General features: G+C 40.0%; 2 protein-coding genes across 4 annotated transcripts in view; one reads left to right on the top strand and one right to left on the bottom strand.

Moving 5' to 3' along the window:
* Positions 1-3647, bottom strand: part of OSBPL10 (oxysterol binding protein like 10) — a 115936-nt gene extending 112289 nt beyond the window's left edge. The window contains exon 1 of the mRNA XM_027639492.1: positions 2886-3647. Coding sequence (XP_027495293.1) covers positions 2886-3553 — 668 coding nt within the window. The 5' untranslated portion in view covers positions 3554-3647. The remainder of the gene's footprint in view (positions 1-2885) is intronic.
* Positions 3648-27141: 23494 nt separating this feature from the next.
* GPD1L (glycerol-3-phosphate dehydrogenase 1 like) lies at positions 27142-52910 on the top strand. Of its 3 annotated transcripts, none has more exons than XM_027639260.1 (8): positions 27142-27275; positions 31826-32003; positions 33339-33479; positions 37209-37347; positions 38523-38635; positions 46041-46274; positions 46658-46764; positions 49988-52910. In XM_027639260.1, exons 1-8 carry the CDS (start codon positions 27223-27225, stop codon positions 50100-50102), a joined length of 1080 nt encoding a protein of 359 aa, XP_027495061.1. In that variant the 5' UTR covers positions 27142-27222; the 3' UTR covers positions 50103-52910. The 3 variants fall into 3 exon arrangements, with proteins under 3 accessions (XP_027495061.1, XP_027495059.1, XP_027495060.1); XM_027639258.1 differs by lacking the exon at positions 27142-27275 and adding an exon at positions 27433-27671; XM_027639259.1 differs by lacking the exon at positions 27142-27275 and adding an exon at positions 27434-27641.
* Positions 52911-59431: the final 6521 nt, after the last annotated feature.

Below are 59431 nucleotides of genomic sequence, written 5' to 3' on the forward strand. Positions count from 1 at the left end.
ATCCACAGAAAGTTACAGACTTTAGTAGAAATGCTCTAGATACCCAGGGCCCCTGACACCTGCATCACACAACAAACTTCCTCCAAACAACCAAAACACCCTGGGAGTTTCCTTCTGCTTTTCATAAAGGTGAGGAATCACCTCACTGGTTTCGCATCAGACTGTTCCTTACCTGCTAGAAGAGAACAAATAGATTTCTCTAGTAACAAACAACAAACCCTCAGAAATTCTTAAAATAAGAAGTAAAGCACCTATCTAGATTGACTAAATTTGAGGCCTTCAGTTATTTCAGTCACTGCTTACAAATGAGGTATTATGCTTCAGTAATCATACTCAGTTGCCTCATTCAAAATCAGACTACCTTGCATATGCTTGCTAAAGGAAGATTTATTTAAAAGTGATACTTCTTTATTATAATTCAAATTAGAGTAATTTCTTCAGACTTGCAGAGGCTACTCTGCACACTAAGTGTTGGATAATCTAGGAAGACCTTTCAACTTCAATACCACATGATACGAGCCAACATTAAGTACATTTAAATTATTTAGGCTAATGGATAAAGAGCTTTAAAGAAGAACATTCCAAATCCATGATAACTGAACTCTGACAGTTTTTGCTTTATTTTTCCATTTTATTTATATTCATGCCATCTGGCTGTATTGATCATGCAGTTAAACAATCTTGTGTTTTTTCAGATGAAGTAAATTCAAAACTAATTTGTATGATCATTCAGTAACACATATGCTCTTGAGTAATTTGCAGGTGCCAGCTATGAAGTCACTTACTGACTCTTATAGACTGAGCTCTGATTTACAGAAAACACATTGCAGAACAAATATCCAGGAGGCCAAACAGACAACCGAGCCCATGGATTGCTACTCATTTACTGGACTTTATATAATATGCCAAATTTCCACAAGCCTCAAATTTCAAGTGATCTGTTTGGAACTTCTATCAGATTCCACACCCCAAACCACAGATACACACACCAACAGAATGGAGTAAGTGAAAAAACTAAAAAAGTTACTTATCCTAAAAGTTCTGTATCATCATAAACCACTTGCTCAAAAGGCTAGATTTACAGGAAATAAATTTGGCAATTGACAAAGCATGATAAAGCAATATTAAAAAACGCTGTTAAAAATAAACAGCCGTTAATTTCCAAGTGCTATGGTAGAATTGTTTAACGGACAATGATCTTTTTTCCATGTTTTCAGACAAAATTTAATGGACATACACAGATCATACATGCTATTTCCAGCTGTCAGTCTTATCAAAGATTCAATCTCTTCCTAAATACAACCAACAGGCAGCTCTAGACCCAAAGATTTATAAACAATTACCTCTATTTTGTAATTTCACCAGATTATGACCCTTAAAGTCACACACAGTAAAATGAGCTACTGTTTCTACAAGAATAGATGGAGGTGTCAGGAAAAAAAAGGGGGAAGGCAGGGGGTTTAATTTTTAGTCACAGATTTTAATCCACCATTTTACGTAACAAAATGTGTTTTTTCTTTTTTTAAACAAAACTACAAGAGAACTGATAAACCAACAGATACAAGCGTAATGCGAATCTATAACAGAAGTGCAGTAACCAAATGACAGTAAAGGGCCTTATCTATGTCTATGCATTCTGCAGTCTAGTTTTAAGTGTATCCAATTTGTACCATATTCATTATCGTTTATAGCTGGCACACGTATGCATGGCCTCCAGTCTTTGGAATTAGACCAGCTCCTGAAACTCTTCAGGAAGTACTGCTACAGTTCCTACCACTGACTGAGCCACACACGAGTCACCACCATAACTCCACGGGCATTTGTGCAACTCTGTCACTTATAAATGCTTTAAAATTACTGTCAGAACATCAAGGTCCCAGCCATTCCCATGTTCTTACTGCTTGTGATCACCTAATATCGGCAACAGCAGGTTTGAGGGGGGGTGTTTTTTAAAGGTTTGTGGAATGGTTTATAAGTAGTTCTGTACATGTTCTCTCTAAAGCATCTTCTTCTCTTCAAAACGACGACTGTGGTGCCTTATATTGAAAGTCAAGTTTTAGATACTCATCTTCATCCATCCCGTAAGAAGACAAAGTTGAATAACAAAAAGTAAAATACTAATAGGAACTCTTCACTCTTGCTTTCAACAGATCCCTGTACAGCATTATTAACTCCACGGTCTGGCTTCAGCTCTGTAAAAATTTTGCCCTACAACTAGACCAAAACCAGACCTTCCTCGGGACTTCCACAGCTGCACGTCAGCCTGTCCACACCCAACAAATTGCAGGACCTGGGCCTGTCCCCGTATCGGCATAAATCAGGACTTGTCAAACAGGTAGGACATAGCAACAGAAGATATTTTATGAGCATAAAGGTAACTGTTTCCACTGTCCCACTCCATACCGAAAGAAAATAATAGTAATAATCACAAGCATGGCATTTTCCCCCCCTTTATTTTGGTAGGCTCTCAGTCGCCTTTTCATTCTTTAGGTATCCAAGATAACTTCACAGAAGACGGAGACTAACGTGACAGAGCAAGGAGCTTAGAAACGGGACCCTGTCAGGCAGGGACAGCAGCATGTGCCGCGTCAGCCCTTCCCTGCCCCGCCCGCACCTGCGGCGGCCACGCCAGGGGCACCGCTGCGACCCCACACCGGGCCACCTCCCCGCCCGTTCCTACGCCAAACTCAGCTGGGGAAATACACAAGTAAAACAAAAGGAAGGAGAGGGGAAAAGGGGAAAGGAGCCTGGCCTGGGGCCACGACGGCCGGGGAGGGGTCGGGTCGGGCGGCAGCGCCGGTTGCCCGGGCACCATCTTGGGGGCGGCCGGGGGTGAGTGAGGACGCGGCCCCGCAGCGCCGCCGGGGGCCGGCCCGGCGCTTTACCTGCTCTGCCAGCCCTGCAGGAGGTTGGTGTATTTGCTGAGCGTCCCTTCCAGCACCGGCTCCCGCCGCCTGCCGCCGCCGGGCGCCTGCGCGCCCCCCGGGCTGGCCGCCGCCGAGCCGGGGCTGCTGCCGCCTCCGCCGGCCCCCCCGCCTCCATCCAGCCTCCCCGCGGCCGCCGCCCGGCCCGGGAGCCCGCGGCTGGCGGAGGAGGACGAGGGGGACGAGCCTGCCGACGTGGGGCGGCTGCTGCTGCGGCTGCTGCTGTTGCTGTTGCTGCCGCCGCCCTCGCTCGCCGCCGCTTTCTCCATGGAGCCCCGCGGGGGAGGCTGCCCGCCCGCTCCGGCCGCCGCTGCCGCCCGTGCCCGGCAAAGCCCTGACTCACAGGCGGCGCGGAGAGGGGCGGCGCCCGGGGAAGAAGGGGCTGGGCCGCACCGGGCGAGGGAACCGCCGCGCCGCCTCCTCGCCGGGCGGTGCGGGGAGTTAGGCGGCGGTCGGTGCCCCGCGGTTCCGCGGGGTCCCGCCCGCCGCCCCCCCGAGCGCCCCGCCCGCCCGAACCGGAGGCAGGGCGCTGCTGCGGCGCCGGGGGCCGCGCAGGGGCGGGGGCCGCACACGCACACGCGGAGGCACAGGGCGAACGGGGAGAGGCACAGCACACACGCAGACTGCATGGTGCCCGCGGCCGGCACACGCCATGCGACGCGGAGGGGTGACCCCAGAGGACACGGTTGCCTGGGTGTGGGGCGGGCGTGCAGACCCACGGCGTGGCAGGCGCAGAGCACACACCGACACCGCCTCCGGCCCCGGCGGCGGCACCGCGCCCCCTGTGACGCACCCGCCACATGACAGGCACTCACCCGAGGAGCGGCGGGGTGAGCGCTGGGACACCACCGGGCAGCGGGGTGCCGGGACCATAAAGCCCGTGACTGACACTCACAAAAGCTGTGCCCACCGGAGCACAAAGCGGAGCGCCCGAGGTGGGGGTTCTCGGTACGGGCGGATGCACATCACTGCCCCTCACCATGGAGCGTGACACCAAGGAGGTGGCTGTCCGTGCTGCAGGTACACCAGCAGCACAGCTGTGCCCGCACACATGAGGTGGGTGGTGCGTCCAGCACTCAGGAACACAATATTCTTGCTCAACCCACAGCAGGTAATGTGTATGAACAGACCATATATCATTCATCCAGACTTTGCAAAACAAACATTATTGTAAAGCCACATTTCCCGAAAACAGAGGATTTAACCCCAAGATCGCCATTAAAAAGCTAAGTGAGTCCTTGTACAGTCAGCTTCGTACAAAGCTATGGGGTTACATACCCTCAAATCACTTCAATGGCTATCACTTCTATGGCCTCAGTTACATTACAACGTGTATCTTCAGAGCATACCAGAGATGTCAGTATTCTTCTTGACCTTTTACAATTGAAGAATGAAATATAGAGGAGACTCAGAGACTCTGTCTATGAAAAGTATAAACTCAGCTTAGCTCCTGTGCTTTAACCCTGTGGAAAGTTTAGCAGTCCTGTGCACAAGAGACTTTTTGAGCATAGTATCATGTGTGCCCTGTGTTATGCACCTCAGAAGATACTCAAACCATCTGAATCCACACACAGATGTCTACATTCCCTATATAAATCAGCATGGAGAGGTGGGATCCTAACTTAGATTCTCCCAGTTTTCTCTCTGGAAAATCCTACCATATGTGTTGTGGTTGGGTAGCTGAAGTGTTGGGCAACCTGATCCTGAATTTTGGGTGGTTAAACTTCTCATGTTATAGCTAAATACTGGGGCACTGCAGTCTAGAAACTTGATTTTAATATTTCATTGGTGGAACATTTAATGCACATCTCCTGCAGTACAGAGAAAGATTGGGAACTCAGTTAATTTTAAAAACAAAATATTTTAGAGTAAATATTTTCTCAGGTCAGAGCTGTTGACTGCGTGTAAAATTACCCAATCATTGTTACTATGTAAAGAAACCTTCTTACCACAACCTGAAAATCCTCATTCTTAGGCTCAACTCTTCTTCTGATGACCACAGTGTTCAGAAGACACTGGATGAACGAGGCATGCTCCTTCAGGAAGCTCAGATCCTGCTCGCTCGGGATGAGGATGAGGTACCCTCATTTGTCCTCATAATGTTACAATGGCAGCCCAAAGCTGTGGAAACAATACACTTTAATGAGGTAACTGTGTCACCCCATCAGCTACTGCAGCACATTACCTGTGTATGTTCTACGTTATAGGTAGTGAATGTAATATTTTCTGCCTTCCACAGAATTTGCTGAAAGATAATTCTGTCAGGAAAAGAAGCAGCCTTACACATGAATAGAGATGCCTCTCATACCCTTCTAAACAATAAAGCTCAAGTAACAATGGTGCACTCGTCAGGGAGTTTCTGAAATAAAAGGGATAACAGGCTATAAGTATATCCCCGTGAGAATTTTGCAAAATCATAAAACCTGTTTCCCGCTGCTAGAAGGATTGCTGTGATGTGATAACATAGGAAGTCCTCTTAGAAGTTATAAACTAGTTAATAGATGGCAAACAAAACATGTGAATAAATGGTCACTTTTCAAATAGAGGGTAACCACTAAGAGTTGAATCTCTGTTATTCCGTATCTTCTTAAATCAGAGTTAAAACTAGAATCAAATGCAAAAAAATAGCAGAAGGATCTAACAGTAGTGACTAAATCACTGATAATATGGCAACTGGAATTTAATGTTGCTAGAAACCGAAGTAAAGCACATGTGGAGAAAATAGTTTTTACTATGCATGCATGATGATCTATAAATTACCTATAGCCTCTCAGGCAAGAGATCTTGTAGACATTTTAAATAGTCCTCTGAAAACCCATCTCAGTGTTCAAGGGTAATCAAACAAACAGCTGTGATCAGCTAGTTAGGAAAGACAGAAATAACAGCTTGCTGCTATATAAATCCATAGTACAGCCAATATCTATATACTCTGCATTTATAATATTCCTTCAAAAAGGACAGAGTAAAAAGAGAAAAGGTGTAAATGTCAGCTTTTTTATGAGAGAGCTCACTGAGCAGGGTTTTCATTTGAAAAAAGAGACAACCAGTGTACAAAATGATATTCAGATTAATAGGAGTGATTCTTCACAGTTTCTCATGAAACAAGAACTATGGAGGGATTGGTTTAAAACAAGAACAAGAAACTACTTTCTCACATGGTTTATACTCATAAAGCTCATTGTTATGAGATGGTTTTGGATGCCAAACGTCTAGAAAGATTAAAAAAGCAATTGTTTTTGAAGAACCTTTAAACAAGGTTGACCAAAGTGTTTTGGATGTATTTGAAGTTCAGAAAGGCTCTAAATTTCTGACTCCTTTAAGACTATTTACTTTATAGTAAATAGGTGAAATAATCCCTGCCCTGTTCTTTCTCTAGATCTTTATCTAAACACATACTCATGGAAGGAATAAAGTACTGGACTAGAGAGACCTTTAGCTTAATCTATGGTATGACTTTTCATATAAATATGAATATATAAATATATAAATATATAAATATGAAGGAATACTAAGGATTCCTTCTTCTTGGTTAACCAAAGATCCTTTCAAAGCAAACATTTGCTCTGTATGCAGCTTTTATATGGTATAGATGGCATCATATTGTATAGAATGTGTCACTCTTCTCATTCCTTTTCCCTTCCCACTTTGTACATGTCATTGCAACCTAACAGAGCTGGACAACCTTTCACAGCAATTTTGGTATCAGTGAGCCTCTAACCCCATTTATTTGAAGTTATTAATGTTCTTCAAAATGACTGAACCTGTATTTATTTTACTAGCTAATTGTCTGTCCCAGTAGAGTTAGACTTCAGGGTAATACACACTGACTTGGTCTGATACAATATTGCATGATGTATGCTTTGTCACAAGTATTCTTAATTAGCTATTTATTAATGCAACCTGCCTAATGAAGGTTCACACTGTTTCCAAGGTAACACAGCTGCTATGTTACAGTCCTTTAGAATGTTACTTTCTCTCTATGACCAAACCAAAATTTTGCATCTTTCATTAAGAACCCAAAAGAATCAAAATAACTCATTAATTATCCCAGCAAAATATCTGGTAAGATAACAAATCCAGTACTGTTTGCCTTTGTCAGGAAACAGAGGCATTTCTCCATCCTATGCGAAGCTACACAACTTTAGCTTCTAGAGCAAGGTCAGCTCTTAATCCATTTGCTAATTTGTGTTTCCTGGACATCTTGGGTTGGGTTTCTCTACCTTTTTAACACCCTCCTAGCAAACAGTTTTCCTGAAGGACTTTGCAATTTCTTTTTACCTCCTCCCACCACCAGATTTCCACTCAACTTCTCACCATCATAATCCTGTGGAGGAATTTAGCTATATGGTCTACAGAAACTACTTCTGCCCAGGCTACAGTCAGACAGTGAGCATATCACATGGAAATACCCCAAGGCTTGCTCAGTTTTACCATCTCCTCCTTCTTGCCCTCCTCCTTAGACACTGCTTTATTTCTCATGGACTTTGGAGACTAAATCCATCTGTCACTAAACTTAAGGCAATACTTAGGGCAAAAACATACCACTGTGCACTTCTATCACCACTGTCTATAGATGACAGCACTGGAATGACTCTTAAATGATCCCTAAAGTTCAGCTCATGTCACAGTGATGCCACCTGCACCAAGCCTGCCCTTAATAATGCTTCCCCAATGGTCTACAGCAACTGGCAGAGAGTGAATGCAGCAGGTGGAACAATGTGCAGCAGCAGCATGTCCTCCAGTACTTCCTTAGATCCAGTGCTGTAGATTCCTGAACTTGAAAGGTTGAAAGAGGCAGTGACTCCTCTAATCTGGCCTTTTTAATAACTCTGTACAAGAATTGTAACGTTCTGTCTTATATGATTGTTTCACTTAGATTTAACCAGCACGTCATCCACGAGTAACACACTTCTGACTTGAGAACATAGAGAAACTGCCACTAACTCTGCAATCTGCCAACTTTATGATCAGCTTTGCTGAACCAGTATGCATTGTATCCTCCCTCCCTGGTGCTCATAAGCCTGCAATGTGTGATAAACGTGCTGCATTGCCACACTTCATCCTGTTGTCAGCAGCTTCTCATCCACCAACCATCCTCCTAAACTCACTTAACTCGAAGTTAGTGACAGGGAAAGCCAAGAGAGACATGGCCTATGGAAAACGTACCCAAACTACCTTTGCTGCCAGAAACAACTGTGACAAGGAAACAGATACTTGCATACAGGTTAATTTACTCTATCACATGCATTGTAAAGTCATGTGGACTGAGGTTCGTGCTGCCACAGCTAGACCCTCATAGCTTATTAACTCAGCTACAGTACACTGCTCTGTAATTTGGAGGTTAGACCAGTTGAAACAAAACTTGATCAAAATGTCTGAACCTCTGGAATACAAACTTCAGGATGGTTAGCTGGAGAAAATACTAGTTTATATTATGCATATTGTATATATATTTGCATTGGATGTCATTAAATGTGCATGAGGAAGTGATGTGCATGACAAACATGACAGAAGGTATTTTCTGCATAGCTAGAATTAACCCTTTGAACTGCAACTGGAAACAAATAGGAAGCTAGTGCATAAAGAAACTGAGTGAGCATAAGGAGCTAAAAGAGCACAAATATCACTGTCGCTATATATTGTGTATTTTAGCTGGTGGTAACAGCTGTATTCTGTGCCAGTGAATCTTTGAACGGTTTTTATAGGTAGTCACAAATACAGTTCTTTAAAATAAATTCATTCATACACTGAGGCCAGAAGAAAACATTGAGATTATCTAGCATAACCAGCTGGATAACAAAAACCCTTTTTGGTTTGATGTGGAATTACAGATAAATGTCCATATACCAAATCTTAACAATGTGCAGGCATTTTTACCATCCATTTTTCTATCTCAGTAGTTAAACATTTAGGGATTTGAAAAGTATACTAGCCCAGCAAAGGTCAAATTCAGATTCAAGACCAGATTGAGTTTACTCAGTGCCTCTCTCATAATTTACACCAGTGCTCAAGCTCTCTTTTATCCCCCTTTTTTTGGAGAGCTGAGTGGTTCCAGTGGAGTCTGTCAGATTTCAACATTTATTATTCATAAGGCATGAGGCTGTATATCACTGTAATAATACCCAGTTTGGTGTCCATCTACTTTCTAAATGAAACATCTGTGCACCTGTAATCTTATGGCTAATCTGCAAAACCATTTGCACATCCAAAAAGTATTGCTATAGAGCAGTTATACTGCAGAGTGTATATTTATTGATAAAATAATGCTAGTTTATGCTGCTTGGGCTCTGACCTCATACTCCAACAGCAATTTGTATAGTTGTTTGATAAGAGAGTGCAGTATCTTACAGCTTAAGAACTGGTCTCTTTCAAACTGGACCTGTCACTCAGTTCTAAATGTTAGCTCCCACCAATAAAAACTAATAAGTGTGTAAAAGGGAGTAAAAGGCAGTAAAGCTTGGGGGGTTTTTACAGTTCAAGGGTTTATAGTCTTGGGGGTCATACTTTAATTAACTCTAGACTGTGTGGTGCGTGTAATTATCCCAAGCTAGGGATGGCCTTTTTTTTTTGCCAGGGTTCACCACTGAGTGATTTTAAATTTGGCTGATAATGGACAAATTATAATAGCTTGTGAAAAACACATGAGCCAAAATTTTCTTACTTATTACAATAAATAAAATTAGTTCAAGAAAAAAACAAACAAACCAAAAAAAAACATAAAAGAGGTGTACTGCATATTGCCCAACTCATGCAAATGGTGGGCTAATACTTTCGTGGTGTGTACGTTTAATGCTGATATAAAAGGAATCATTACGTTCAGGAAGACCCCACAGCACAGAATTGACTGTTATCTTCACTGATTCTGAAGAACAGTATAAACTGTGGTTTATAAAAGCCTGACAACATCATTTATCTAATCCTCTTCTGGTTGCTGGACAGAAAACGACAGCCATATTTTTTTCTCCCTCTTCTCTGGTAAATTTGCTTGTAATACTTGCTCTCTCATATCACACACAGCCTTGACAGGAGTATCCAGTGGAGATAACCTCAAATATGCAAAGAGCTGAATTATGATTCTGTCCCTCTGGTTTCTAAAACTCAGCTGTCAGCTTTGATCTTTGACTTTTGAGAGCCTCTTCTCCAAAACAGAATGTACATTCATATATGGTTTGATGGAATAGTATTTGCCATGATTTCAAAGGCACAAACAAATGCTAATTTTTTAGAATAAGCATAGTACAAGTTCAGGAAGCTGACAGTTTTCAGTTTAACTTTTCCTGACCTTGGTTTTTTCCATAGAGAATGCCTGGAATAGGCACTCCTTAGCTGCAGTTTCACAAATTCAGACATTCTAAACTCTGAGCTCTGTCAGCTTCAATCAGTTAAAACCTTCCCCCTACTATACTGTGTTACAGCCTAAAAATAGGGCTATGCTTTCAAAAAAATTAAATAGCATTAAAGTTATGAAAGTTGATGAAACAGATTCCAGATGCTAACGACCTGAAATGACAGTAAGAGGAAGAATCTAGGGGTGTGCACACAGACAATTTTCTTCCTTCTTTATAAGCTTCACAGAAGACTAAAGGAATTTGTTTTATTTTTTCTGACATCCCATTTGTATGAAATGAAGAATGGATGTTTAATCTTACTATCCTATTGTGGAAAAATAGGAAACAATTTGGGGGGACCTTGGAATCCTGATCAGTAAAGGTCAACCCCTAACTGACAAGACAGGTATTGGATCTCTAAAATAAGATCTTCTCACAAATATTCAAAACTGTCACCAGAAAGAAAAATTTAAACAAACAATGTAACAAATCTTTGAATGGTCTCAATAAAAACTTTTTCCATCCAAATTAGGCTTCACTTAATCTGATGTCAGATTTAAAAGCTAAGTTCTCCACATACTTTTCAAAACAGTTAATGAGAAACAAGTAGAAAGGATCTGAGGCTTTAGTATGAATATCAAATGGAACAGGAAAGGTTTTCAAAAGATCATGCACCTCTTTTTTTTTTTTTTTAGAAAACTACTTGAACAAAGCAATCATCTAAAAGCTATAAATAAATTCATACACAGCATGTGCTTCATAAACCAGAATAGGGTCTTATTATGGGAAAACACAGCCCATATACTAATTTAATCTGCTCCCAGATTCCTTCATGTCAGAAATCAAATTCGCATTGCTTTTAGCAGAGAAGGGCATAGAATTCTATTGCTGACAGGGGGAAAATGGGGTTTATAGGCAGAAACAAAGACAAAAATCAGAGTTTTAGATATTTATTTTTTTTGCTAACAGCAATGAGGACTGTCACACCACATTCAGAACACCAGCAAGGTCTTTGGCAGTTGTTATCACCTTATTTTTGCCAGGAAGTTCTGTCCTAACCGAGTTTAGACAACACTTTCATAGCAACAAAAGCGGCTGGTCTACTTTAGAAATCCCAGTGGAGATGGAGCTGCTCCAGTGTCAGCCTAAGAGTGTAATGGGGAGTTTGCCAAAAAAGGCTAGGTTAGATGCAGTCTTCAGAGGCTACACATAAACCAAATGTGTCAAAATCCTGGCAGTTAACTGGCAGGAAGTTTATAACCCAGGGAGAAAGAGAAGACAAGTCTCCTGACATAACCACAGCATTTTCTCACTCTCATAGAGTTTTCAGAAGGAAAACTGATGTTATTTGATGATGCAGTGCACCAGAAATAAGTCAGAGGCCATCACCCACAGACAAGCATTTCTAGGTAATTTGAATCTTAGGAAAATATTACAAAGGGAAACATATCTAAGCAAGCCAACCCAAGCCATCGCACAGAAAAGAGAAGGTTTTAAGGAAAAAAAAGTATTCTCTGCATGAAAGTAAACTGATGTGCTGATGCCATAGGTTTTAAGATTATTTTTCTTTAGTAGTTTTGAGGGGAAAATACCACTCCTATCTACACAAATTTTATGCATAACACTTCTGACACATTCCTTGCACTCAAGTAAATTTTCTTCACAGAGAATAGGAACTGTGTTTGTGCATTCAGAGGTACTAATGGCCTTATTAATTAATAAATGTGGGAAGAAATACATGGAACAATAGTGTTTTCCTACTGTTTTCCTAATGTAAAACTAGTGCAATTCTATAAAGTTGTTTAAGTGCAGCACAGGTCCTTCAAGCGTGAGTCTTGATAAAAGAAAAAAAAATAAAAGTGAAAGAAAGGTAGAAAAATACTCTTGCATCAGCCTCTTTCTCAGGAAAATTCTCCACTTTAGTTCAAGTCAAAGGAGCTAAGGTTACCAACTGTTTATTTGGCCAGGGGCTGTTTGCTTCAACCAAGACTGGGGAGATAGAAATAAACAGCAAAGCAATATACAGTATCACTTTACAGAAAAAGGATGAATATCCATTTGTAACATAGAACCAAGGCAGTACTTTTTTCCATTTATAATCTGTAACACAATGCAATTAATGTTTCTCCCTTGGAGAATCAAGTTCTTTTTTTCTCATGAATATTGCTCTTACCTACCCAGGAATGCACGTGTGGAAGGACTGACCAGGAAGCACATAGCTTCCTGTTTCCCTGGCTACTGAACTTCCTCTACATTCCCTGTACTGTTAGTGGCACTCTCTGGGAAGAGCTGCACCTCTGAAAAATTTTTACCATATAAAGGAGAAGATGAAGTAATTAAAACCCAACTGGAACCAAAGCATTTAGTATAGTTGATCTCTGCTGTGCATCCTGTTTCCCAGAGTCTACTTAATGTCATATAACATCAGAAAAAAAATAGAATACATATTTTAAAGGCTTAATCACAGCTCTTACTCTCTAGAAATACAGCAGACAATGGAAGTTCAAACACTAGTTTACAGTGTACACAAAAGCAATAGATATCATAAAAAGTAAAAATGACATTGAGAAGGTCACCTTTTTTATGGTGACTGGTGCTGACATGCCTTGTATGTTTAGGCATCTCTTGTTAATATAGATCAAAGAAGGTAGTGAAACTGCAGCATAGAAATGTAAGAAGTACAATAGCTCTGCCACAAACTGAAACACAAAAGTGTGGTTTTATCTCGGGTACAAGAGTACATTAGAGTACTTGTGGCTGAATGAAAATTGAAGAATCGAGTTTGTTTTCTCATGAAGTAAAAGAATATTGAAATGCAGGACACAACTAAAAAGCTTCAGAAAACACTTAAAAGACTGGCATGTTTAGAATTAAATCTGGGCACATTATTTAGACCTACTTCAAGATCTACTCAGTCCAGAGCAAGGCTTGTAGCAGATGGATGGCAATCTAATTCAGCAGACATGACTGAAAATTCAAGATGTCAGTAAAAAGGGCGAGTCTGGTATGAAGCTCAACTCTGCAGGGTGCTAAGGAATATGCATACAAAGCTCAAAATCAAAGTCAAGCAAAATATCACATGAAGCCTTATATTCTATGATAGCCAGCACAATCCAGGAAAGCATGTCACAAAATACATGTAGGAAGAAGCAAAAAATCTAATATATTATGTCATTTTGCAAGGGTGCACCAGCAGAGTGCATAACATCAAAAAGGAGACAATGAGGGCCTCATTAAACCTGATTAATTCCTCACAGGAGTTCTACCAGGAGACGAATGGACTGCCAGCTAGAAGGCAAATGAGAAATGTATTGCTTTGTGCACCAGCGTCCAGCTTAAAACTAATGTATTGCCAGAAATGCAGAGTTTCTAATAAAAAGCCACTAATCATAGAAGATAAGCAATAGGACCTAGATTTCACAGTGGTTAGCTTTTCCCACAGACATAATACATTAATTAGGCTATATCTCTATTAGTTATAACTGTTTCAGAGGGAAAAAAAGCCACAACTTTTCGATTTAAAGTAATTATTATCCTTAATCTTACTAAGAAGGCCACACTCAGAGGCAAAGGGAAAGCAAAATAATTGAGGTTATTATGAAAACATCTTCATAGAAAATACAAGTCCTCGTAGAGTCTTGAAAAGAGCTGGAAAATTTCAAGCACTGCACATTTCATTCCTCCAAGAAAGTTCCCCTTGGTCTAACATAGCATGAGAAGAGAACCTGAATGCATTAATTTGGGAGTCAAAGAGCAAACAGAAGAACCAAAAGAGCAAATGCATTTCAGCATCATAGAAAAAAATGTTCCACATAGGCACGGATTCCAAAGAATTCAGTAAATATTTTAAAAGGAAACATGTTCCATTTCCTCAAAAGGAAGGAACACTCAGGGAATGTGGCTGATGCCAAGGATTTTTCTTCACTGAATGCATTCTCAAAATCTTTTGGATACATCTGCAATAGCCTATCCTGCAAAGCTTATGGATTTCACTTTTCCTTTTGAGAAAAGGCTAAATCATATTTTTCTTTAATCCAATATTCTAATTAAATCCCCAGTGTTTAAAGGTGCAAGACAGTGCCCTGTTAATGTGGTAATTAGTGACTTCAAAGCCAATTTTCCATTTCATTATAATTTGGACGGCTCGTACAGTTCAGAAGACTTTAATTGTATTACTGATGATGCATGTTGAATGGTCAAAGCTTGTGTGTGTTGTGTACATTTTAGTGCCCTCAAGGCCAATGAACTAAACAATATAAAACTTTTGAATAAATACTCTTGCAAATTTGAAAGCTAAGCCATAAACTACTAAGTTCACTGTTATTACAGCAGATTAATTATTTATGCCATGGAGCTTATAGGTGCACAGACAAAAAAAGACAAGATATCATCTCTACTAGCAGGAAATATGAGGATCTGAATGTATAAGAGATCTAGTAATATTTGTTCTGAAACGTGCAGCAAGTTTCATAGCAGTTATGAAAATAGCTACAAACAACAAGAGGTTTCATTATCTACAGTGTTAACTTATTCTTCAATCCAAATATTTTCTACACCATCTTAGTATCCATTCTTATGTAGAATACCAGAGCAAAGGAGACAAGTTTGCAGAGACAGGGATAACTATAGGGAAGATAATCTCTTTATGCTAATAATTGTAAAGAATTTTCCTTTTTAAACAAATGGATAAAAATAGGCTGTCAAACAGTGCTAGACCCTCTCCTCTACATAAAAACATAGGTATTTTCTTTTGAGACCGTACTTTTTGGCATGCTGTTGATTCTCAAGGTAGGCTTACATAAACAAAAGTGGATTTATCCCTTATTCATATTCAAAATTAAAACTGAAAATTAAAATTCTTCTACTGAAGTTATCCAATGATACTTACTGATATCTGGTGTTATCTATCAATATCTATCTATTGATATTTACTGTGTTTATTTCTTATCAGTAGTGACCAAAACTCAACTTTTCTTCACCCTATTTCTTAATCAGTATGATTGCATCTTACACACCCATCACTTATGCCTGCACAACCCTATCTACAGCAACCAAATTGCATGAGCTTTGGGGATGAATACTTCAAGCTCTAGGACATTATTTTAGGTCTGAAAACCACATGACTACATATAACCATTACAAACAATGAAGTATTTCTATCCAAAATTAAAGAACAGGCTGCCCAGGGAAGTGATCGAGTCACTATCCCTGCAGGTGCAATGCTTAAGGACATTGTTTAGGGTAGACTTGTCAGTGCTGGGTTAATGGTTGAACTCAATGATCTTAGAGGTCTTTTCCAACCTAAAGAATTCTATGATTCTATGAAAATTAAAACTAATGATGAAATTGTTAACATCACCATAGTTCATGGTTATTTTTGTAAACACTTGCAGGGATTTTTTTTTTCTGTTACTTCTCCCATGCCCAAGTAACCAACTGAGGCATCACTCAGGAATTTGGAATTCGGAGCTCTTTTGGAAATATCTCTGTTGAGCAGGGATTTAAGTTAGCTGCTAAAACCAATCAAGCTATCCCTAAATTACAGATTTTTAGATTTTAGATTTTGCTAATGAAGAATATCTCAGTCTTTCTTAAATAGAAAATGTGGAGATTTAAATTAAGTCCAAAGTGGGATATTAATTCAACTCATTTACTAATTTTAAGAATCACAATAAAAAGTGATGTGTTTACTGTCTGTAAACTTTGCTTTTTGCCACATCGTGTTCAATCTAATGTTCCCTTTGTCTCTGTCTTGGTCTTTCACTCAGTTGGTTTGCATACAAGCTTTGTAAACCAATAAAGTCCCCATGTGTCTGAACTTCAGCTGCATGGGACAGGTTTATTGTTAGGAAACAGCAACTCCCTCTAGCGCCAAAGGAGCTTTCTCCTTTACAGCACATTAAAATGATCCCCACTGAAAGTCATTCTTTGCTTATTAATGTCATGTTCCTGTTATAAAGTTGCATTCAGGAGTCTTTTCTCCTGTTACTGTGTTCTGTTATAGCTGCTGACACAAGTGTTAACAGGCAAAAAAAATTTAATAGAAAAAAAATTCTGTGCTTGCAAATTAGGATGCTGTTGGGCATTGATGATTTCTTTGAAACACATAATATTAAGCACACTGAAAAGGTTTGGTTTACATACTCAGACCCTATCAGAATGGCATTAAAGCTGGCTCACTGCCATCTTTGAAGGCTGTTTCAGAACCCCGAGTCCTTTTATGATTTATGGCAAGTATATGATTTCCAACTAAACAACAACAACAAAAAAATAACATTGAAATCAGTCACAGTTACTCTGGATGCTAAATTTGTCCTAGGTGTCAATACTCAGCAGGTTAATATGCATAGAATCTACCACTGAATAACAAACTAGAAAGTTGCAACACCCTCATGGGAGTTTTTATCCTCTGGAGATAAGATAAATAAAAGCCCTACGCCCTTGAGTTACAAACTAGCTGTGGCAGATCAGTTCCACCCAGGGCATTCCATGCTGGCTTGGTATGCTGATAAGAGGGTCTGGATGCTGCTGGTATTGTTAGACTGTATACAAAATTATACTGCATACAAAGGTTACTGAGGTTGTCACACAGTGCAGAGAGGCTTTGCATACATTGGGATTGCACAGCAATGGAACAGCACGAAACTAGGTGGTAAAGGCAAAAAACCAGCCCACTGCTGGTGAGAAATAAGATTACATCTCATTAAAAGCAACCAGAGGCAGCAGGGCAGCTGTCCTACCTCCATCACAGCGTGGGGACTAGCCTGCAATGCTAGACCTCCCCTCCATCCTACGCTAAGCACTATGGGTGGAAAATAATAGGAAATGGGGTTTATAGAAAAGATCTCACTTGAAACTCCTGCTACAGTGCTCTAAAATTAGATAATGGTCTGATGTCCAAAAATATGTGGTTTTTAACCTTTATAGGATCACTTATTATGACCTACTATATAGAGAAAGGATGAGCTTGCAACTCCCCTGCTGTCTTAAGGTCAGAAGCTGAGGTACAAGGTGTGCGTGGTGGCCACTCACAAAGCAGACAAGCACTGGGCTGTACAGATGCCCTGTACAGATCAATAGCAGCAAGGTCTGTCTCCATATCTCTTTGTGCTGCAACATGGCAGGGTTCTACAGTGCACCAGCTAAAGTAGCAGAAAGTCAGCATACAGAGCATTAGTGTCTCTACGGTGCAGATAGAAGGGATGAAGACAGTGGGGCCAAGAAATGACATGTCTATCCCAGTGCAACTGCCAAGTACAATTTGGCTTTCCTACTCCTGTAGCTTTTTTTTTATTTATTTATTTTCCTGACATCACTGGCACCCTGTGAATCCCACATGGTAGGTTGTTTGGCTTTACACAACTGATAGCCCCCAACCTGGTCTTCATCAACCATCTTGGCTTGGTACTCAGCTCAAAGGCTCACCAATTTCCCTCCTGCTATAAAGACCCACCTGTTAAGAGAATGTTACCTGAGATTTAACTAAGTAACCAAACTGACTGCCCAGGTGGAGCCATGGCATAAGGTGATTCATAAGTCTCCCAAGAATCTCTTAAGGCAGTGTTTCTATATCTGTTAGGTATTTTGTGGCTGATGAAGCATTGGCTGGCATAATTGTTGGAGTTTTTATATTTTACATGAAGAGTTATTAAGCTGCTTTTTACTAAATACCATATACAACAATATATAGATTTTGTTTATCCCACCTGATTTATTTGCAATTTGATCTCACATAATCATAGCACAACAAGGGAATAAGATGTTTACACTTCCACTCTTAAATAGTTTTGTAATCTGGAATAATTTGCCCTTTGTACATACCTTCCTTGCATGAATGACTCATGTATTCATTGTTACTTCATATGGCCCTAGTCCCTAATCCCGCATGACTTTACTCAAATAAACTGGCTATGTGGTTGCTTAAATGAGCGAAGTCAGTCAGGAATACAAATAAATTGCCTTCCAGTGCAGCTGATATTTGTCCTGTTGTTAATCTTACTCCTTCTCTCATCGATGCAGGATCAGCACAGATGCATCCACATAACAGCAAGTCCTGAGCTGAAAAGCAGCTCCTGAGCCAAGGGGTGGAGTGTGCATGGATGGAAATGTGCATCCTAGTCCCATCTGAGGTTTCTCACAGCTTTCTCGTGACCTAGCTGTTTAAAATCTGATCCAACATTACTCAGTTGCTCCACACCATAGTTGCCTGTAAACAGAAGTTGCCAAAGCCTGGAAGACAAGGAAGAGATTCAGAGAAGGCATATGGAAAATTGTGATTACAGTCTGCAGGCCCGCTGAGGGCCCTGGCAGCAACTTGGTTAAAATGTATTGTATAGACCTTTTTAACGATTAATTTCTGTTTAAAAATGGAGTCCCCTTCTCATATTTCTTTCTCCTTGCCTCATCAACTATTGACAAGTTCAGGCACACCGAGGCTGTCATTTTGCTTAAAATGAACCAACCATTACTTTCTGATTTTAGTACTTTGTATTGACTGTTTCATAGTGACTTCATATTATTTATTGTTGCACAACGTTTATATGACAAAAAAACATGTTCCATGGTTCTCAGTTCAGTTTCTCTGGATAGAAATGACAGTTTACTAATTTGCTCAAAAAAATTACAATGGCATATAATCAAATTTGAATGCAACAAAAAAAAATCAATTATGGAACTGCATACAATTTCACATAGTCTATGCCAATAAAAGCTATTAAACAGTAACAAACTGACTTTCAGGCACAGCTATTGAGAGTATCAGCTAAACATATTATTGATCTAGAGGGGATTGCTGGGCAGAATTATTTCTAAAAAGTCAATCAATACATCTTTCTACAATAACTTTATCTGAATGTTTACTTCAGACTGCATAGGGCTGAATATCTGATATATGGAAAGAAATGAAGACATACATATCTAAGTCAACATTCACTATGTTAGTGAAAGTGCCTTCACTGTCTCAATCCTTATTTTGGAAGTCCCAAACTTCACATCTTGTGTTACTAAAAACTTGCAGTAAAAGCACTGGGACTGTCTTTCCAGACAATCTGGAAGTTTAGTTAAAATTCATTCTAGAGGAACTAAGAGTCACTGGAGGACAGTAGAAAAGAGATTCTAAGAGATCTATCCTGATTCCAGATCATTGGACAGCACATCAGGTCCCATTATGGATGAGAGAACTGTGCAGTCACTTAGCTGGACTTCCCATCATGTGAATGTCAGTTACATCCATGAACTTACGCTTCCATAACTCAACTGGCCAGACAGCCATTTTACATCTGGAGCAGCTAGAAATAGTTTTCACTTCAAGTCCAGACACTTCTTTAATCTCAGATCCTTCACTGCAACAACGTGTTGGTGCCAAGTCCCCCTCCAGAGCTGCCCAGTGTCAGTGTGATGCTAGAGCACAGCACTGCACCTAACAATCTAAGAAACCAGTGGTGGTAAACCACAACACTAAGAAAATCCTGACTATTGCTTTTTAAGAGCTTGCAACCCCACTGAAAACTCTCTTACATTAAAATGTGGAGGCAACTATGCCAATGAATGTGCAGCAGATCTGCGGCCTCTGTGGCATCACAGTTTGAAGAGGTACAAACCATTCCACTCCAGTTAAAGCAAAGTTTTTCTAATAGCAGCATTCCATGAGATAATAGTACATGACGAGAGAGACCTGGTAGCTTTTTTTGTTTCCAGATGAGAACAGTTATGCTGCGTTGGCCAGTGCACTTTACCTAAAGATCCAGATTTTAATTCACTGTGCTTTTTTTTTCTCTCTCAAAAATCGCTTTGTAGTCAACAGACTGCAGGAGAAAAAAACCCACATAATTAAAACCTGTTTTGATTAATAACTTTGCCAAAATTCTCTGTAGAATTACACTGAAATAGGGATAAACAGTAAATATTTTCAATTCACTCCTCCTAAACTTCATTTATACTCTGTATGTGCTTGATAATAGCTCTGTGCAGCTATAGGAACCCAGTTCCATGGATTGGGGCTGCACAGTAGGGGGGGACCCATTTGAGAGTTTGGTAAAGAGATCCAGTGACTGCACTGTCTGGAAGGCAGAGAAACTGTGTGAGCAAGAGTTATCCACAGAACAGAACCCAGGGGTGAGAGCAGGACATAGCTGCAATAAGCACCAGAGTAGAGGCACACGTTAGTATCTAGCAGCTGCAAGGGTCACATCAGAGATATTGATTTATGCTTTGCAAATTGAACACTTTATTAAAGCTGACTGTTAAACAGCAGGGAACTAGGACTATATTCTTAAACCATCACCATTTTCCTCACTTCCGAAGAAAAGGGCCTTTGTTATTGTGTACTTTGCAGAGGAAAGGTTAGAAAGAAAACATTCCCTGCGTGCCATCAGAATAGTTCGGTGAGAAAGACGAGATGAAGACTGGTTCAATTTCAAGAAGATTGGACTGGAAGACAGAAAAGAAAGGAATAATTTGGGGTCATCTGCGCTCCAATAAAAGGGAAAAAATGCATATCTGTAGAGCAAAATTTGTCTTTATTTTTCCTTTTGTAAGGAATAGATTTTAATGCTGTTTATATATAGTACAGAGCAATGACAAGCAAATCTCCTAAAGGTAGTTTTCCACTGCCTAATGGTTGAATACAAAAAAACTTACCTGGCAGACACCCGTATTTCCAAAGATCAGTTTTGTGTATTGTCCTCAGCCCACATAATTCTGTCTCTGTTTTATATTTAGACTCTGTATTCTAGAATACAAATCTAATAGCACTAAATTGCTTAGTCAGACATTTGACTTCTGTTATGGGCTGAGACAGCTGATCAACAGTTTAAGCTAGAAAAAGCAGATAAACATAGCTAATTCTCCTTTTTGATTTACTGCACATTTGGCACAAATGACAACTTGTGTGTCAACAAGGTGGAGGAAGAAAGTGCAGAAAGGGGAATGGGCAGGTGGTGGAGGATGGCATTTTTACTAACCAAAAAGGTTTATCATGCTATAACCTAATTAACAAAGTTGTTACACAAAAGTTTAATGGAATAACTTGCAAAAAATTACCATCAGTAATAGCTTACCTGAAAGAAGTATACCACCTTGTGCAGGCAGAGGGAAAAACAGTACCAGCATAAGGTGTAACATGCAGAGAGAGGTCTTTATGAAGCTAAAATCAGACATTTATTTTCCAGATTTCTCCTTAGTTATTAAACTTCATAATCTGTGCTTGACCTGGGTGCCCGGCTAGAATAAAATCACGTTTATCTTGGAAGACCTGCCAAAATGCAATATGATCTCCAAGAAAAGTCAAAAACAGTCTTTCTTTTTTGAGAATAGAGAGGTGATACATTGGGAAGACTGACTTATTTTGAAGGTGCCTGTCAAGCTTGCCTGAGGTAGGTAGTTCTCTAAACATAAAGTACCGGTCCCGCAACATAAGTAAAATGGCTTTTAACCCTCAAAACACCTTTCTTTCCTGATTAGCTTTTTATCCTCAAAAATGCAGAATAGTCAGTCAAAATAGAACAGGACTGGAGAGAGAAACATTTGAATAAAGGTGCAGAGAGCTGACAAAATAAGCACAGGTAAGAGGAGGGAAAACAGGTTATGTGAAGAAAGAATGAATAGGTAGTGAAGGTGAAGGGGAGGGAAGGTAAAATGTGCTTCTTAGCATTTTCTGACCTTCATGTGCATTTCTTTTTGCGGGACTTCAAAACTACAAGCCAAACCCAACTCCTTCTCATTCTGTACACCTTCAAGAGAGTCAAAGACTGTGGGACATGAAGAGCACTCTCTTAATTCTATTATTCACTTACATTTATGTCTGTTTAATCTAGGCAGGACCTCGTCCTCATGTCTGGATTTAAGACACTTTAGAAACTGAGGTCTCTTATGAAAATGCTAACTATTATATCTTAATCATCTTCCCCTTGAGGTCACCTACTCAGGCTGAGCTGTGCTGCCTAATCCATACCCCTAGTTAGGAGTTTGTAGTACTAAAGAAGTCGCAGAGTTTTTTCAGTCCCACACTCTCAAAACATACTGTATATAAAAGAAGTTCCTACAAAATCATCAGAATTTAAAATTACTCAAATTGTGTTTCAAGATTTAATATGTTCTGGTGAAATAATTATCTAATTATATATAAATCAGATTCTTATCTTTTGTACAGAACACTAAGAATAAACTTAAAGGAAACTGCTATTTGATGTTTTTAAATATATCCTAAGAAAACCTTTTTTAATAATAATATATTCAATGAGAAAATCAGCATATTAAATGGAAAATTTCCAAGTAGGTAATCAGGACTTCTTTTCAGAAACTTGCAATTGAAGCTAAATATTTTATACCATTGTAGCTCTTCCATATTTTTTAGTTGTCAGATGTTTCTCCTTTGTACAGGACTCTTTGTAGTTGTAGATTATCACTGACGTATCTTATTATCTCTGGGTACTGAGTTTTGAAAGGATTTGGTCATATTTTAATAAATGTTTGGATATCAGACAAATAGAGAACTCCCTAGGAAAAGAGGTATAGGCATCCCAGCAATATTTAGAGTAGTTAAAATAGATCAATATATTAAGCTGTTAAGTGTAGAGACACTGCATATAAGTAGTCTAGAACATGCAACTAGAGAATATCAAAGCTTTATTTTGCCCTTTTATGAGTTGCTTTTTTAATTTTAATGGCTCCTTAGTCCACACTGTCTTTTTCATTACCATGTGTAAAGTCAAATGAAGCACTCAAGAAAAGAAATAGATCTATCTCTATTGACATTGGACCAACAAACCATTTAAATATGGAGGAAAACTGGAAAACAAGAACAGTGATCTCATGGAATATTACTTTCTACCCCATCCAAAATGTATTTTTATGTTATCAGTCTTCTTTTTTTCCCTGCAACCTAATTATAGGTACCAAACTATCTGCTTTCTGATATGCACTAAATAAAATTGATATTAACCTTGTCTTTTGGAGTGTTGACAGACCCAATCTGTTGTATCTTAGTGATGGTTTAAAAAACCCAGTTGTCTGCTTCACCTGTCAGAGGAGCACATACTGCTGCCGTAGCAAAGCTGGCTTAAGGGAACACGTACTCCTGCCTCAGCTGCTTCCATGCAAAGCCCAGAATCTGAGGGCCTTAACAGCCATAATTCAGGCCAACAGCTGTCTGGCTTGATCTATTAGGACATGCAGCTGTATGTCACTTCCCTGTGGCTGTTGCTGTATAAGGTTTAGGAGAATGGAATATGCATGTAAGTATCTGTAACTTCAATTCATTGATTATACCTGGACTGTCAAGGCTACACTGTCAGGATGTGCTTTTTTATGAAAGAGGCTGCTTGTCTAATTTCCCTGAGATTATTTTTCAGATTGCCTTTGCTCCTGATCCTTCTCATTAGCAATTTAAGGTAAGATGTCAGACTCTGAACTCAAGCCACCAACATGCAAAAAGTAATTTCTTCTGCCAACCTTGAGAAATCTCCAGTTGAGGTTGGTTTGGTCTGCTAGGATGGGAGGATAGTGTCTTCAATCAGTACAGCTAGATTGCCTGACCACATCTGTTTGAGCCTGCAGACGAGGCATAAAGGAAAATCTTGTGTTCTTGCTAACATGAATGATTGGATAGCACTTGTTTTAACAGTAGAAACGTTCTTTCTTGCCCTTTCTTATCTGTTGTCTGCAATGTTTTTATTTAAAGGCTTGGCCACTTCTTACCTCAGATGCAGCTTAAATTAATCATACTCTATGAATTGTCCTGGCAGACAAGAGGGCAAACCACATTCTGGGGTGCATTAAGCACACTATAACCAGTTGGTCAAGGGAAGTGATTATCCTTCTGTATTCAGCATTGGTGCAACCTTATCTGGAGTACTGTGTGCAGTTCTGGGCCCCACAATTTAAGCAGGATGTGAAGGTCCTTTAATGTGTCCAGCGGAGGGCAACAAAGCTGGTGAAAGGGCTGGAAGGAATGTCCTGTGAGGAACAACTGAGGACTTGGGGCTTGTCTACTTTGGAGGGAAGGAGGCTGAGTGGCAACCTCATTGCTCTCTACAGCTTCCTGAGGAGAGGAAGTGGAGAGGAGATGCTGATATCCCCGGTATCCAGTGACAGGATGTGTGGGATTGGTTCAAAGCTGTGCCAGGGAAGGTTTTGGACATTAGGAAGCATTTCTTTACTGAGAGGTTAGCCAAACACTGGAATAGGCTTCCTGGAGAGGTGGTCGATGCCTCAAGCCAGTCAGTGGTTAAGAGGCATTTGGACAGTGCCTTTAATAACACACTTTAACTATTGGTCAGCCCTGAACTGGTCAGGGACTTGGACTAGATGGTTGTTGTAGTTGCCTTCCAACTGAAATATTCTATTCTATTCTATTCTATTCTATTCTATTCTATTCTATTCTGTAAAAGTCTCTATTTAGAATGGCACGGGTAAGCCTGCACAACGTACCTCTACAATGCATTTGAGGATTCTTCAAGATGAATATGTGTTTACATTTTGGCTGTCTTTCATATTTGTATAAGCTTGAACTGTTTAACTAGACTACAGTTTATTTCATGGTGAAAATGTATGTTAAAGTTCAGGTTGCAGGCTGCCAGTGAGACAATGACAATTCTGTGTAAAACACAGAACTACATATACAGCCTCATAAAATGCTGCAGACTGCAGACAGTCTAGCCTTCTAGACTGTTGAAGAACTGTCAACTTTATGAGAAAATCTATAGAAATTATAATTTGTCTGTATTTTTTTTTATTTCCCACTTAGCCTAATAAAGACTTTATCTTTTCTGTCCAGACTGTCCAAATGATCCTGAAGCGGTTATATTCAGGATGTACTTTTGGCATCATTTTCATTTCCATATTTCATTAAGTATTTAAACTTCAAACACTTATTATTCAATTTTATAGGACTAGCCCTTCCCCAGTCCCTCAAAAGCTAGGCTGCATATTATCAACTCTGGTCTCTGAATGCTCGAAACAAGCAAAAGCAAAACATTCTCTTACAGGACTCAAACAATGAGATGAAGGTTTTCTCCACATTAGGAAATGCTACCAGCAGAAATAAAGATACTAGTGCAAACAGACTGGATTTAGGCATGTTTTGTTGATTTTGGTTGTTGGGTGGTTTTTTTTCCCTTCTTCTTTAGTTTAATTTGGAAGCAGACTGTCAGTGGCATAAATAAAAACCCTGGTTTTAAACAGAAAGGAGAACATCGGGTAGAAATTCACACTGCTTCAGTTATGATGAACCAAAAGGCAACAGATCTGGTCTAACTTTTCCTCTCATACAGCTTCTAATTGAAGGAGCAGTTCAGAAAGAGCTAACATCATCAGGCCCCTAGCAAGCCATTTGGAAGAGGTACAAGAGAAGAAATGTGCTATAATGAAAAGCTGTTGATATGTGGTTTATTTTAATAAAGAGAACGGGGTCACTGTCTTTTCACAGGGACAAGAGCATTGTCATAGAATCAAAGAACCATAGAATATCCTACGTTGGAAGGGACCTGCAAGGACGTTGAAGTCCAACTTCTGGCCCGTCACAGGACAGTTCCAAGAATCACACCATGTGCATTGTCCAAACGTTTCTTGAACTCTGACGGACTTGGTGCTGTGACCACTTCCCTGGGGAGCCTGTTCCAGTACCCAATCATCCTCTGCATGAAAAATGTTATCCAACCTAAAGCTCCCTGACACAGCTTCATGCCGTTCCCTTGAGTTCTGTCACTGGTCATCAGAGAGATGCCTGCCCTTCCACTTCCCCTCCTGAGGAAGTTGCAGACCGTGATGAGATCTCCCCTTGGTCTCCCCTTCCAGGTTATTATTAAATACAGCTAAAAGTGTCAGTAGAAATACACCTATGATGGAAAAGTTTATCACAGATGACTAATACCCATCTTATCAAACTGATAGCTCATCCACTTTTTTTTTCTCTGGAGAAGCATATGGAACGGAGAACAACATGATTTTGGCTGAAGGCTGAGAGGAAAGGAGTATTTGAAAATGCTCATATTTCCCTTGTTAAGATCCCTCCAGGTCTAACCTCCTCTATTACAGAATACATTGGTTCCTCCACACCTGGATGCTTCACAGACTTACTCCAAAGCTATACAGCACTACTCCAGCACTAAGAGCAGAAGAGCTTTTTTGTTACATATATGACTGAAATGTATGGTATTAGTTCAGTAGAAAATGGTGACAATAAGGATTCTTCCCCTGTACTCAGCACCAGTGAGGCCACATCTCGAGTACTGTGTCCAGTTCTGGGCCCCTCAATTCAGGAAGGACACCGAGGAGCTGGAGCAAGTCCAGAGAAGGGCAACGAAGTGGGTGAAGGGTCTGGAGAACAAGTCCTGTGAGAAGCAGCTGAGGGAGCTGGGGTTGTTTAGCCTGGAGAAGAGAGAGCTCAGGGGTGACCTTATTGCTCTCTACAACTGCCTGAAAGGAGTTGTAACTTGGGCTGGGGGGGCATGTCAGTCTCTTCTGCCAAGTAACAACCGACAGGATAAGAGGACACAGTCTTAAACTGCGTCAGGGGAGGTTCAGGTTGGACATTAGGAAGAATTTCTTCACAGAAAGAGTGGTTAGACATTGGAGTGGGCTGCCCAGGGAGACAGTGGAGTCACTGTCCCAGTAGGTGTTTGAGGAAAAACTGGACTTCATGCCATGGTCTAGTTGACATGGCGATGTTTAGTCATAAGTTGGACTTGATGAGCTCAGAGGTCTTTTCCAACCTAATTGCGATTCTGTGCTATGGCACAGTGCCTGCGGGACTGCCTGTTTTGGCCGAGGGCTCCATTCAGCCTCGTCCTCCGAGGGAGCCCTTGTCCCCTCCGCAGGCCAGGCACGGGGGAGGAAATGGAACTACAATTCCCGGCACGCCGCAGGGGCGGAGGGAGGCGCGGGCGAGCCCTGACGGCGGAGGCGGGAGCGGGGGGCGGTCTCCTCTCGGAGCTCCTCGGCGCGGCCGCTGGCGGGGCGCGGGCGGCGTTGCCATGGCCCTGTCCGCCGGCCCCCTCAAGGTCTGCATCGTGGGCTCGGGAAACTGGTGAGTGCGGCGGCCCCTGGGAGGGCGGACACCTGGGTGGCCGCCTCGGCACGGCCTCCCCTGCGGCTGTGCCCGCCCGGGCCTTGCTGTCGCTTCCCGCCCGCAGCCGGAGGGTTTAACGCCGTGGCCGCGCGCCCCTCAGGGGTGGCGGCGCTGAGGGCTCCCGGTGCCGGGGGTGGAACGCGGTGTCGCCGGTCTGTGGCGGGCTCTGGGGCCGTGCGGCTGGGCCCGTCCTGCCCCCGGGCTCCCTCGGAGTTTGGAGGGGAGGTGATGCCCTGATATGCTTGGAGGAAGAAGCGGCAGAATCGAGCTTGTAGAACACCCGTCTGTTCTGCGAAGAAGTTGGTTTAGGACATTTTTAATCTGGTATTTGTTGTGTGCTTTGTCCTGTGTCAGGTGACGTAGACATTAAAGATGCTGAACGTTATATTTTAATTTTTTTTTCTAACTACGCGCTGCCTGTAGGGCTTCGCCAACAATCCCACTTGTCTACAAAAGTGTGATTCGGGATTTCCCATGTTCCTGTTTTCCACGCCAGTTCAAAGAAGAATTGAGAGACGCTAGGTTATTTGAAATGGCTTCTTTTTCTTTTTTTTTTTTTTCCAAATTGGTTATGCTAAGGCACACTGAGAGCTTGAGACAAGGTTTTATTGCTGCCTCTATTGCTAGTTTATAATTAGGCTTAAACTTGCTGCTGCGTCTAAGAAGGCAGTAGATTTACTTCAAATCGTTCTCCGAAAGGAGTATCGTGTTAATAGCCCTCTGTTTGGTTTCTTTACCTATTTCTTCGGCTTTACTTATCTCTTTGGCTTCTTTACCTATTTCTCTACCACTCCTGATCACAGTTTTTACACCGGCTCCTTATTTACAGTGAACAAGTTAAGTACAATGTGTTATGTAAATATAACTTCACAGTTTGTCACTTCAATTCCTAATGCTAAGCACACATTATTTCTGATAACACTGTTTTTTGAGACCTTAAATCTAAGCTCAGAGGAGTTCAGTGTAGAGCAAGGTGCTGCGTTTTATTGAACCAAACTTGCCAGTCTTTTTTTGGGGTCATCTTAGACTTGTTGCTCACCCCCTGCCTACTCCGTGCAGTTGGCTTTTGCTGCTGTTAAAAATATCAGCAGCTGCCAAGTTGTGCTTTTCTTTGCGGAGGGAATGGCTGACATTTCAATGCAGCATGTTGTGCTTTCCTTTTACTAGCTTGTGAGATGACCATGGAGGTACTGAGCGTTGCAGTATATGTCAGAAGGAAATATGCAGTGAGACCTAGTCTTTTAGGAGTATTGTTGCTGTTGTTCCATATTTGAAACCTGGGGAAAAAAGTTTTACGTGAAGTTTGACTGCATTTGTATTTGATTCACTGTGAAACACACTTACAGAAGCAAAAGGATTTGCAGATATTGCCTACTAGCAATAACCATGTGCACATGTATTTTGTTTTCACCTCATTGGATCAGCTTAGTAATAGTAAGAAAAGCGCCTGCCTAATAGGATGAGTCAGTGGCAAAATGCCCATATCTCCTACGCTGAGAGAAAGAGAGAATGCTATTACCAGGCATCAGCTTTTTCCTTTCTTTTGAGGATAAATGTATTCCAATAACTTGTAGCTTATTTCATATTTGATGGTGAGGGGTTTTGCATCAGGAAAGCAGAAATCAAAGTAACCAAAATTGGAAACAGTAATTCTCGGAAAGATGGGTGGTTTCTTCCTCGAAGTCCATGGGGTGACAGGCACAAACCCCTGACTACAGACCACTGTGATTCAATAATGTATGTGACCACTGAACTAAATTGGACTTAATTTTGTGTACCTGTGTCTTTTTGAACTGGGGCCTGTGGTCCTAAAGTGGAAGCCTTTAATGCTTAAAAGTAGGTGACTAGAGAGAAATGGAAGTATTTATCTGATCATTGATATTTGGGGATTACATATTTTTGAAGCCTGAATTACAGGAGTGTGTGACTGGTGGTGCCTAAACTGTAAGCATGTAATTAGTCAATCTAAGTGTGGTTTGGCATCCCTAGTAGTTTGGAGACTGTGGGGTTTGGAGGTTCTCTGTGAGATGATTGTGTTGGACAAGTGCCAGTAACTGTATGGAAGTCTTTGCCTTCTCACAGCCCTTTGACCTATATCTGACATGAAAAAAAACCAAACCCTAAAGGAGCTTGGCAGGACAGTAACCATTTAGAAGGGTTGAGCCAGTCACCTTGGATGATAAACTACTTCCAGTCAGACTTGTTCGGTCAGTTTGCTAGAGAAAGGTCACCTTAACAATGAAGTCGACTTGGCAGGGGTCACTCGACACCTGATGGAAGATCATGGGACAGGACAGATGGCTCACGAGGTGTGGAAGAGCAGCATGTTTGCTGGCCTTGCCCTTTTAGGGTTGCTCAGCTGGTGGATAAGTGATTATGTTAGGATCTTTTTGATAGGGGATAAAGTAGACTCTTCAGTGTCTGTTGAGTACACCTTGGGAATGTGCCTTGGAGCCTTGGGATTCAAGGACAGTGCCCACTGCAAGAGCTGCTTGGGTCATGTACTGTAGCCTGCTCTTCTGATAATACTTCCAGGGCAGGTTAATGAGGTGTGCACAGTCAGAATTTATCCGTCTCTGTTTTGTTAGAACCAGTTGTTAATTAACCTGATTGCCCAACTTGAACAGAAACTGTAGGTTTTAAGAAGAGGTGGGAAGTTGCTGAACAGAGGGATTCCTACAGCTAGGAACTTTCTGTAGAAAAATTGGAGGAAAAATATAACTGAGATGATTTTTCAGGGACAGTGGTAGAGCTAGAGTTAATAATATAATTTGCACTTGCATATTGTGACCTCCACTGCTGCTGTGGTTAGGGCAACTTCAGGAGTTTGTGGGTTTTGTTCTTTTAAAGCGATAAGCGGAAAGCAGACCAACTGTGAAATGGTCCTAAAATAGTGGTTGCAGTATAATGGGAAATGGGGAACCAGAGAAGCCAGTCAGGAGAATCTTCTTGAATTTAGAAACTAAGGCTAGGCAAATCTTCACTTTTTAATACGGCATTCAAAGGCTGAAAAAAAAGGCAGCTAAGGCATTTAAGTGTTAAATGGTAATGGAATTAATGTCTCACTCAAGTACTACACACTGCCAGACTTTATGCTGGCAGACTGAAAATCCCAATTGGAGAGTTGCTGAATCAGTTATTTCTGTCTTGCTCTGTCACCAGCAAGCACAGAAAATGTGTAGAGAAGTTCAAAAGTGAAGGCAGTGAATTTACCAGGATCCAGACTTTGTATATAAATCTGTAGTAGTAAATGTGCTTTTGTTCAAGGAACTCAAAGCACTGTCTGAGGAACACATACCTGTGTGATCTTTACTGTGATTCATGCTGTTTGTGTGGATCTGAAATTTGGGGTTTTTGCTGGTGAGCTGTATGGCATTGCAACGGAAACCACGCTGTGTGTGTGCAGATACAGAATATGAGCCTGATACGAGATGGCTAACAACTGTGCCTTCTATATCACTTCCTGAACCCAGGGGAGTTTTCAGTGTGTGAAGTGCCATTAGAGAAGTAAATTCCATTCTTTTAAGACATGCAGTTTTATGGTTTAACTGAAAAAGGTCTACTTAGGATACTACAATTTTTCTCTGGCACTGCCTATAATGTGCCCTTAGCCCTGTGATAGCACACATCTTTAATGCAGTGCAGTGAGTTGTGCCGTATTAAAAGCTCTTGAAGCAGAATGACTCTTTTTAAATTTTTCTTGTGTCTGCTTAGTAGGTTATCGGTAATTATGAGGCTGCCTCCTTATCCTGGGAAAGGAAGTTAGGTTCACAGGTTTCATAAAGTTGCATCTCTCTCTTCCATATAGCTTTGGTGCTAGGAATGAAAGGGAAGGTTGTGTTTGTTTCTCCTCTTGTAATTCTGATTAATTTCATTATTGCTTAAAGATTTGAGAAGTAAAATTGATCACTATCCTACAGGTTCCACTGTGTGCTGTTCTTGGGGAGAATATAAGGCTAACAGTAATGGAATTGTCTGCCTGCAAATTCAGAGGATGCTGTTGCAATAGTTAAATTCTGTGAGGTTGGCTGCATAACCATAAAGCTTATTAACTTCTGCAATATATAAATGCTTGTTTTGGCTTTCGGTGCCTATCAGTGTTGTACAACAATTGATGGGTCAGTCACCTTAGCAAAGAAGCTTCCCATCTCTTAAGGTGAAAATGATCCATTTTAAAAAATTTAGTATGTCCCTTTTACCTCTGCTTTGAGGATATAATCAGTTGGATTTTGGGGAAATTCAGTAACCTAAACTCCCACTGGATAGCCAATAAGCAGAAAAAGTAAATAAGGGTGTTTTCACTAAATGCTTTAGTCCAACCTACTGTAGATACATTTGAGAGGAAGCAGCCAGTGTGAATGACTGGTCTGTTTTCCATTTGTTTTACAGTATCTGCATGGTAAGTGGTCAAACTATGTGTGCATTTCTGATTATTTTAAAGACAATCTCTTTTTTTCTATAGCAAAATCATAATTTTTTAAAGACTGATTTTGTTTTCTTTCCTGCAGGGGTTCTGCAGTTGCCAAAATAGTAGGCAATAATGTAAAAAAATTGCAGAAGTTTGCTTCCACAGTGAAGATGTGGGTCTTCGAGGAGAATATTAATGGGAGAAAACTGTCAGATATCATAAATAAAGAACATGAAAATGTAAAGTATCTCCCTGGACACAAGCTGCCAGATAATGTGGTAAGGCTCAGAAGCTAAACTATAGTTATGGAGCAAAGGGAATATTGCTTGTGCTGTGAGTGGAGGTAAAAATTGTTTTGTTAACACCTTTAGGGTTTATAATATTTCAGACTATATGCTATTTTACTGATGACTTCAGTAAAATTATGTAACTATGCAATTAAGTAAATCCAATACACTCTCTCTCTTTTTTTTTGGTCTCACTATTGTTTTTATGTTACTTCAGCTTCTGTATAAAGAAGCAAATGTGAAAACAAGGGCAAAAGTAACAGCTTTGACCATACCCATTAAAAAAAATTTGGCCTCAACTTTGGAAGAGAGCTGGCTGGTCAGTGAGAACTGATGTCAGGTATCCTGAAACTCTTTAAAAGTATCAGTGAGAATCAGTGTTTCTCAAGCAAACTTTGAGGCGTTTGCAGTTTTTTTGGTTCTCAGTTGTGTTTCAACCATGTGCAGTCAGATCAGCATGTTAGAGGTAGCGTTGCCAGGGCAGAACAGTGGGACTCCACAGGTATTCTCTGTTGGTGTAATGTGGTAGTGGGTGAGCAGGTGGTGACTCCTGCCCCAAAAACATTATAGGAAGAGGCTGCAGCAGCTGACAATTCAGTAGAGCTTTTGGGCAGGAAAAAACGTGACTTGCTGTGCATCACAGTTCTCTCTTTAATGATAATGCTGAAATCCCATTTCCCCAGCCTTCAGCACCTGTGGTATTTCTGCTGTCCACTGCCTGCCTATTCAGATTTGTTCCCTTTATAAATAGGTGGAGGTTATTGCTACGTTTTAAACCTGAGTGTTATTTTAAGGTGGTCATCAAGTGTTAGGTAAAGTGAAGTTGCCAAGTGGCTTCAAAATTGGTCACCTTCTTAAAGGGTAAACAAAATTGAAGGGTACACAGAAAGGGAATATAAACTAGTAAGTGTAAGAGGCCTGAAAAAGAAATTTGAGTGTATAAGGAACTAAGGAAAGAAACTACTTTTCTGCATGCAGTAATTTATCAAAAATTGAGGTTATTTTGTCAAAGAGAAGGCACCTTCTTATTTTGTATTTTATTACTAAAAGTACTTGTTTGAATGTTACAAAACATTTTGAATTTCTGTGGCACTAACCATGCTGGTGTCTGTGAAGATGCTCTTTCTACGATATAAAATAGCTTATTTGAAAGCTTAAATTCTTTTGCTTGTCTAGGAAGTTTGTTGCTGCTTAATTTCAGTGATGAAATGCGGTAGTTTGTAGCATTCTGTATAAGACCAAACTGCTTTTACTTGATCAGATACCACTTGTATCTGGTGTTAATTTTAAGAGGTTATGTGGCCTTTCTCTCCCATAACTACACAGGTTGCTATCCCAAACCTTAATGACGCTGTAGCAGACGCAGACTTGCTGGTTTTTGTCATTCCTCATCAGTTCATTCATAAAGTCTGCGATGAAATGACAGGACGAGTACCCAAGAAAGCGCTCGGCATAACTCTTATAAAGGTATGATAAATACTATGTGTTAGTAACTAAGAATGTGTCAGGGAATCTTCTAAAACAAGATGGCTTGGTATTTTGATGTGAAAAGTCTCTGTGCATTATTCACTTGATTGTTCCATTAAACCTTTCTAGGTGTAAGATTAGAATTTGTCTTGGTCGTTAGTGGATTGTTACGCAGGTTTTATTTTAGGTTAATGCCTGCAGGAAGAGGAAAATGAGGCTGGTAACAAGACTTTTAGAAAGAAAGAGGGGAATCAATATGTTTTGCACCACTAAGCTTTCCAGTCTTCTATTTGTTGTTTCCAAAAGCATCATTAGATGAAGAACAGAGCACAAGCATAATGCTTTGATTGTTAATGCACATCCCACATGCTGAGTTGATGATTTTAAGAACTGCTGAGAGAATTTCATGTGACTGAGAGGATAGTGCTCTTGTTCATGTCAAATATGATGTTGCAACAAGAGTGTCTGTTCAGCATTACCTGAAAAGACAGTTTAAGCACAGGAAATAGGAGGGGGCAGAGATGCAGGAAGTGTTTTCACTGGAGTATTTGTGACTTTGCTGGCAGGAAAATTCTAAAATGTGGATTAGCTTATTTTTGTGGTTGTTCTTTGGGTAAGTGGGCTTTTTTCCCCCTGTGTGTTTAGCTGCAAATAATAAGCCATTCCCACAAGGTTTGGAGGATTCTGGTTTATTGTTGCTTTGTTGAGAGTAGGCCATTTTCTCAGCACACATTCCCTTGTTTACTGTCATTTCTGGAAAATGATACATATATGGATCTGTGCTCAAAAAGAACAAAAAACCCCTATCACAGCTTACTGCAAGCTTGTCTCTTTAGTTTGTCTAACTAAACCCATCAAATCTGTATTGTTTTGTCAGTGTTGACCTGATATATTGCTGAGATGTATGACAAAGTAATGCATCCTGAGTGCTCTTGCTGCATTTTGTAGAAAAACTCTTCATTTTAGTCTTTTAGAAGACTAAAATAAGGCACTGTTAAAATATTTGAATGCATAACTCAAGATAAATATTCTCCTTTAATTTGCTAATTGTGATTTTTGTTCCCTTGTCTTTAGTGATAGGACTAACTAACGAGTTGGTGGAGTAAATGAGAATTTATGTCAGCATACCTGAAGTCAGGGTCCCGGGCCTATATTCTCTTGGAATTACTGTTCTGGTTATCAGAATGTTGATTAATGGCTATGTTTAAAAAAATAAACATGTGGGGAAATACTTATCTTTAAAGACAAAAAAAAATCCCAACCCCAAACAAACAAAAAGACCCCAACAAAACAGAAAGCCAGTGCTTAGTGTAGTGGAAGTGCAATAGTGGCACCTGCCATGCAAAGCCAAGTTGGTTACTAGGCAGCTTCCCACTGTCACATTGCAACACTGCATCTGTAGGCAGCCTTTCCAAAGAAGGACTGCCCCTTAATATTTTGTGGGAGAATGCAAAGTACATGTCAGTTTTTACGAAAAGTTGTAACTGTGCATAACTAAAAGTATCATTTAAAAAGAAATGGTGGAGATTTAACACAACAATGAAACTAAGCAATAGAGGCAGGAATGCATTCTTTCCCCTACTTTTGCATCTTCTTTATGCAGGCTCTTTTCATCACTGTCATATTTTTATGTCTTATGCTCAATGCTAATGCTGTTAAAGTGGCTTGTGTTAACTTTGGCAGTTAAAAGTGCAGTTCTGCTCTGAAAAATACCGTTAGTGGGACATCTTGTTTCTGTGCTTTCTAAATTGTTTGACAACTTAGCGGTGTGTCATCTTTTAGTCTTTTTTCTGTTTTGTTTTTTTTTTTCTTTTTTGGACAGACTAATCTTCAAGCAGAGCCTAACATCTGATAATAAAACTAGTCTTTGGGAGATAATGACATTGCTGGGTAATACACATTTCCATTGAAACATTTGCATCTGTGTTGCTTTACATAAGTTCTGTGTGGGTGTGGGGGGAGGAACCTTATACAACTTTGCAGCAAGTGGTACAGCAGTGAGCACAGGAAGCAGGTTAGGTGAAAGTCATTCAAAATACTCTTCAGGTAACCTCTACATCAGTCTCATTTTCATTTACCTATTATAGGCCCTAGGGATTGCTCTGACAGGTGTGTTAGGATGGAAATGATATGGTTGCAGAATTGATCTTGCATTGCCTGGGGATCATTGTTGCCCAGTGAAAATTCCCATGTTAGAGGCTTGTTTTTTTGGGGGAGGAAGGGATGTTTGGGTTTTATTCTGTCATCTATCATTCAGGATTGGATTTAACTCTACAAGAAACAGGTATAGCTCTCCTTGACTTTGTCAGAAGGTACATCTGTTTCATAGTGGAGCAGAATTTGGCACCTAAGCCTTTCTGATCTCCTTTTTTTACATGAATAATTGTGATGTAGGTATTCACATTTTTGGAGTTGATCCCAATATGTTTACTTAGGGAGAGGGGCCTTACAGTTATTTTGTGGGGACATCTTTGACACTATGAGGGGAAAAATACAGCATATATATGTGTACTTACTTTCAGATTGTTTCTGTATGGCTCATTAAAGATGAGAAAGCAGATCTGTGCATTAAGTGATACAGATTGAAAAATAGTGCAGAAATGCAAGCTTTATCTTAATTGGCAGGTTTTATACAGGCATTTCTGCATGTCTCTTGATTGCACCATGTTATTTAAGGAACACCTCTGATCTGTGGAAATGCAAATTACTGCCTGTCTGAAATGTCACCACTGGCAGCATACAAGTGTATGTGTGTATATGTATGTCTGGAATTAGTAGAGGATCACACTTTTTGCCGTCATAATTAAAAATTACCGATCCCCAAAAGTATCAAATCCCCAACATTAAAAAATAGTACTGCACAAAAGGTGGTATACTGTGGGAAAGAATGACCATTTTAATAGCTTGTCTGCTGTGCTCCTGTTCAAAAACTCAAAAGTATTCTGCATTTAGCAGGCTGGGAGGGAAGATTTTATGAGAAGAAAATGGTCTCATTTAGAGTTCTTGGTTCAGACAATTCAGAGTACCAGACTCTTCTCCATTGCAGCATTAATCTGTGGGGTGATCTTTTCTAAGATCCTATTGCTACCATTTTTTCACACTTTGTGAAGAGTGCATTACAAATATAGATTAAAAATATCCTTAGAAGTTAAATTATTCTCGGTTGCTCAGCTGACTATCCATCTGTGAATGGCTGTTCCATTTGTAGTAGTACTCAAAATTATTAACCAGGGTTTAAGCTAGCAGGGAATGAACATGAGGGAATCTGCCTCTGATACTTCAGTTCAGATACCTCTTCACAAAACAAGTTTTTCAGATCCCATTTTGTGAGTTTTGGTGCAATTTCAAGTCCAAATCCAAGCCTGATTCGTAATGGATGGATTGGTTATGCTTCACAGATTTTATTTAGAATACACTGATAATAAGTAGCTGAGATTCTGAAGTAACAAAGTTGAATATTCAGCACTTCTTAGAATCAGGTCCTTGAGCATGGAATAAAAACTGTTATCATCATCTAGAACTTACTCCTTATTCTTAAGGTGCTACCTCCCCTCATTCTAAAAGGTCACAATAGCAGAAGTTTCCCTGGTAGTACATCTGTCATCTTTAGTCTCTCTCTGAATAGGCCTTGTCTCACTTCTCACCTGTTGACAAGACTAATTGTGTGCTTACTTCTCTGCTCTGCCTAATGAATGACTTTTTAGTAATTCCTTTTAATGTTGGCTGCAGGGAATAGATGAAGGCCCTGGGGGACTCAGACTGATCTCTGACATTATTCGAGAGAAGATGGGAATAGACATCAGTGTGCTGATGGGAGCTAACCTTGCCAATGAGGTGGCAGCAGAGAAATTCTGTGAAACCACAATAGGTATTGTTGCAAGTTGTAAGAATGTTTAACACGTGCTCCTGTCCTCACGGTTGCACACCAAATAGCTCAAATTTCACCGTTTTCCACATTAGCTGGCTATTATCAGAAGCTGTTGATTGAATTTTGTAAAATGTTTACACTTACAAAAGTACTAGGACAATGTGGAAATAGAGGGGAGAGAAGAGCACAATTCTCACTAGGGTTGTGACCATAGCATGTGAAATACAAGCGTGCTTTTTATCACCCTCCACAGAGCAAACTGCTTGATTTTATTACTGTGTTTAAGATTGTCTTGGTCTGCACAGCTTTATATGGATAAAGGATTATATATTCTGTACTCCAGCTCAGATGTTATGGTCACAGATGGTACCTTTATGCATGTTTGTTTTGGTTTGATTTTTTCACTTGTTTTTTTAAGGTGTCAATATCTTGTTTTAATTTCTCAAAACACTTTTTTTGCCCAAAACCTAGAAATTGTTTTAGTTCCATGCTGATGTCTGCACACCTTTGCAGCATGAAGATGTGCCTAGTCTTGAATTTTACTGTTTCTAGATAGGCATATATGTGTGTGTATACATACAGGTACTCACACATAATAGCACAGAGTTCATGGGGGGGTTTTTTCAGTGTTAATTTTTACAGTTTTGTGCATTGTTAACTTTGTAACATCTCATTCACAGCTTTTGCATTGAACTTAATTTTGAATGGTTGAATTACCTCTTAGTGTTTAGAAACAGTTGTCAGTGGCAGCATGCTCAATTAATAAAACATCCTTGACATGCATTTATGAGTAGGTATTTTTTCTAAAATGCAGACTTTAAAATAATTGATAGAATTGCTCCTGCTATATTCTTATTTCACCTTTGTTTTTTTATTAACTGTTTCTTTTAAAGGGAATGATCAAATAATGGAGAGTGTATAGAGAATTCATGGAATTGTTATTTAGAATCTGTTGCTGAGCAGACAGTGAATTATGAAGAAGTCCAGAGTAACTCAGTGCAGAACTTTTAAGTGCAATGTAGACATGTTCTTGGTCCCTTAGAACAGGAATCTGTTTAGGATGGAGCTAGAACAACTTTATCTCTGTTTTTAAGGGTTTTGGCTTGTGCAGGAAAGCTAAATAACATATAAATAAATTATTCGTTTTTTCAGCTTTCCTTTGTTTCTCTCAATAGGCAGCAAAATCTTGGAAAATGGCCTTCTTTTCAAAGAACTGCTGCAGACTCCAAACTTCCGAATAACTGTAGTAGATGATGCAGAAACAGTTGAGCTTTGTGGTGCTCTGAAGGTAAGATTAACTGGCTGCAGATGGTACACAGATGAAATAATGATCCTTGTAGAAAAAAGAGGGTATTTCCATTTAAGGAATTAAACTTATTGTGCTTTATATAATACATAAAACTACAGCATAACATTTCCAGAAGAACCAGATGGGAAATTAGGGAGCAGCATGTTCTGAGAGCTGCCTTTTAGACCCGTGTCTCACTATCTCCCAACTTCTCTTTCTTCATCTTTCCCTTAGCAGTCAGGAACAACTATTGAAACCGTCTGACTGGTTGATGTATTTCTAAATCTGTTGTAGTTCCCTTTTTCTTTTTGCAACAGTGTGTTCACAAAAAGAAAGGGAAAAAAGGAGTTGGCGTTAATCTTTTGTGTCTGTTGACAAAACTGTTCCTCTCCTCATTGGCTTGAACAATGGGAGTGTTCTTACGTTTTATATTTTGTGGATATACACTGCATAAGGTCTGTGTGGATAACCACATACAGAAATGACCTGAATAAGAAAAACATTATTTCGGACAGTTAACTCATTCAAAATTTTATTGTTAACAAAACTGATGCTGTCAGGAAGCAAAGGCTAACTTAAACATATTCTAATTGCTATTTCTTCAGGTTAATTTACAGGCTGTTTGTGAAGGAAAGGCATTAGTGTCTTGGCACTGTGGGCAACAGTACCATAAGTTGACATCATCTGATACCTATTATGAATAATTTTTTATGGATGCAAGGGTTTAGTAGATAATTTGTGTTACTTTTTTATTTTTAATGTTTTGGATCATTATTTGTCTTGCTTTGTTTTTGCTGCTGAAATTTTGTGTAAACTGCATCATTCGTTTGCAAAGCTATCACACTAAGCAATGATGTCTGTAAGATAAGGAGGGCTCCTGCTCAGCAGGAAGTAGATTGATAGCTATAATAGCATATTTTTTGGCATACTAGTTTTCTTGATAATTCTGTCTTGACAGCTGTCATGCTGGAAGTCCTGAGAAGGAGGAAGTTGTGGGTCTGCGCATTGTTGGAGTTGGGTGTTTTGGTACAACATGTTTTGAAGTTACTGTATATATAACAATTTCTCAATTTGGCTCCACAGCCATTGCTTTTAAATGCTCTGGTGATGTGGGAGGTTAGCAGGAAAGAAATCCCTATGTAAAACCCTCTGAAATTAGTCAAAAAGTTTTACAGATTTATCATCCTTTCCAAACTGCTCAGCAGGATGTTTTCTGACTAGCCTAAATTCTTGTTTGATAGAGGAGTTCTGTCTCAGGAAATTTTTATTCTTGACAAATCTTTTGAAAGGGTGCTAGAGATGAGCCCATCAAACTAAGCAGGTAGTCAGCAGACACTCAAAACTCCCATCAGAAAGGTCCAAGTCAGGCAAAATGCAAAACTCAGATGTGAATAGCATTTTTCTTAGCTGTTGTATATACTTAGAATTGTTTGCTAAGGGTAACGACAAGAATGTTTCTTTTTTACTATTAATCTGAGTCCTTGTAATAAGAATGTGAAAAGTAAGCATCTTTTCATATGGTTTTTTTTAGGGAAAAATCTCATGTAGCTTCAGTCAGTTACGTTCAGACTGTTACATTCTTAAATATGGAAAGTTACTTCATGAAAAAATAGTAAAAATGGACATTATTTAACTTGCTGGAAGGAGGAAATTCCTATTTCACAAGATGACAGTGTCATGTGTTAAGGTACAGGTATAAAAAGAGAGGTTTTACTCTCTTTCTGCAGCAGTGCCAATTCAAAATGTCAGTAATGTCACTGCAAACTACAGCTAGGAGGACAGAGGTAGGCAGGCAAACAGTCCAGACTGCCTTTTTGGATGTGGAAATAGTAAAAGCAACTCATGAATTGGTATTTAAAGCATGAGAAATAGTACCCTATGAAAAACAGTACATTCTCCCAGCTTCTCCAGCTTAGGTAAATACCAGCTTAGGAAAAGAAGACTTTTCTGGTATTACTGGCATAATGGACTAGAATGTTAAAAGCCTATACTTTACCTTGCTTTTTATTTCTGCAAGCCTTTCTAAACAGGGAAGATTTTCAATGTGGGTAGTTGCCTAAAGGTTGGGAAAAAATACAGAAGGGTAACAAAGAATGCTCTGAGCACAGCTTTCCCTTACAATGATAATTTTAGGATTGAAATCTGGTTTTGAAGCCTATTTGAATTCAGACTGTAATAATAGGTATTGCTGCTTGGTGGTCATGAGAGGACATGTGCCTGATTGCTATTTATATACATATATATGGAATATCCACTTCATTTACTGTGTTTGCATTTGTGACAATGGGCTGATGGAGATACAGTGAAGTATGGAAATCAGTGCAGTGAAACTGCAGTCTTTGTGTCAGCTTGGAGACTGGCTGAATAGACAGTGGCAGTGACTTTACAAAATCTGATGATACTGAGGAGGAACAGCTGTCTACAGTATCTTGGCTGTTGAAACAAAAAGTGCTTGGCATGCTCTTCTCTGTGAGGACTTTTTTCTTATGAAGACTGATGCATGTTTCCCATTTGTTTGGTGACCTTTTTTAAGTGTTGAGGTCAGGAATTAACAAACTTCAAATATTGGATAGTTGTTTCAAGGTGTCCAGTTGGCTTTACAGGTGGCCTGGCTCAAGGCCACCCACAAGCTCATCTGCCTTTGCCAGAGGATGAATGGGCCTGCCTAGGAAGTACTTAAAGTTTATGGCACCACTGTAAGGGTGGTGTGTGCAGCTGTGCATACATATGGATGTGCTTCTGGTTGCTGAGGGATGTGATACTGCAGAGTAGCACAGACCCAAGGCTGTCACCTCTGAGGTGTCCTTACAGTCCTTACTGCCTGTGCCAGTGTAGAGTCTTACAGGCAGCACAGATGTGAGGCCAGACTGAGCTGGTGTGCAGTCATAGCAGCATACTCGAGAGGCAATGTAAACACTGGTACCTGCACTCCTAGGGGGGAACTGTACCCAAATCACTTACCCAGTGCAGCAGTGCCAGGGGTGAGAGAAGGAGAAGTGAGAACCTAACCTCTGCATGTGGCAAAACAGCCATGCTCCAGCTGCCCTACGTTCAGGGATCCGGAGAGTTAAAAACCCTCAAGTGGCAGCAGCCAAAGACCACGACAGATGTGACAGTTCCTGTAGGAAGGAGAAGGAGCAGCAGCTGTCATTGTCTTTCAGGTTCCTTCAGGCCTGACTCTTATGTTTCCACCATAGCCTTAAGTAAAGAAGAAGTATAGTGATGATTTATTGTTTACCAGGTTGTGTAACCCAGCATTGTTACTTGCAAAGGTGGTCTTGCAAAGTGTGTTTAGGGCAGTCACTGTTGGAAAGTCAGTGTAGGTACCGTAGAATTCGATTGTGATAATTTTTTCCCTTTTCCTGAGCTTAAGTAGAAATGAAATTCAAGTTGGCCAGGAGCAAGCAAACAGTTTATGCTTAACCTCTCTGACAGTCCTGCTGATATTGTCTTTGATTTTTTGAGACTTCATTTGACCTCTCTCAACCATCATGTGAAGCAAGGAGCTTCTCCAAGTTCATGTGTTAGGAAAGGGAAAGCAGGCTGTGCTGAGCTGTGATGCTACTTCAAGGAAGGCTGGACGTCCCAGGTGAAATAACGTTTCTGCTTAGTCCTCTTATTGATCCATTTAATTATGGAAATGTAACAGTTGCCTCAGAAATGGCTGCTGAAGCTGTCTTTGTGAGCTCCCCATAAACATTCTGTGAACTGTCAGTTCGATAGTTCTGAGCACTGACTGAGAGAACAATCTGTCAGCACAGTCTGCAGACTTGTTGTCCTTGTTTTCTTGGTCATCTGTTGACCTTGCATTTGTGACCTCTGGCATGTTTGCAGCAGGTCACGTGCAAGTAAAAGACACTTCTCATTTGTTCTGACACATACTGTGAGCACTGCCTGGCATCAACATTTCTTTTCCAGAGCATAGCTTCACTATCCCAGTGACAAAGTAACTGAATCCATTCCTTGCTCGTGTTCTGGAATAACTAGGACTAGGGCCAGCTCCAGCTTCTGGACCAGACCATCTAAACATTGCCTGTTAGGGCAATGTTTTTAGTACCTTAAAACCATATGCAATATAAAAACACCCTGTGCATCTTGCTTACAGGATGCATGCTTTAATGTAAAAACCTGCTAATGCCAAGATAGGGGAAATGTGTTCCCTGAAGCATGTAGTGGGTTTGAGAGCTCTGAATCACTCAGGCCAAGAGGAACATTGTTTTGCTGTAATTTTGGGGTTATATTGTGGCAGTATTTTTGAACCTTTGAAACAAGAGGTTTGTCTGTAGGCCCTTGCTTATTGTACTCTCAGACTCCCATGTGTGTAGGCAAATACTGTCAGTTTTTAAGCTCACGGAAACATCGACTCTCGCCACCTGCACAAATATACACCCATTGCATTTACAGGAATTCTTGTAACTTCACAAGGTGGTTTAATCCCAGCTGGCAACTTTGTATGTACCTTACAGCTGTTTTCTCACTGACCCCCTCCTAACTCATTGGGATGGGGAGGAGAGTCGAGGGGAAAAAAAAAGTAAAATTCAAGGGTTGAGATAAGAACAGTTAAATTACTGAAATAAAGTAAAATATAATAACAATATCAACAATAGTAATAGTAATTGTAAGGAAAAGGAGAGAGAGAAAACCCAAGAAAAACAAGCGATGCACATGACAATTACTCGCCACCCACCAGCCCTGATTGATGGCTCCTGGCCAACTCCCCCCAGTTGATATACTGGGTTGATATACTGGTTCTATGTATGGAATATCCCTTTGGCCAGTTCAGATCAGCTGTCCTATGTTCCCCCTCAGCTTCCTGGGCACCTCCTCACCAGCAAAGCATGAGACACTGAAAAGTCCTTGACTTAGAGCAAGCACTGCTCAGCAACAGCCAAAACCATCTGCAGTGTTATTCTCATACTGGATTCAAAATACAGCACTACCAACTACTAAGAAGAAAATGAACTCTGTTCCTACTAAAGCCAGGACACCTCAGGTGTAGCCTTTGGCAGTGGCAGCGTTCTGGATCAACCATATGAGATACAGAAAGATGTTTTTGCCAGATCTTTACATGGTTCTGCCCCCTGCAGGGTGCTTCTCAGAGGATCCCTGTAGTGCTAGTGCCATTAGGCTCTTGTGTGTCAATTTGTCATTTGGTTATGCATCTTCCTGAAACAAACTCGGATTACTGCCTACACCCAGAGATTTCAAGTACCAAACTGCCTGGTTTGGTCTTGTTTTGATCTGAAGGATGACTCAGTCTTAAGTTTTGTGAGATTTTTGTTGTTTTGTTTGGAAAAGGAGAGGCTCAACTTTGAGTAAAGCGTAACTTTCAGTGTGGTATAATTAGTTCTCTCCAGTATATTAGACACAGGACAGTTGTCAGAGATTCTTCAAGGATTTAAATGAAACTAAATGGTAGGCCTTGTAAATTCATGGTTGTGGCCTGAGGGTTGTGTAGACCAGGATATAAGAGTCTCCTAGTCATGGGTGTGTGTTCTAGAGCATAATCAGTTGTCTCATTTCCTCATTATTTGCAAACTGCATTAAGCACATACAATGGGGACATTGTACAAACAAGAAGCGTAGTGTTTTAGAGTTGAACTCATAGCTTCCTTTGTTCCCTACACCATTTTCTTTGAAGTAACTAGTCTTGGTATGACTTGGTTAAGAGTATTTCTGTTGCTCCAAAGACAAATGTTGCAGAAGGTAGAAGTATACAACAAAATACCATAGGCCAAACTATATTGTATATTATGATCAGGTAGGCTGCTTTAAAGTGGAGAGGAAAATCAAGGAGACAAAGTCGGAGGGAATGGGAAACTTTAGCACTGGAGTGTTCAAGAAGTTTATGGAAAAAGCTCAGAGGTTGCTCAGATATGTTTTTGGTTTTTAACTGAGTACTAAATACATGCAGACATCACATATGTAAAATGCATTTAAATGGGTTATCCAGTCTGAAAACTTCCTAAATATCTGTTTGACTTCCTCTTGCTTTACCACCAAATGAACAAATATTGGAGGTGGCTCTGCAAGAGGTGTCTGATGAAAACATACCTTCACTGAATCACCACAGCTAAGATTTAAGCCAAGGTGATCTAAAGTACCAGTTTTAAAAGCTGACTGTCTTTGGCTGCTTTGGGTTTGATGTTGAGAGATCTGTCTGCAACTTTTAGGGTCACCTTTAGGCCTCAGCTAGCTACTCAAAAAACAGTGACTCATCCTCTGACCTCATTTGATTCGGAGTCACCTAGCCATGACTGGCCACACAGCTCTGCAGCTGTCTGGCATTTGTGGTTCTTACAGTCCAAAAACCAGAACCAAACCAGCTGTTAATCAGTTGGTTGCTTTCATTAGCAACTTCTGACTGTTACTCTTTCTTCATCAACAGTTAAAGTTGGTTTGGTTGGTTGGTTGATTTTATTTTTTCCCTACATCAGGTGCTGCATTAGGTGCCATGATGTTCGTTCTCCTGTGCTTTCTGTTGAGGTCACTGCTGCTGTTGCATGCAAAAAGATATTACTACATCCATTGCTTTCTTGTTTGCTTTATCAATATGCCAGAACACCATCTTTTTTGGGGGGTTGGTACAGTGTGTTGTGGGATTTGGGGTTTTTTTGGTAGGGGCAATGGAACCATGGCCAGTCTCTGCTCTGACTCCCAGGCTAGAAAATAGTTTTTACTTCACTCAAATGTATCTCATCTAATTCTAATGTTCTTAAACCAAAGAAGAGGTCATATCGCTGATTGTTCATGAAGAAACAGCACATTCTTTGTAGAATACTCTCAGCAGGTCTAAGGAAAAAAAACCAACACTTTTTTTGCTAAGAAAGTTTATCCTGTGTCATGAACCTTCTGGGAATCCTTGATTAACTATTACTGTTATAGGAACTCTGCATGCTTGAAAGGGCTGGATACTATTGACTTGGCTGAATTTGGTCCCTTAGGATGTCATAGAAGTCAGAGTGTTTTGTAGATCTAGTGTTACTTAATCATAAAGAAAATCTGGATAAAAGAACTATGGAATGTCAGTCTAACTTTACCCCTACCTCAGGGCAGGAATAGCTCAATCTAGCTAAAACCTTGTTTGGGTGTAGCACAACCTGTTCTTAGATATAGTCAAAAATAATAGCTGTACAGCCTTGGGGGCAACTTGTGCCAGAGTTTTAACTATGCTTTTATCCTTGGAAATACTTAGTAATGTAAGGCTTGCCATATTTTTTTATTTTTTTTTTTTAAAGGTTGTCCCATAGAGATCAAAATCTCCAAACCAAAATAACCCAAAACAGCCTAGTCTTTCACTAGTAAAGTGTTTGCAGTTCTTAAAGACATCTGCACTCTGTCTTTTGGTGTCTTCTAGGATTCCATAAATGATAATTGACTCGTTTCCCATTTCTCCTCTCATTAGAATATAGTAGCAGTAGGAGCTGGGTTCTGTGATGGTCTTTGCTGCGGTGACAATACCAAAGCTGCTGTTATTCGCCTTGGCCTAATGGAGATGATCGCCTTTGCCAGGATATTTTGCAAAGGACAGGTGTCTACTGCCACTTTCCTGGAGAGCTGTGGTGTTGCTGATCTCATCACAACGTGTTATGGTGGCCGGAATCGACGTGTAGCAGAAGCAGTCGTTAAAACTGGAAAGGTACCTTATTCACTGGGTGAAATCTGTGGTTGCATTCCTGGTTTGTTGGAGCAATAGCAGAGGTATCTGAGTCATGCTGGCTCTACTAAGTGCCCTTCTCTTTCCTCTTGTTTTTTGAGTGTAGAATGAGTGTAAAGGTGTTAAAAAGGGCAGAGGTGATTTAAAAAAAAAGCTCAAGACTTAAGGTGTTGGGAGATGCAGATTTAAGAAGGTGAATATTGACAAACAAGAATATAGGAGAATATTATATATGCTCCATTAAGGTCACTTTTGAGAAAGAAAAAACCCTCAGTAACTTTTTTTTTTTGTCTAGATGATGATGTCAAGCTTCTGAAAATTTCATCTTAGCTCTCCTTTTCTTTCTTTTCCCCTCTGTTGATTAGTCTATTGAAGAATTAGAGAAAGAAATGTTGAATGGTCAGAAACTGCAAGGACCACTGACTTCTGCAGAAGTGCATCGCATCCTGAAGCAGAAAGGAATGCTGGAGAAGTAAGAACAGATAAAACAACTTCCACATAACCCTTTTTTATCTCCATAATTCTTTCTGCCTATTTGTTTTTGATATCTTCATAAATGTGTACTAGCCAAAAATAAAATCACTGCAATAAGAGCAGCTTAATTCCTAGTTAAAATCAGAGAGAGAAGTGAATAGACCCTCAAAATATCTACTGGTGTAGATAGAGCTATTAGTGGGACATTAAATTTGTGAATGTCCTTCTGTTTGCAGAATGTATTATTGCCTTCTGCTACTACAGAAAAGCACAGCAAGTGTGTTCTAACATGTGAAAAGAATAAAATGCATGAAAACAGAAGCAGAGATTCCTGAAGAGGCTTGTTAAAAGGCTCTAGAGCTTGTTTCATAGTAGGAAATTCATTACTTACCTCCAAATAGAGGAACTTTGTTATAAAGGATCTGTATAGGTTATCATCTGAATAGAGTGCCTGCTTCTACCACATGGAGTTTAGCTTAGACACCACAGTTCTCTTTCGTAATGTGACTTCCAGTTTGCTGTAGGTTAACCCCTGCCATCTGCTTCTGTAGGTCAGGGCTTTTTTGTGGTATGAAATCAAGCAGATTGTCCTGGCTTTGTTCATTTGTGTTTGAGTCAGAACATGTATGGTTCTTAGAGCCACACACACAGTTGTCTCCTTGTGAGATTAAGGGATGCATTTATCTGTTCCTGTTTGTAGAAGAGGCAAAATCAGGAAATAAATAACTGCCAGTTAGAAGACCAAGCCTTGTTACTTCTTTTTGCAAAGCAGTTTTTAAAGTCTAGTTTTAATGGATCAGCTATATTAAATGATTAAATTTTTAATATTATCTTTGTATGTAAGTCTGTTCCCTCATTGTACAGTAATTAATCTAACTGTAGAAAAAGTGTAACTAAAATGTTGGCTTCATTCTTTGCTGTTTATGATTTCCTAAATGAGACAGGATGCTGTGTTTGAGGGGTTTTTAGGTTGCTTGTTTTATGTCCTGTTCTACCTTACAACAAATAGAGTGCATTATAGAAGAGTTCAAGTTGTGTTTTTAATGAAAGACATGAAAATAGAGTGTTGCTAATTTCTTTCTGGGATGCCAAGATATATGTGTCAGTTCTTCATAAAAGATCTCATTCAACAAGGCTTTTGAAGGCAACTTTCAATGTGTTTTTCAAAAACTACTTCTTTAAAACACAAAACACAGTGAAGCAGCCACGGTTTCAAAGTGAAGAGGTAACAGTGTATTAAAGATAAAATTTCATACTCTCTTCCTGCAAAAGGAGTCCCAAGGCTGTGCAGACATATACTAAAGTCAAAATTCAGCAAAAGAGCCTTGGTAGCAGGGTTGATGCCTATTGATATTAACAGTGCAATTACTTTCTTCATTTCAACAGTTATAGACCTCACCCTCTTGATGTGCTCAGGCATAAGATGCATTTGGAGTTTGCTGGCCCTGAGCCTGCAGTCAGCCTTGGTACTGGTTTCCCTGTGTGCAGTGGGGCAGACCCTGTGCACAGCAATGTGCTCTGTGATAAGCAGCAGGACTTCAGTTGTTTCTAGTAGTGGTGCTTCTTCACTGAGAAGTGACTGCCAGTACTGTATCTCAAGCTGTGGGGAGCTTGCTTTTGCTTCAGAAGGTTCACATATTTTGTGGTCACCTCTCACATAGGCATAACAAATTTTATTGGTGCCTACATTTAATGGTAACAGCAAATTCAGCCCCTCTCCAGCCCAAAATAACATAGGAAGTCAATGACAAGTGAGATTTGTTAAGAAGCACACAAGTCTTTGTGTAAATTTTTTTTCCTGCAGATTTCCTAGTAAGGGTTTTGCAACCTAAGTAGTGTAGCCTTGGGTTTGAGAGACCAGCTATGTGGCTATATGATAGGTTTCTTTCCTCCGATGAAATAAAACCAAAAATCAAGTCAGTTGGATTGACCTGAAGTAGTTTTTGCTATTGCTGCTATTTTTGTCTGTTCTCCACAAAAATAAATCAGAGGAAATGGACACACATTTTGCAGTGGAACATTAAAATGTTTCAGGTGAAAATTAAATTCTACATTTTGAGTTAAGCACTTGTAAAAAAACCATAAGCATGTCCTTTCCCCCACTTTTTTCCTCAATAATGGGGAAATGTTGCATTAAGCCAAGTACAAATCCACAAATCCTGTATATGCCCCTGAGACTGCAGTAGTCACCATGGTGTGATGGTGCTCCTGGATGGTTCATGGCTTCTCTTGTGACCTCTGGCTCACTTTGAGGAGTCTAGTTTGGAGCAGTGTGCTGACACCAGAGTTGCTGCAGTAACACGTGACAGCAGAGTGTATGGGCAAGCATAGGTGGTGCTCAGTACTGGCTGGGGGCTCTCCTCAACACTGAAATGTGCATTACATAAAGGTTTAGAGTCACTGATGGGACAGCTTTCCTAAGGAGAAAGTCCTAGTCCAGATGTATTCTGAATCACTCAGAAATTAACTATTTCACTGTCTCCAGTGCTCCTTATAAAAGGCCACACTGAAATGGGGTATGTATTTAAACAGGTAAATAATCCCTAAAACTCATCAGGCTTTGTATACAAATGGCACTTGTCTGGCTGTCACTGTCCAGGAAGTACAGAAAGCAAATACAAATTTCTGTAAAGTGTCTTTGCTGTAAGAAGCCTTCATATTATCAGAGAAGCCTGAATAATTTGGGGATTGTTGGAAATGTGGCCAATTAAAAAAAAAAAAAGAAAAAAGTAGATGGGAATTTAGTGTTCCAAAATCCAAGTTTCATTTTGGGTTCTTATTAAAAACTTGACCTTCAATGTCTTGTTGGGTCTCTTTTTGTCATATTCTGTATTATCAAATTGTTGCTCAGAAGTAATGCATAACCGATGTGCCAGTCATCCTTTTCTAACCATAGATGAGTACAGCTGTAAGAACGGCCAAGAAAGATATGAGTGGTTTTAATTTATTTTTTAGATCACTTAATGGTTTTGCCATACATAATGAATGTCCCAGGCTCCGTTACAGCCAGCTGGGCTTCTGAGGGTGACTCATGTAGGTTCTGTATTTATCTAGTGCTTTTCAGCCCAGTGTTATCACTTGACAAGTAGAAAAAAAAAATTGTTTTTTTCCATCTCTCCTTTTTCCTTTCCCTCTTCTCACCCCATTTTATTTCCTTCATTTAAGAAAATGTTACAGAATGAACTTACGCTGCCTTCGCTTTTCCCGCTCTGTTCCCTCAGGTTTCCGCTATTCACGGCTGTGTATCAAATCTGCTATGAAGGGAGGCCTGTCGGAGAGATTATAACCTGCCTTCAAAGTCATCCAGAGCATGTAAAAAATCAATCAGGCTGTTGAAATAATGCAGCTTTCTGCCTTTCGAATTTATGTCTGGGTTCAAGTGGATGTATCTATCATTAAGCTCCGTTCAAAGCCGCTCACTAGGCAACAGTAACAACATGAATGTCTCTGAAGAGGTATTGTTTTGTGTTATACAGCCTAGTTTAACACAGCATGCAGTGTTGGCTTGGTGATTGTCATTTTACTGGCTAAAATGCAACTGGTTTAAGATATGCAGTACAAAAGTTGCACTACTTACCTGGTTCATATACACAAGTGTACTTTGAGTGTGTTCCTACACCATAAAATAGAAGGTTTTGTTGTCTCTGGACACTGTGGGAAGAATCCCACTGGTTTTGATCAGAGACTGAATCAAGCCTGTAACCTTGAAATATTGGAAATGTTTCTATTAGAACTTGGTTTTATTTGTATATGCAGTTAAATTTTAACATTTTGCATGCTTATGATTATATTAATTCAAGGAATGTTTGTGCAAAACAAGTGATAGCAGTTATTCAGGGGGCTACAGGGATATTTTAATGAAATCAAATGAAGAATATTTTGATTTTTGAAAGTTGTTGAAACCGTCAGGTTGTTTTGAAACCAATTTCTAGGTGAATTTAAAGGTTTTAATCACACTGTTTTAAAGGGAATATTCTAGAGGGGGATCATTACCTCCCCTTCTGTTTTTTAATCCTTGCATTTTTATATTTCTCAGTTTTTCCCTTGCTGTTCCTGGGTGTTATGCTCTTCTAGAATCCCATTCCCCAAAGCAAGCCAGAGATGTTGACCTGGGGGTTCTGAACCCTGGAGCCTATGGTTCATTTTAGTGTTGTACCTGTGGTTGTTCTTCACTGGTATTTTTGGGAGGATTGGGAAGGATGCTCTTGGGTATCCACTGCTCCACGTTGTTCTGCTGGGTTTCTAGCTAAGCTGCAAAGTGTTGCACTCCACACAACACTCCAAGGAATGCTAGAGGAATTCCGTGGTGTGTCATGCTTGTGTAGTCAGAAGGGTTGTGTGCCAGTAGGATGACTGCATTCATTCCAGTGCCTGCCAGTGACTGACAAGTCAACTGGACTGAAGTCCTGATCCAGCCTCCCCAGTTCTGAAGTTACTCTTTCACTGGACGAAACTTCAACGGGTGCTGAAATCCTTTATAACCCATCTCCCAGAAAACTTCTCAAAGGCATCTGTCTCTTTTATTCCCCAGGTATCTCAACTGGTTTTTTTTTCAGACACCTTTGCTGTATCAGGGAGGATAATTTTGGTTTTGGAAAATTTTTGATTTTATGAAGTTTAGGGGTGGGGTTGGCTTGGTTGGCCTTTTTTTTTTTTCCTTTTAAGGTTTATGCAAGAGAAGATGAATAAAAAAATCTGTTTTGCTTTTCTTGTGTACTAAAGTGTGGGGGTTTTTTTTTTGGTGAAACATATGCTAGGTACATAAAGAGAGGACTCGTTCTTCCAGCTGATAGACAAGGGCTGACATCAGGATTTACAGAACAAGAATGTCCATCTGCTCTGAATATCCAATCCTAACCTCTGAGCAGAACTGTTTTTCATTGTTCTCAGTGGCATTTTTAGACCAGAAGTCAGGAGCACAAACCCAATCAATTTTGTCCTTCAAAACTTGCTAAAACACAGGAGATGCCTGGGAATAATTGTCATACTTAGGTAGCCTGGATTGCTCTGAACAAGGCAAGCATTAGGGCAGCTTTCTGTAGACAGGAAGATGCTTCAGCTCAGGGGTACCATTTTTGTGCTCCTATATTGTTTTGCATTAATTTTTGGGAGATCTCATGAATGTCCTCAGATATTCAGGGATGTCAAAAGTTCTTTTGCCTTACTTCTGATTTAATGCTAAATATAACAGATGGCCAGAAGTTAAGTAACGTCAGATGTTTGTGGCAGTTGGGAACATCACTGGTAGAGCTGACTTGGAACAAGCACTCTGCTTAGGCATTTAAGAGGAAGTTTTGAGGTTGGAAGCACTGTTATACTAACGCACACATGGAGCATACACTCCTCATTACTGCATAACTTTCAGTGTGTTTTCTTATGCTTTGTTTTGTTTGGGTTTTTTTTTAATACCAAATTGATTGGCTTTTCCTTTATATGTGTACATACACATTATATATATAAACTTTTTTTTTTACATGCAGTATACAGAACAGTAGCATTTTGTAAGATACATAAAGGGCTATATAAGCTAAATGTGGTAAATTAATATATATTTTTAAATTATTTCTTTATTATTCCAATACTACTTCTACCACTGAAACCCCAAATCTTAGTTGTTCTTATTTTGTACAGAAGCCTGTATTCTAAGGCAAATCCAGAGAAAAAGTTTTTATGGAATTCTTTCCTCCAGTCTGTTATGATAGTCTTGGCTTTTTTCAGACAAAAAGTGAGGTTTCAGTAACTAAAATAGTTTATTTAAATTTCTGTAGATTGTTCACCATTTGCGTTTGCTCTTTAGTGCTTGAGAACACTCAGCTTGGCACTGGGTATTTTCCCCCCACTAATACTTCCTGTTCATTAAAAAACTGTGATATGGTACTGGAACTGAATGATTAGAGTCCTGTTTTACAAACACTCTGTTTTGCCTAATACTGGGATAGTCTTACTGAAAACATTAACCTCTGTGTAAGGGGTCATAAATTTGTAACTAATTCTTGGTTTACGAACATTAATTATTAAGGAAGGCATTATATCCTAATGATACTTACTCAGCTTGCCCTAGACATATGTACTGGTCTTGTTTAAGGATGTTGAATGTACACCTGTTTGAAGAGTACAAATAAACATTTTTGTCTTGGGAATCACTTTGGTTTCTGTTGTCTCATTTTACATGGGTTTTGATTAATATTTTATTCACTTGATGGACTGTAGGTTTTTGTGGATATGGGATGTAATGATAGCAGATATGAGGCTACCATGCAAGAATGTAAATTTTAAAAAGAGCTATTTGGCAGCCAGATGTCACCATTTTGTTTCTGTCCATTAGGGATACAATTACAGTGCCTTTGACCTCTGAAAGCAGGTTCTTGTCTTCAGTTCCTTGAGATGCTGTGGGAGCCACTGGAGGGCGCTGGTTGGCAAGTGACTGATTCTGCCTGCTCTGCAGTTACTTTTCTTCTCGTTTATTTCTGAATTTCCTCAGGTTCCTGTGTGATTGCACCTGTCCTACACTGCGTTCCTTGCGTTTGGATATGGTTATAGTTGAGCACCAGGTGCATGTGTTGTAGATCCACTGGAACTGAGAGAAGGAGCTTGCTGTAAAATGCCTAACACCTCTGCCCACGGCCCTGGCTTGCCTGTGGTCATCTAAGACCCTCCTGGTACAGGGCAACAGCCACTACCTCAGCTCTTGGACAGTGTGGTGGTCTGTGAGATCTTGGGTTCCTGTACTGTGTATCCAACAATGTTTGTTTCTGTGATATGTTGAAGTTGAAAGACTTTGGGAAATAAGAAGAGTATACTGTGCTCAGTTTTATCAGTTTGTACATCAGTGAAAGGGGTGAGAGGTGTCACAAGTGTTTAACAAGGGAAAGGAAGGTCTGCTACTTAGTGTGGGGCATCATACTGTGAAAGAAGTATGGGGTTTTTGGTGAACAGAATAATGCACTGTCTACTGAAAGCCTCAAAGCATTTCATAAAATGAGAGCATTGTCCTAGTTCCTCATTTACACTTACAGATACTGAGACAAGTAAAGGTGGTTGCCCAGCAAATCTGTGACTGAATGCATTTTATTCCTAATTTTAAAACAGAGTTTCAGCCATTAGGTCATTTCATGAAATCAGCTGGTAGAATAAATATGTAGGTATCGCAAACATACCATCCAAAAGGGCTTTAATTCTAATTAGTCTCAGTCAACAGGAAAGTAAAAACCATCACAAGAGAATTAAGATGGATACCTTTGTTTCATAATATCTTCTGAAGAGGTGGTGCTTTCTCAGGAAATCAATGTGTGCAGGCTGGGTGTCTTTCATCCTCTGCCTGTAAATAGCAGCCAGGCTGTACAAGAAACATGACAGACAAGGAGTCAATTTCCAATGGCCTGTGCTGATGATTCTTCATAATGTTCCCAACCTGGGCTTCACTGGAAGGCTGAAGTCATATGAACGAAGTACACAGATTTCACAGCAGCTATTTAATGCTAAAATAAAATGCTGTCGTGGGACACATGGAACTTTATAGTACTAGAAAGCGTAAAACTATTTATCTTCTGCCTCTCTCCTGGCCACGTGGAGTTTTCTCCTGTGATTTGCCATGAGCTGCTAGGAATCTGAGCACTAAAAGGTAACACTTCTATTTTGAATAATGGATGAGAAGATTATCTGCCTTCAGTCCCAGCATGTGCAAAGGAGAGGTGTTTGGCATTCAGGTTGAATGAAACCTGGTTCTCTTCTAGGTCACTTCTAACTTGATTTTAGATCCCTACCAATATGCTTTGGGTAGGGAATTTCAGATACTCTTGATCTGTCAGTCTAGTTCTGCTGTTATTGAAAGCAATTGGAGAACTGGATTTTAAGAAGTAGGGTGATGCCCAGCAGAATGGTATCTCTGTCGGAGTTCCCCATGTCTAAATTGGATTTAGCTATTTGTTGTATTTACCTGTTACCTACAATATCTGATTCAGAGAGATTTAATGAAGGGTAATTGTAGGGACATTGGGAACCATATGTTGATTATTTCTGTAAGTTACTATAAACAACATGAATTACTGATTTTAAATGTATGTTCTTCCTGTAACTCGTGCTGAAGGAATCAGTGAATGAGAAATAAAGTACTGCTCTGACCTGTGAGCAGTCTTGATTCTTTAGGTGGGGGTAGCTGCCCAAGTCTTCTCAGTATAATTCACATTGCTCTCTTGTGATATTAGTGCTGCTGCCTGTTGTTGCTACACTGTGTGTTTCCTTTTCTCAGCTGGATAACAGTCATTTAGTGTCTTTTACCCTACATCTTTTCTTCATGTCTGTTCCAGCTTCCTTCTCGTCTTTATATATCTGCACCTGTATGTGCTGTTCTGTAGTGAACCTTAAGAAGGGTTTTTCATATCAGAAGGTGGGTGTGTGTACATGCACACACATGCTTATCTATACAGGTAAGCCCCCACCTTCCTTTTCTTTTTTGAATGATTGTGTGCACAAATAAGCCTTGTAAGGGGCTGGGAATTTTGCACAGGATTTTAGAGAGGCCACCAAGAAGATTGATGTTAAGCTGTCTTTGTGTGAGCTAATGCCTATCTATCCATTTAAAGCTGTTTGGCTGTGAAGCTAGTGCATAGATTTCTTCCAGACTATCCTCAGTGTCTGGGAAGGCAGTAAGTCAGCTTGGCATAATCAAAAACATTGCTAATATTTTAGGGGAACAGTATCATATCCATGCTACCGGTTATTAAAACTCTGAAATGTCACATTTTTTAAAAATAGTGCTTATTTTGTGATCAGGTGAAAATAATAGTGACATTAATTGAACTGGTTTGCCATTTCTTTCTCCAGATTTAGAATCATTATAAACTCCATTCTTGTCATAGGAACACACTTCAGCTCTCAGTGTGATAGATTCTTTCTGTATGGTTTGTGTTTTTGAGGACTTAGTGAATACCTTTCAGTTTGATGATTACTGAGCACAGGCATGTGGTAGGCTCAGAAAGTACAACATTGAGGATTTTTAGCTTGCTTTTTAGCTTTTTGAAGGCTGGAGAGAACTGGAAAGCAAGCCAAATCTGTTAGCAAGCGCTGGCTGGGTTTCTGATCTACGTCATTTTTAAATACTGGTATTTAAAATGCAAACGTCAAACACAAGCACTTAGATCTCAGCTTCTCAGTAACTGAACCTTTTTTTTTTTTAACATGCTATTCTTTTTTTGTGGTACCTACTCCCTGGATTGTTGGATCAAGAGATAAACCAACATGTATTGCAAAAATACAAGATTTTGAAGTCTCTAAATGCTTAAAAGCAAAGTGAGCTCAAAGCAAGCTGTTCTGTACTGTGATAGCTGAGCAGAGCCAGCCGTGGCTGTGCTTGTGCTTTGAGTCAAAGCCCAGGTTTTGTACAAGTGTTTTTAGTGGTGTATTTAAACCCAATTCAGAGATTTTTCTGATTTCCACTTACTGTGCAGATTTGCAATGGAATGTGACAGAGATGCTTCGGGTGTTTTGTTGTTACTGGGCTTTCTTTATTTAATATAGACATAATTGTCATCATTTTCTCCAAACTTCAAGTTAGGTGGTAATTGCAGTAGCACTTAGGCCAGTCTTCCCTTGTCTGTATTTAGTCTTTATCTGCATTTTTTTCAGGCTGTAGGCTACTGTAGATAAGGAATACCTTTCATTACTCCCAGAGCTTTAGCCAGCATGGAAGAAAAGGCTCAGCGTACTGCCATGTGCATTTAACCTTGTCTTAACGTTTGTTGGCCACTAGAGAGGTTAAGTGGAATAAGATCTTCCAAACTTTCATACTGTTGGGTTTCATCCTTATGCCACTCACATCTTTATTCATATACTGACTGTTTTAAAAAAGGAAAAGCTCCAGTTTTTTCTTAGTGGTGTTCCCTGGTGCAGTTGCTCAGGCTGCCTTAAGTCTCTAGAATATGTGATCACAGCAAGATGTCGGTAGTTAGCAATGATCTTCATTAAACTTTGTAACAAAAGCTGCTTATGTTGATTCTAATGTATTTCCACTCTAGAGCTGTAGTATCCTACACTTAGGTGTAGTGTACTTAGTTCCCATGCTCACTGAAATAATATTTTCTCCCTCAGAAATTTTGTCTCCAGCTTATCCATGACTGTACATTATTCAAAGATATATTCTAAAACTCGTAAGTCAGCTGCTTGCAATCATTTGGCAGAGGAATGTGCAGTTACCAGGTATCACAATTCCTAGGTGTGGCTTTTCTTCCAAAATACAGCGTGGTTTCCTTGACAATGCTGGGCAGCAGAGGTGTTCCCTAGCAGGCACAATTAGCTTTCTGAAAGCAATCAGATTGGAAATGAGAGAAGAGAGTGGAATGGGGTTAGACTGCAAACCATACAGGTAAATTGTTTTAAGTGTAACTTGCATATACTTTATGTGGAGAAGAGAGGGAACAGAATGCAAAGTATTGCACTTGCTGGAACTTAAGGAGCGAGTCAGTTTTAACCAGTGTAAGAGCTGGTAATGCAAGAATATGCACTAAAACACAGGAGGAGTGGAGACAAAGCTGTTGAGAGTTGATTGCAGCCCCTTTTGGCCTGTCATTCTCAGAGAACTTAGCAGTTGCTCAAGCAGAGGAGAGATTTCACAAGCACGCTTGGTATTATCAAAATGCATCAAGATACAACTACTGCTGTTTAAATTCCCCTTCCATTCCATGTATTGCTTCTCCCAAGAAAGAGATGGAAAACTTCCAAAATGAGAAAAATATGCTGTTCATGCATTCTAGACATCTTATACAGAGGAAATATGCACTTTACTCCCTTTGCTGTGGGATCATGAGAGTTCAGAAAAATGCGATGATAATCATGAGAAAGGCTGGCCAGAGAAATAGCTGCAGCCTCCTTGGGGCTGCATATATTGCACTTAGCAAGTGAGAAGTAGTCAGAAGTGTTGGTTACCTCTTCATCAGTTTGTCATTTTTCTCAGGGCTAAGATAAACAGGATTGGGTCTGACTAAGTAACAAAGTAAGCAAATCTCCTCAAAAAGTTCTTCCTGAAATTCCAAGGGAATTATCTTCCTTCTCTCTTGCAATTGCAGTTTCAGAGCTAGAAGTGGGAGCCCTAGGTAATTGCAAGGTAGCCATAACTTCGGCTGTTAGGGTTTTTTTGTGATCTTAAAACCAAATAATGCTGCCAGCAGCTGTGCCCTGGTGTTACCAAAGGTTGAGATTAAATTAAAGCAATTGAGCAAGAACACTCCGGAGACACTCCTGACTCCAGATGTGTTTTTATTCATCTAAAATAGGTCCTGACCCACAAGTGGGCTGAAAATCTTGCTGGTTGCTTCCATCTGAGAACTTGTGTTGTACACAAGCTCTCCACTAGCACAAAGTCAGCAACACTGTTTTTTTCATTGCTACTGTAATCAATCTTAAATTGAAGGTAGGGGACTTGAGAGCACAAGAAGCACTTGTGTGAAATGACTGTGTTTAGGTAGAACCTGTCATGTCAGCGTGTGGGCTGAGCCAGGGGAGCATCCACAGAGCATAAGCAAGTGCTGGGAGGTTTGAACACCTCCGTTCATCTAATGTTGGGACAGTAATTAGGTCCAGACTGGAGGGACAGACAGATTGTAGGAAACAGAGTGCAAAGACATGATATAGAAAAATTTGAGAAGCACAGCTCCAGGTACCTTGTGTTAATTACTGAATTGAACTAGACTGATTTAAAACTCATTATGTTTATTATGACTGGGAACTCTGTACCAGGTAATCAGGCCTTCAACGAGTCCCCCTTGAATGCATCACTAAAAACGACAATGTGGTTTATTGTCACAGAAGTTACATCGTGAATAAGCAGGGAACCTGAGCTATTTATTCAAGGCAGCCTGCTTGAGTCAGGATGAAAGCATTTCAGCTGAACTGTTAGAAGACAGTCCCTAGGATTGCTGACCATGCTGAACATACCTGAAGGAACCAGTGATGTCATTCCCTAGGACTGCTTGCTGTCTACTTGCCTTTGTGTGTTAAATTCACATTTGAAAAAAGGAAATGCACGCACGCACACAGACAACACTTGAACAGGGAAAATGTTTAATTTTCAAGTCTGCTTTCAGTTCTGAAGTATTAGTGTTAACATACGATTTATCTCTATTCAGTGCAGTTTTCTTGGGCTTATGTAGTCACAAGGCTTTGTGTAGCTAGATAGAGTTTTGGAAAGATTATTTTGCTTTCAAAAGCATTATCTGGCTTGAGATGATTAGCAAAATATATTGAAATCCAGTAGGCAGATCTCAAGAAGTAGCTGATCTTCATTTTAATATGGATTCAGAGTGTTTTGGGTTAGCAGTTTTTTATTTTCTGTGCTGCCTTTGAACAAACACAGCTTACTGCATCTTTAGTCCGACATTGTAGACTGATTATAACGCATCGGGGGCTTTTTTTTGTAACAGCTTATGTCAGGGGATTCATTACCACGCACACAGCGTAAAGGAAGTTTCTCTGTGTAGTGCTCATGGAGAGACTATGCCTCTGTTTGTCACTCATCTTATAAAAGTTATTTTCATTTATAAAAGTTATTTTCAATCTCACTAATGAAATAGTGTGAAATAATGTTTTCTTTTTCAATGCAGAAGTACGTATAGAGCAAGTATATGGAGGATGTATTCCTTGCTGTCCTGCCTCTTCTTCACTTAGCCAGATTA

This window comes from Corapipo altera, unplaced genomic scaffold (assembly GCF_003945725.1).
Source record: "Corapipo altera isolate COAL_440 unplaced genomic scaffold, ASM394572v1 44, whole genome shotgun sequence".
In the NCBI taxonomy this organism is placed as follows: Eukaryota; Metazoa; Chordata; class Aves; order Passeriformes; family Pipridae; genus Corapipo; species Corapipo altera.

Excerpts from the sequence above, each read along its gene's own strand:
- GPD1L (XM_027639258.1), top strand. The coding sequence starts at position 27,556 with ATGCTTGGAGGAAGAAGCGGCAGAATCGAGCTTGTAGAACACCCGTCT. Across the intron at positions 38,636-46,040 it reads AGCTTTGTGGTGCTCTGAAG|AATATAGTAGCAGTAGGAGC; the intron begins GTAAGATTAACT and ends TCCTCTCATTAG. Across the intron at positions 46,765-49,987 it reads CAGAAAGGAATGCTGGAGAA|GTTTCCGCTATTCACGGCTG; the intron begins GTAAGAACAGAT and ends CTGTTCCCTCAG.